The following is a 60,948-nucleotide window of genomic DNA, read 5'->3' on the forward strand; positions in this document are numbered from 1 at the left end:
GGGGAAAATAATTAGTATTTCCTCTCAAATGAAAAAAGTAGATCAGCGAAAACTCTGGCATTTAGAGAATAAGTTGTTATATATGCAAAACCAACAATCTAGGTCTCGTAATGGTAATATTAAATCGGATATGATAAAAGTAAAAAAAAAAAATAGATGATTTGAACACCATGGACGTAGAGAAAAAACTGTATTTTCTGAACCTCATGTAGACAACAACCAGGACATTAAAACCTTTTTGTCAAGTTATTATCCACAATAACTAAAGAAGAAATTCAACTAGCAATTAAAGGGAGGGAAGATGCCAGGGGCAGATGGATTTGGTGCAGAATGGTACAAAATAATGCAGGTTTTTTTGGTCCCAATGTTGAAAACATTTAATTGTGTGATGGCAAATGAGTGTTTGCAGGACTGTTAGGAGAGGTGGGGGTGTAGCTGCTCTATTTAAAGATGTCTATCAATGCAAGCAAGTGTCATTTGGTCAGTACTTGTCTTTTGAATATCTAGGGATTGTGCTGAAAGGTGCTCCACGCATTCTGTTTATTATTATTTACAGGCCTCCAAAATACTCTCCAGCCTTTGTTGAAGAGGTCACAGAAATGTTATCAATGATTTCCTCAGAGTTTGACTGTTTTGCTAATGCAGGGATTTTAATATTCACATAGATAATGCAGAAAACAAAACTACAAAAGAAATGATAACGGTTCTAAACACTTTTGACCTGATTCAGCATGTGCATGGACCCACACACAAAGGTGGACACACTCTAGACTTAATCATCAGTAGGGGTTTAAACATTTCATCCATTGTTATTAAGGACGTAGCACTATCTGATCACTTCAGTATTTTCTTTGATATACTGATCTCTGCTACCACTGAATCTAGATCTGTCTCTGTCAGAAGGAGATGCAATAACGAGAACACAAATGTACTATTTATGGAGGCTATATCTTTAACACCAAGCATTTCTGCAGACTCTGTTGATATTCTCCTTGATTCCTTCAACTCAAAAGTTAAGAATGTTATTGATGATATTGCTCCAATAATAGTCAGTAAGAAAACAAACAGACAGAAATCAGTTTGGAGAAGATCAATAGCAGTTCAGACTATGAAAAGACAATGCAGAAAAGCAGAGCGGATGTGGCGGAAGACAAAACTTGAAATTTACTATAGCATCTATAAAGACATCCTTCATGCTTTTAATGTGAAACTAGCCACAGCTAGACAGAACTTATTCTCAAACCTTATAAATAGTATCTTAAATAACACTCGTACTCTTTTTGCCACTGTTGAGAGACTGACAAACCCCCCCCCCCCCCCCCCCAAGTCAGTTTCCCACTGATATGTTATCAGACAGCAAATGCAATGAGTTTGCTTCTTTCTTTTCTGAGAAGATCATAATTATCAGGAAGGCGATTAGCACATCCTTAAGGAAATGCAGAGGTCAGACAGATTCGGCCAAAATATCAAAAAGATACTATGTCTATTTTTGAAAAAATTGATAGTAAAATTCTGGAAGACATAGTGCAGCAACTAAAATCATCAACCTGTTGTCTTGACACACTTCCCACATCTTTTTTCAAAAGTGTGCTTGACTGCTTAAAAGCAGATCTCTTAGAAGTGGTGAATGCCTCACTTCTTTCTGGGACATTTCCAAACTCCCTAAAAACTGCAGTTGTAAAGCCCCCCCTGAAAAAGACCAATCTTGATAACACAATTTTGAGCAATTTTAGACCAATATCTAATCTTCCTTTTATAGGCAAAATTATAGAAAAGGTAGTTTTTAATCAGCTGAACAAATACTTAAACTCAAATGGATACCTGGACAATTTTCAATCTGGTTTCTGACCACATCACAGCACAGAGACAGCACTCTAGATGAGCACTCAGCATTAAACCTTAGGTGACTAAGCCCTTTTTGGTCCGTTTTCTCTATTTTTACATTTCGGCTAATAAAGCATATGAAATGAGGATGGACCACCATGTATTTAGTATCAATGGATTCAGAAGACCCTAAGCTACCATAAGCATGCTATAAGCAATATGTCTATAAAGGAAGTATGAGTGAATAATTGTACAATAAACTAGAGAATTTCAAAGACGAAAATTAAATTTTTGTCATTTATTACTGAAAATCCTACCTCACACAACAATAGTTAAAAGTTTTTGACCCAAGAATATATTTTTCAAACTCTTTGCTTGACAGCAATGGGTTAATGTTCAATCAAATGTGTAAAGAACAATTAAATAATTAACTTTATTTACAAACAGTCCTAGGCGTTTTTTTTATTTTTGGAACTAAGCCCTTTTTGGTCTGTTTTCTCTATTTTTATATTTGGGCTTATAAATCATATGTAAAGGAGATGAAACACCCTGTGTTTGGTATCTATGGATTCAGAAGACCCTAAGCTACCATAAGCATGCATGCAATATGTTTATATAAAGGAAGCATGAGTGAAAAATTTTACAATAAACTAGAGAATTTCAAAAACGAAAATTAGATTTTTGTCATTTATTACTGAAAAACACACAATATAGAACAGTTTTTGAACGAAGAAAATATATTTTTTCAAACTCTTTGCTTGACAGAAATGTGTTATTGTTTAATCAAATGTGTAAAGAACAATTAAATAATTAACTTTTTTAAAAAACAGTCCTAGGCATGCCAGTTAGCAAAGCAAGGCATCTCCAGGCCTTTCCAGTAATTGTTCCAGAGCTTGTTCTGCCGTAAATCTTTTACTGCTTGCCATTTTGATAAAACAATTCTGTAATAATGCTGTATCTCTCTCGAATTTATCTCTTTGTGCTCGTTAACACTCCAATCGTTTTCTGCTTTCTCCACGTGATGCGGATTCTCCGATCGCTCGAATTTAGCTCTTTGTGCTCGCTAATACTCCGATCGCTCTCTGTAACACTCCGATCGCTTTCTGCTTTCTCCACCCTGATGCTGATTCTCTGAACGCTTATTGATTACATGTCTTTTACTATAGTCCAGCCAGCTTTTACAAGGCTACAGCAGAGCTACACAGTCCTCTGAATGGCTAGAAGACATAACCTTCCTCTGATTGGGTTAGAAAAAGACTCCTCCCAGCGGCAATTTTTCCATTGGCTGTTGCGTGTTGAATCTGCCTAACACAATCGTTTTCATTGGCCTGTTTACGCAGTGGTATTGCGCAATAAGGGAAGTGTTTAATATATAAACTGAACACCGCTGTTTTCAGCGGAATCTGAGGAAGACGGCAAAAAAACTGCATCTCTCTAGCATTAATAGTTTTTGAGATAACTACACATTTGTAAAAGTATGCCATTTTGGGCGGTACCGCCCAATCCGTCCCCAGAGGGTTAAGATAATAAATGATATTCGCTTAAATTGTGACTCTGGCAAAATATCGGTGCTGGTATTGCTAGATCTCAGTGCTGTGTTTGACACTGTCGATCATTACATACTAGCTGTGCATTTATTGAATGAGCACTGTGCAATGTCCGAACTGATTGCACTATTGCACTATATTTTCACTGTTTTATTTTTATTTAATTTTTTTATATGATTTTCTAACTGTTTTTAAATGTTTTAATCATTTTAAAAGTTTTAAAATTGCTTGTTTTATTTCTGTAATTTTCTTATTTGTATTTTCTTCATGATTATTTTACTTTATTTTATGTAAAGCACTTTTAATTACCATTGCATACGAAATGTGCTATATAAATAAACTTGCCTTGCCTAATATAGTGGTCATTGTGCATTTTTGTTGGTGTTTTTTTACCAGCATGTTCACACTCTTCCCTCCTGCTGGACTTCTTTTTATTTTTTTGGTAAACTGCTAAAAAAGCAGCATTTATAAGACAGCAACAGTAAATATGAAGACATTAAACACAACAAATATCCCGATCTGATCGTAGAAACCCGATCCTGGATCTTCACCCGACCCCCACAACCTGACATCAACAGTAAATATGAGGACATTAAACACAACAAATATCCCGATCTGATCGTAGAAACCCGAACCTGGATCTTCACCCGACCCCCACAACATGACATCAATAGTAAATATGCGGACATTAAACACAATTCATGGTCCAATAAGGCAATCGTCTGTTTTACACTGCACGTGTAATCAGTGTATTGATGATGTGGGATCATAAAGGCTTTATTCACTATAGGAGAGAGTGATCAACGTGATGCAATCATTTTTCCTTTTTTTCATATTTGTGAATGGCGAATGAAATGTATAGCTTGACGCCCTTCTCTTTTACTGTTGTGGATGTACGACTTCTGTGCGGATGACTAAACTCACTTTGTTAACTGAAATCCCTAGTGTATTTTGAATCGACTTGAGTGTAAAGCGCCATTGTTCGATATAGACCAATTACAGGTTTGTAAACCTTCAGGATGTGTGCGCATCATGGTTGCAGAAAACCTGTTATAGGTGGAGAATTACATGGATATAACATAAAATTGTTAGGTTAAAAAAGGTTGCCGATTATATTGATTAGATCTTATTTTCAAAATGCTCTCTGCATATTACAAGAGCTTGTCATTCAGCGATAAGCGCTGTTATTCAATGAAATTGACGTTAGATAGTGGGATAGTCTTACAGATCCGAAACAGGGATGACTTTATTCTCCCAGTTCCAAGATTATATCTCACAATTCTAATAAGGAAAAACAACTCATCATTCTCTCTTTTCCCAGCTTTTCAGATTTTTCTCAGAATTGACAAATTCACTATTTTTTTAGTCGAGTTATAAAGTCTGAATTGTGAGATAAATAAATGTTATGTGAAAATGTTAATAGTAAGTATTGTAGGGCAAAGACAAGTCAAATACAACGTAAGTCTCTTTGGATAAAAGTGTCAGCTAAATGAATAATGTAATAATATAATACATCATTGAACATTAAATGTGAATATTATGTAGACCTATTGTTTAAATCAAATGTATGCTTTAAAAGTAGAGTAATCATAGCAGTTTTTATCCAAAATATGTCCATTTAAACGTCAGCGTTTAGCTTCAAATGGCATCTTTGACGACAGTATTCTATAAAAATTATTTGCATTCTGCAAATAATAATATATATTTTTTCTTATTCCATGGATTTTACCCATTTACTTCCACTTGTTCCCAGTGTTTTTCTATGCACGCTCAGCTGCAAGTGACGTAACTGTGACGTCTACTCTGAATTGGTCTATTAACGTAACATGCGCTGGATGGAAAAAAGCTGGATGAGATTTTAGCCCAAATATGTCATCGCCACGTAAGCTTAAACCCCAATCAGCATGAGCAGTGTAATAATAATAGATCTGGCTCAGAAATAATGGCTACACTGCTGCTTAGGCATGCTATGTGATTGCTCTTAGATGCCGCAAAAATGTGTTGCTTACGCATTACTTACACGTGCCCGGCAGTAACTCTCTGAAGGACAGTGGCTCTCCAGGAGCAGGATTCCTTTACCCTTATTAATACCATTACAGGTTACACACACACACTTCACACTTACCATCTGTGATGTTTTACTGCCATCTCCACAGACGAGTGAGGAAGGTCCTTCCATCGCTGAAGTTACCTGTGTAGATTAACAACAAAGTATTGACAAATTGAATTCTCAATTCTCAATTCTCTGATTGATAAACCATTTCAACAGAAACCTGTGTTTGAATGAGCATATATAGAATAAATGGATTCACTTTTCCTAAATACATACCATCTGTGATGTTTTACTCCCATCTCCACAGACGAGTGAGTCAGGTTCTTCACTCTGAAGTTACCTGTGTAGTTTAACAACAAAGTATACTAAAACGGTTCCCAAACTTTTTCCCCTGCGCACCCCCTTCTATGTCCCAACCGGGTTGGCGCACCCCCAATCCCCACTTTAAAAAAACCGCAACAAAGCTATCTTTTATCGCCATATAAAGAGTCGTGTTTAATCATGCGCAAGTAACCAGAACACGCATGACAATAAAAACATCAACAAAGTTTCAATATAAAAAAGTGAAAAGTGAAGTGACATTCAGTCAAGTATGGTGACCCATACTCAGAATTTGTGCTCTGCATTTAACCCATCCAAAGTGCACACACACAGAGCAGTGAACACACACACACACACACACACACTGTGAGCACACACCCGGAGCAGTGGGCAGCCATTTATGCTGCGGCGCCCGGGGAGCAGTTGGGGGTTCAATGCCTTGCTCAAGGGCACCTAAGTCATGGTATTGAAGGTGGAGAGAGAACTGTTCATGCACTCCCCCCACCTACAATTCCGTCCGGCCCGAGACTAGAACCCACAACCCTTCGATTGGGAGTCCAACCCTCTAACCATTAGGCCACGGCTTCCCCCGTCAAATGCAACAAAGCTACGCACAAACATCCACTTTTAAGAGGACGAGTGACAGACACAGGCTAAGTAACAGAAAGCACAGTTATTTTCAGCCGCGTAAAAGAAACATTGCAGGCTAGGCCTATTAAGTGAGCATGGAGCTACGTCACGAATTCAAATGCGGCCCACCATGCTGAACACAAATATTTTTTTTTTCAGTTTTACAATATTTTTTTTACATTAATTTAAAAATGCACTTAAGAAATATAAGCTATAGCCAAATGTTTTTTTATGTTCAATTATTTTGTGTTTCATATATTATTTTCAGACATGAGCAGACCTACTCGCATAACATTACGCATTTAACGAACACATAGCCATTAGTTAAGGTAAAATTGAGCATCATATTGGACAAATTTGTTTTTAAGGGAGAAAAAAAAAGAAATGTGTAAAATGCCAGCGAATGAACACATAGAAAAAATAATAGTCGCAGTATCAGTAGTAAAGGAGAAGTGCTGGATTTTGGGTGTGCCCTGCAACTCACTTGAAGAAGTTCAGGCGAATAGAAACACCATACACTACGTAGCAATCCTTAATTGAAGAAATGTGGCAAAACATCTCCTGAGAGAACCTCATATTATTAAATTCAAAAGTGCTTTCCATATTTGGATCAAAATAGGCTACATTTGTGATTGCACATTTTCTGAAATGTTGCGCGTCAGGTCATACAAGCCTGCATCTTAAAACCTTTCTGCGTCCGCGAGTCTGCTATGGACCGTTAGGTAGGCGTGATGTAAAAATCGTAATTGGAGAGTGTGTGCAGAGGCTCTGAGCAGAAGACCGCGAGGACAGGTGCGCGTAGTCAGTAGGCTTCAAGAGCAAAATTGCACATGTGCAGGCAGAGTGAAGAAGCTTGTTGCTACTCAAACCTCTGCAATCCGTCAATAAAAGAATATAAAGACAGATGTGCAATAATTCTGGGCAATTGCAGAGCTGGCCATCAGCCTGCGCATTCAGAAATATAAATTTAATAAGTCTGCGTCCGCGCTGGCCGTGTACGCATCCGGATTGCTCATGCGGAAAGTATGACACAGGCGTTACAATGGCAACTTCTTTGTGCTGTCACTCCTTTCAAGCTGAATCTCACAAAATTGGTCAGCTCCCGACAGCATCAGGTGTTTTATTTATGGGGAGTAGAATTGTTTATTTCAATGAATGTAATAAATTATATATCATAATAGTTAGGCTATAATATTATAAATCAGGTTGGTTTGTATTGCTGATGTAATATGTAAATTATATGCGACTTGCACTTAGAACATAGTGCGGCCCGCTGGAAAAAAAGGTTGAGAACCACTGATATAAAGGTTGCTGTCCCATTTTATACAGGAATTGTTCATTTAAAAAAATCGAATTATCATAATAATTTAGAACTTTTTTTTTTTTTACTTATAAACTCCTTGAGAATTTAAAGTTAGTTTAATAGTAGCCTATTTAAATTCAAGTTTAAAAAAAATGTTTTAATTGCTTAAATTATTTTTATTAATTAATAATATGTTATGTTTATTCTTGTAAAAAATACGTGTTTATTCTTTAAGAAAACAAGGGAAAAAATAAGGGAAAATCCGAATATTTGTTTTGCTTTACCTATTTATGTAGGCTACAATTATTTAAAAAAAAATAATAATAATAATAAAATAATGTCATTAAAAAATACCATTGGCCTGAGTAATTTTGACCATTATAGAATTGTGACTTTCAAAGATTAGTCATTTAGGTGGTAAAAATACTGTGAAATTTTAGAGCATAACAACTCAAGGTTTATGAAACATTAGCCAATAAAGCAATTATTTCTAAACAACAGAACTTAAAGTTGTGAACTAAAATATTATTTCAACCATACAGCATGTGAATAAATAAAATGCATAACATTTCTGGTGTTTGGATTTGTACTTCAATATAATGAGCTCCTAGTTTAAGAATAGCCCTAGACATGTTTCTCTCTCTCTCTCTAACAGCATTAGCTCAATGAAATACATCTTCCTTCTGTTAAAATGAATGTTTTCCTGCCTTTCTAAATGTTGGGCTCATGATCAATAAGTTGAATTTGCTTCAATCTGATTCAGTAAAGTCAAACCGCAGACAGTGAAGCCTCTGAGACCCGCGCGCTGTGAGGCGGGAACAGAGGACTCCGCTTGGTCTTAAAGCCTTTCTCAAACATCCACGATCACACATAACAATGATAAATGATAAAATAATGATTAATTATTAATTGATGATTGATGATTTATTATTATCATTATGGTCTTGTGAAAATAATAATATGGGCTGCGAGAAAATTATGAATACAAATAGTAGCCTAGTGCTGCTGAGTGCAGGCATGTTTCAGCCCAGTAACACACTGTTCCTCAGAGCCAAAACACAGACCGAATTCTTTTCAGCTGGAGGGGGTTGGGTTTTGGATAGTTATTCATGGCTTGTGGGGGTCGAGATGAAGGTGTGAATTGCTCTTTCATATGTACAGTGTCTTATGAGGCTTTCACTTGCTGAACCGGTTTATATAGGACTGTTGTTTTGGTTATATTCACAGTGCTGGCTCTCTCCGACGAGAGAAATGCCACATTCACACATTACACTATTCCTTTTCGTTTAAAAACATTTCAAGCTTTCTGTAGATATATTTTTTATGTATGTGAGACACCACGATATTATGTTAATTAAAAAATTATACATTCATTATCATGTAAAAATTAAAGTGATGAGACGGCGCCTCCCTGTCATTAATGCACATTAATAATTTTTGCACAAACACTTGAATATGAGCGTCGTGGTTTTCACCCGCTCCAAGAGCGCTCCATCACGAGTAGCCTGCAATTCATGCCAACAGCCTTATAACTGCATATTCAGCAAGAATTCATGTTAAACATATTTAGCTTGATCAGGTTACAATGACTGCAAGAGTCGAGCGGAATGTTAAGAGTTAGTCTGTTTCTTTTACTGATTATTTTTGGGTTAAAGCATGATTTAAACAGATTCACACTCAATCGCTTTTGCAATAATGCGTTCAAACAAATATAATCTTACAGTGCTACTACATTATCAGCATGCTATCTGATTTTGAAATCTTGAAGAAGTTAATCGATCGGTTTAGATAAAATAACTGACAAAGATGTTATTTTCATCACAAACAAAATTTTCACAGCAGAAAGCAGCAATTAAAGATGTAATGCTTACAATGTTATTAGTTTGTCATGTGATATAGAGAAAAAAGTTTACACATAGCTTAAGCCACTTTGAAACTCTCCTGTTATTTTTTTATTATTATTATTATAATTTTATATGCTATGTTATGAACATAACATTTCAAACATACTGAAATACTTTATTCATGGAGTGAAGGCGGAGCGTGTTTCTGAAGAACTATATTAAAACTTGTTTTGTAAAGTTTCTTCGTCATTTGAATATGGATTTAAAAATCGGTTTAAATCATAAATCAGAAAAAAAAATGTCTAAAAAACAAGAACTGGGATTCTTTTTTTAGGCCATATGATATTACCCTACTTTAAAAGCAAGTAAAGAAGGTTCCCTTTAAAATTACTTTAGTTGTCAACTACTAAAGCTTTTTTTTTTTTTTTTTTATCGTGTGAATGTTGTTTTATAGAGTTACAAAGATTTAATCGTGCCGCTTTAATTTTATTTGTTTCTTGTTTTAATCAAATTAGGCCTAAATAATGGGAACGAAATTATACACTGCTTCACATTTAAACATGCAACAATTTCTTAATCAGTTTACAGACAAATGTCTTTTTCCCAATAAGCTATGTCAAAATAAAGGACAGGTAACGAATAACAAAAATGCATGTTGTTTTATTAAAGGAAAAAATATATTTATATCTCCACCTCGAGCCCAGGCAGGGTGACCCAGCACCCTGTTAGAGTTAATAAATTAAGTCAAACGATCGTGGAGGGTCATCACTGCAATATGTCTTTGTATTTGAAAAATCTGAAGCGCCATATGCAAAGAAATCATTCTTCAAAGTTCCCAGACATCACAAAAGAATACCACTTACAGAGTCAGCCTATAGACCCACAATCAGGCATTTATGCAGTGGCAAAAGCATTTAGGGGACATCCTGTTCCTTTTCATGTCAAGCATAGCATTCAAGGTCCAAAACAGCACATTCAGTATTATTTTTTCTGTAGACTCACACCGCAGCAGGAAGAGTTTTTGAAGCCATGGAACTGTCATTAGGTGTTAAAATACCTCCACACAGCCGTATACTGTGGGTATTCATGCATTTTGAAGCTTTACAGACCATCAATACATATATTCTTGTGTAAAATGTGGCTGCAATCCAGCCATTGTTGTCATGGATCTGCATAAGAAAGGAGTGTTCAGCCTGCCAGGTGAGGAAAATGTTTTACAATTAATTTGAGGTGTTACAGATTTTTTTATTTATTTATATCATAGTATATTTATCTATTTGATTCAACTGTCTTTCACAGTAAGTGAAATCCCTGATCCATCAGATTACAATGGTATAGTGGACATGGAAGAATTTTGGACTTCACTCTCTTCAGAAATCATTTCTTATGGACTTATGGAAACCTTCAGTAAGGCATAATTTACTTAACATGCTTTCATACATAGGAATGTATAATTTTATTCCAGTCTCAAAATTTTATATATTTTATGTTATTGTCTTTTAACTGTGTGCATACAGATCAGCAAACAAAGCCATTTGTTGTACAGCCTGACTACAATAAATGGTCACCCTGGATTGGGCCACAAACCAGGAAATCAAATTTGGTCTACAACACAGAGTGGGAGAGGGTACACAAAAAACTAACATCATCTGAGAAGGTCAATGTAGAAATACCTGAAGATAGACTTCTGGAACAAGTGATGGCAATGAAGGTAAACTTCACCATCCTTTTCACATTTATTCCTCCAAAATCTATTGATTCTTAGTCTTTAAATACATATACAACTTGAATCTTGGTGTGTTTGCTGTTTGACAGGTGGAAGAGGTGAAAAAACTATGCAAGTCTTGTGGCATGGACTTTTAGGATCCAAAATGGATCTCATTTTGCAGCTTCGCACAGAAATAAAGAACCACAAAGTTGTTTACTGCTGAAAACATCCAATGTGCTAAAGAAGGGAAGCTCACAGTAAGCCTTCCATGGTCAATAAAGGCAAAGGAAACTCCTGATATAAATGGGCATCCATTAAGAGGATCGTCGGAGCATTATGTGCTCTATGATAAATTGCATGAGGGAAATACAAAGGATGACAAAGATGTACTAAGGAAGATTGAGCTTGTTTCCGAACTTGCTGGCCGTGTATCAACAGTCAAGTGGTTGTAATTTTTTCTCACAAATGGAAAAAAAACAACTATTTCTTAAACATGAATAAGCCAAGTACCCAGATTTTATTGATCAGAAACATAATCCATCACAGAAACTCCCATCATAAACACGGCAAGAATGGATCCGATTAAGAAGTCTGGACGTTGAGCTTGTTACATTGAACAAACATGCACAAGCAGTCATTGGTAAAATGTAGTTGTTTATTTATATCTACGGGTGTTAAATGTCAAATTGTTTTGTTTTCGTGTCTTTATTATTATTTTGTTTTTTATTCAGGTACTTCTAATGAGAACAACAAGTTGGGTAAGTGTTGAGAAATACCAGTATAGTTCATGAGATTACATATTCTCTTACCAATTAGTCAGTTGTCCATATGTGCACACTTTACAATGAGAGCTTTTGCAGCAAATGTAGCAGAAGTTAACGTGTGGACACCAGTGTGAGGCTCTCAGTCAAATAGCAAACCTCAGGCCTTGCAGAGATTCGTGGCCACAGAAGGGACATCTCCTTCAAGAACAAATGGTACGATAGAAGGTTTGTTATTTGCTGGGATTTTATTTATATTCATTTTCTTTTTTTTTCTTTGGTCATTTTCAGATCAACTATGTCTTGGATGTGAGTAAACCAGCCAATGAGCTGATAATTAAGGAGGGATCAGTTTGCCTTACCCCAGACAATTTGTTGTCTCTTAGTCTGCAAAGGAACATAGACTCGTTTGTTTTCATCTGTGTTGATTCACACAAAACTCTACATGTTTGAACAGATTCTATGACCGTTTCACTTCTGTTTTGTGACACTTCTGAGTACGTTAACCTATAAGTTATGCAAAAGAGTATAAGTTATGTGAAAAGCTATCTTGATTTCGGGATAAATAATTGTAATTGTAATAATAACAATACACTTAAAATTTAATAACAATGGATTAGTTTCGTCATGTCAGTGTTTTAGAAGAAAAGTTTCCCTCACGCCCCACAGGTAACTTTTACATTAGGCCTAGCGTTAGCTAACGTTTCAGATGCAATGTCAATTAAACGTGAATCGAAAGGGAACCAACTGATTTTCACAGTACTTAAACTAAACTTACCTCTGAGTTTCTGTGCTTCGTCTTCAGTGACATGTATTCCAGCTTCTTTTAGTTTTTCAAGAAGATCCTCCGTTGACAACGTGGTGCACAATCTTCTCTTCTTGCTACAATCCCATTGGACGACACAAATTTAAAGAATGCCTGCTGCAAATATGCGTTCTTGAACTTTGATGCCAAGCTAAAGTACACCATATAAGGTTAAATAAACGTCAAATAATTTTGTCTATATTGTGCTTTTGCTAAGAAAAATTACGTTTTCTCTTACTCTAAATTACAGCTCTTATACAAGTAAAAAAAAAAATACAGGCTTACACTAATACATGTTAAAAAGTTATTATTTTGATGCGCTGTACAATCCATAAAATATAATGTGCTTTGCTGCAGCCTGGAATTGAACTACTGGTTTTGTCTGGTCAGAGGAGAACTGGCCCTCCAACTGAGCCTGGTTTCTCCCCAGGTTTTTTCTCCATTCCGTCACCGATGGAGTTTTGGTTCCTTGCCGCTGTCGCCTCTGGCTTGCTTAGTTGGGGTCACTTCATCTACAGTGATATCGTTCACTTGATTGGAAATAAATGCAAAGACACTATATAACCGAACAGAAATGACATCACTGAATTCAATGATGAACTGCCTTTAACTATCATTTTGGATTATTGACACTGTTTTCCTAATGAATGTTGTTCAGTTGCTTTAACGCAATGTATTTTGTTTAAAGCACTATATAAATAAAGGTGATTGATTGATAAGTTGCATTTATCTCAAACCATCTACAGCTGCGAGAGGGCGCTCTATGCTGCTCAGTTTAGGCTACAGGAGCAGTATACAGCATCCTCTCATGGCTGTAGACGGTAATGTTTTCTCTCGGTTCATTTCTCCTGGTTCATGTCAAATTAATTTTGATAAATAAGTTGCAGGTATCACTATATGTTGCAGGGCCAGCCAAACTATGAAAAAAAAGTGCGACTTATAGTCCGGAAAATACGGTAGATTAAAAATATTATTAGATTGAAGGTAGTTAATCTGATTCTTCTGGTTTTCTTGTGTGCTCTTCTGTTATCCTATAATTTTGCACTTTACCGTTGCTAGGGAGGAGAAAATGAATGAAATTAATATTTACAGGCTTTACAAGTTGTTGAAATAATGTTGGTATTACAATTTTGAAATTGCACAATATCAGTTGTTCTGCAAAAAGAGAAAAACATGCCAGTTTGGGTGAGCCTATGACTTTTAATCTAGTACCAACTGGAGGACTTGTATTATATCTGCATTATACTAGATATGATGAACACGTAACACAAACTATAACACCTGCCTCATAATGTGTCATGTATAATTAATTATTTCGGCAATTACTCTTGTATCCATAGGTTGATGACAAATGAGGTCATGGGAAGATCAATCTGTACACTGTTGTCACAGATAAAACAAAATTAACTGATAATACAAATATTAGCGTCATATTACTGTGACATTCAGGGTTGTTTAGTTTCTATTTTAGTTGGTTTAGTGAAAACCAGTAACCTCGTATTGTAGGTACTGGTTCTGTCACACAGAAATCACAGAAACGTCTTTTTATACACTTGTTGATTGGCAGGTCATTCCTGTTGTCAGCCAATCTTTATTGTTCAGGGGCCTGTACCATGATGGTAGCTGAACAAATTCAGAGTTACAGGATTAGTTTTGAGTTGACAAAACCAAACCTCTCCAATCCGGCTTTGTTGGTACCATGATGCTGTTCATCAACTTTCTTTGTCAATTCATGCTTTGATCCCTTTTGTAATCTCAAGATTTGCTCAATATAAGTAGGATAAGTGTTATTCCAAATACTATTACAATGAATCAGATGAGGCTCAAACAGAGTCCTATTCAATGATAAGAGCACATCTAATGGGAGCACATGTCTCACTTTAAAGAACAAACCCACAATTTTAGATAATTTTTTAACCAGTTCATTAATATGTTTCTTAAAGGTTCTGAATTGATCTATATGTATTCCCAGAAATTTCATTGCATCCACTCTTTGAATAGCTCTACCATCTATGTTTAAATTAATTTTAATGACTGAATTTATGACTGCTTGATCGAAATTCAATATAAAAGGTTTTACTAATGTTTAGCGATAGTTTATTACATTTAAACTAGGTATCTATTTCTGTTAGTCTATCACTTAAGAGTTTTTCAAGATGATTCAAATATTTGTAGGATACAAACAGGTGTGTAATCAGCAAAGAGTATTTTATGAACATCACAGGAACAATGTACAAAATCGTTAATATAAACAATGAACAAAAGTGGCCCCACAATAGATCCCTGGGGAACCCCATATCCTATATTTTCCAATCCAGAATCAATACCATTTAAGGTCACATATTGCCGTCTTCCATAAACATAATCACTGAACCACTGAAGAGCCACACCCGACCCCGTAATGCGACAGTTTTCCAAGTAAGATTTGAAAATCAATCGTGTTGAATGCTTTTGAAAGGTCGAGAAGACCCCAATACCGACTTCTTTTCTTTCAAAAGCATCATTTATTTTCTCTACAAGATCTAAAATGGCCATACTTGTGCTGCTGTTCTTCAGGTGTGTGATTTCACATAGAGCAGCTGTTACTACACAGAGCCGTTGTTAACTGAGAAGATGCGCCAAAAAACGCTGAAAATGAAGTGGATTTGCACATCTTCTCTATTAACAATGGCTCTGTGTAGTAACAGCTGCTCTATGTGAAATCACGCACCTGATGGAATTAACCGCTGATTAGAGAACCGCTTTACTGACAAGATGCGCATAACGATCGGCGTCTTATACAAAAGTGTAAATTCTACTTCTTGTTACAAGTATGGAAGAACCAACACTTCTACCACAAAAGACTGTTTTTTTATTTTTATTTTTTTTTATTTATTTATTGTTTGCCCATATAATCACATAGCATCAATAACATCAGTTTGTGTATTCATGTTACAGTATGTACAGTCTTACAACATAGGAGATAAAACATTAATAAGAAAAGATAAAGAATAAATAATTAATCAAATTAAAAGTTACATACCACCGCAATTACACAACAGAGTACAAGCAAACCATTCCAATGCAGCACTTGAGTAGTAATTAAACAGAAAATTATATATAACCAAAAACATTTCTTCGTGCACGTTGAGAGCTCTTTTATATAATCCCATAGAACAGACCAAATTGACCAGAATTTGTCAGACTTTTGATGTTTATCATAGGTAAGTTTTTCAAGTGGTAACCATGAAGCAATCTGTGATATCCACATTTTGAAAGATGGGGCTTGTGGTGCAGACCAGAGTAACAAAATACATTTTTTTGCAAGATATACCAGGATGATAAATAACTGTATTGCATTTGTGTTAAACAAACTGTCTACATTGAGATTCAACAAGTACAAAGCTGGGGTCATTTAAAAATTTAACTTGAGAAGATCTTTCATTACCTTATGTATTTTCTTCCAAAATGGCAAAATTTTGTCACAGTCCCAAAAACAATGAATAAAAGTACCTCTATCTTTTTTACATTTGAAACACAGGCCAGTGGCATTAATAAACATTTTCTTAATGCGTGTCGGTGTTAGATATATCCGGTTAAAGAATTTAAAAATTAAGCTCGTGGATCCCAAGAGAGGTACATTTCGGGAATATGTTGTCACGTACGATAGCCCAGTCATTCTCTTCAATGATTTGCCCAATATCTTTCTCCCAGACACCCTTAAGTCCCAGCCATGTAGAGGAACAATTATTAGACAAAATGTCATATATTCTTGATACTAATCCCTTTAAACAAGTTGGATTCAGTAAAAGGTCTTCAATATCTGTTATTTTGATTCTCAATTCTTCTTTATCTATCTTTGGCTTTAAAAAGTGTCGCAATTGTAGATTTATATAAAAATTGGACTTCGGAACATTATACTGATCTACGATCTGCTGAAAAGACTTCAGGGTGCCTTCTGAAAATAAACAAGATATTTGAGAAATCCCCAGATTCAGCCATGTTGAGAGACCAATATTCTGTAACATTAAAGGCATATCAGGGTTAAAAGAAAGTGGGGAGGACAAAGAAAGAGAAGAAGTAGAAATTCCTAAATATATCTTTACATCTCTCCAAGTTCGAAGAGTGTTTAATATAGTGAAATGTTCTGAAATGTTTTTGAGCTTTGTATAATTCCTAATAAATGGCAAAAAAGTTATTGGTAAAGGGGCGCAAGCCATTTCTTCCATTGTATACCAAATAGAACTGGTTCTCTCACTACACCAACTGATTATATTTTTAATTTGGGCTGCCCAATAATAATACTGAAGATTTGGCAGATCTATTCCACCCTTATCTTTTGGCTTCATTAATTTAGAAATTTTAATACGTGGTCTTTTGTTGTTCCAAATAAACTTCGAGAAGTGTTTATTAAGATCTTTAAAAAATGAATTTGTTAAGTAGCTAGGAATGGATTGGAATAAATATAGGAGCTTGGGAAGTACATTCATTTTTATTACATTTATTCTTCCTAGAAACGAGATTGGGAGTGAGCACCATGTTTTTAAGTTAAGCTTGAGTTTTTCTATAAGAGGTGTATAGTTGTTGTTTATGAGGTCATTAAGTGAAGCTGTGACAAAAACGCCTAGATATCTAAAGCCCGTTTCTGATAATTGGAAAGGAGAAATTAGTTTTAAGTTTTGTAAGGAAGGGACAAGCTGGTATAGATTGCTCCGGCTTGGACATGAATATAAGCACATCATCAGCATAAAGTGATGCTCGATGATCTTCTTTGCCCACTATAATGCCATGGAAACTTCTGCTCTGTCTAATAAGTTCTGCTAAAGGTTCGATCACTAAGGCGAAAAGCAGAGGTGAAAGAGGGCAACTTTGCCTCGTGCCTCTACCTATGCGGAACGGAGTCGAAGTGATACCATTTGCCATTATTGTTGCCTTAGGATCGGTATAAAGCAACTGAATCCATTTAATAAAATTATTCCCTAGTTTAAATTTTTCAAGAGTGGCAAACAAGAAGTCCCACTCGACTCTATCAAAAGCTTTTTCAGCATCGAGGGAGAGAACGAGTGCAGGTTGTCCGTCACGCTGGACAAAATTAATAACATTTAAAAGTCTACGTACGTTATCTGTGCCATAACGTGATTTTACAAAACCTGTTTGGTCTGGCTTAATTAACTTGGGAAGTATACTCTCTAGTCTACATGCCAGAACTTTTTAGAGTCTGTATTTAGTAGACTTATTGGTCTATATGATGCACAGTCTTGTGGGTCTTTATCTTTTTTAAGTAATACACAAATATTTGCAGTTTTCCATGTTTGAGGTATTATGCCTTGATCTAAACTAGCTTGCAAAGCTGGTAGAAAAATGCTAGAGAGCTCGGGCCAGAATGATTTATAAAATTCCGGGGGAAATCCGTCGGGTCCGGGGGATTTGTTAGATGGCATTGATTGTATTGCAGCTAGGACCTCTTCTGGTGTTATAGGCGAATTAAGATAGTCTCTGTCGTCATCTGAAATGGTTGGTAGAGAAATGTTATTGAAAAAGGTTTGAAATTCTTCTTGTGAGGCATTTATTTGTGAACTATACAGTGATTCGTAATAGGATCGAAATGAATTATTAATAAGTACAGGATCATATGTGGTGACACCGTTTGGCATTTTTAGAGACTTAATTGCCCTCTCAGATTGTTCTTTTTTAATCTGGTATGCTAACAATCTACCCGATTTGTTTCCATGTTCATAATAATTCTGTTTAGAAAGGAACAATAACTTTAATATGATTGGTGTGGTCAAGATTCAATTTGGCCCTAGCATGGCATAAAGCAGACCAATAAGACTGAGTCGGGTTTGAGTTATGTTGGAGTTCTAGTCTTTTAATCTCCTTTTCTAAATCTTGCCGTATAGATAAAAGGGCTTTCTTGTGTGCAGCAGTATAAGAAATAATATATCCGCGTATTGTAGCTTTAGCTGCATCCCACATTATTGTAGGAGAGACAGGTGAGTTTTTGTTATCTAACCAGTAATTTTGTATTGAGTCTCTTATAACATTGTAAAATTTAGGGTCCGAAAGCAAGGAACAGTTAAATTTCCATGTATTATTTCTCTTTAGTGGGGTTTCTAATTTGATATCTATCTGAACTGGAGCATGATCTGAAATAGTGATTGAACCGATTTGACTAAGAGTTGCAAGATTAAAACAGTTCTTTGGGATAAAAATATAATGAGTATGAGCCATGGGGACTAGAGTAGAATGTATAGTCTCTAGTGGTAGGGTTAATTTCTCTCCAACTATCAATTAGGCCAGTCTCTTTACATAATTTTTTGAGTACTAAAGAAGATTTAGAATTGATTAAAGCTCCCGACGAAGATCTGTCTTGTCTTTCATCTATCACACAGTTGAAGTCTCCAGCACAAATTCCTAAACCTTTACAGTGTTCATTGAATAACAAAATTATTTTGGACATGAATTTGGGAGAATCTTCATTAGGTGCGTAAACACTCATCATAGTAATGTGCTGGCCAAATATAAGACCAGTGACCAAAATAAATCTACCATCAGGATCTCTGACTTGATTTTCCAAAATAAATGGCCAATACTTATTAATTAGAATAATTGTACCTCTCTTCCTAGGGTTAGCTATGCATGAATTATAATACACTTGACCCACCCAGTCTCGTTTCAATTTTAAATGCTCGCTGTCTGATAGATGAGTTTCTTGCAGCATAGCGACTGTAATTGTTTCCTTTTTTAAAAAGGTCAGTATTTTGTTCCTTTTTATCACATGCCCCAATCCTTTAACATTCCATGTCATAAATCTATTCGAGCTCTGCATTGTAACTAAGTGTAGAAAAAAATGTAATAGACTGTAGTTTCCATTATGAAGATGAAATGACAAAAGTATCTGATGGGCAAATTTTTAACTTTAAGGAACATCCAAAAAATAAAAAACGACTCCCTCTTTCCCGCCCCCGGCTCTGTCCCCAACTGACAGTGCCAACTAAACCCCCATAAACCTAGGTCTCTGTACCCCATTGGACTTCCACGATTCTCTAGATCGTCCACTTTGGCTTGAAGCTGGGTCACAGTTTTCGTCAAAGCAGATAACTCACTCTCGCGGGCCTGCAGAACGTCCTCTGTGGTAGAGATCCTATTTTCGGCTTCCATTAAGCGAGATTCACTCGACGACACTCTTTGTGATAAGTTAGACAAAGTCTCGTGAACTGCAGAAACAGAAGTTGATATAACATCGAGACGATTTTCGATATTCCCCATATTACCCCGATATTACTGAGACTTCTCTCCTTAGAGTTACAAATTATCTGCTCTTATCATTGGATCGTGGTTGTATCTCTCTATTAGTTCTATTGGATCTTAGTGCAGCATTTGACACTATTGACTACAACATTCTTTTGCATAGACTTGAACACTTTGTTGGTATTAATGGAAGAGCATTAGCATGGTTTAAATCGTACTTATATGACCGCCGTCAATTCATAGCAGTGAATGAAAAGGTATCATATCAATCACAAGTGCAGTATGGAGTACCTCAAGGCTTAGTACTAGGGCCGCTACTCTTCATGCTATATATGTTACCCTTGGGAGATATCATCATGAAACATGGTGTTAGCTTTCACTGTTATGTTGATGATACTCAGCTCTATATTTCTTCGCAGCCCGGTGAAGCACACCAATTTGAAAAACTAATGGAATGCATACTCGAGTAATTTCTTACTGCTAAATTCTGAAAAAACAGAGGTGTTAATTATAGGACCTAAAAACTCAGCTTGTAATAACCTAGAACACTGTCTAAGACTTGATGGTTGCTCTGTCAATTCTTCGTCATCAGTTAGGAACCTAGGTGTGCTATTTGATAGCAATCTTTCCTTAGAAAGCCACTTTTCTAGCATTTGTAAAACTGCATTTTTCCATCTTAAAAATATAACTAAATTACAGCCTATGCTCTCAATGTCAAATGCAGAAATGTTTATCCATGCATTTATGACCTCGAGGTTAGATTATTGTAATGCTTTATTGGGTGGTTGTTCTGCATGCTTGGTAAACAAACTACAGCTAGTCCAAAATGCAGCAGCAAGAGTTCTTACTAGAACCAGGAAGCATGACCATATTAGCCTGGTCCTGTAAACACTGCACTGGCCCCCTATCAAATATTGTATAGATTTTAAAATATTGTTTACTATCCAATAAAGCCCTGAATGGTTTAGCACCTCAGTATTTGAATGAGCTCTTAAATTATAATCCTTCATGTCCACTGCGTTCTAAAAACTCAATTTGATAATGCCTAGAATATCAAAATCAACTGCGGGCGGCAGATCCTTTTCCTATTTGGCGCCTAAGCTCTGGAATAACCTACCTAGCATTGTTCGAGAGGCAGACACACTCTTGCAGTTTAAATCTAGATTAAAGACCCATCTCTTTAACCTGGATTACACATAACATACTAATATGCTTTTAATATCCAAATCCGTTAAAGGATTTTTAGGCTGCATTAATTATGTAAACCAGAACCGGGAACACCTCCCATAACACCGATGTACTTGCTACATCATTAGAAGAATGGCATCTACGCCAATATTAGTCTGTTTCTCTCTTAATCCGAGGTCACCGTAACCACCAGATCCAGTCTGTATCCAGATCAGAGGGTCACTGAAGTCACCTGGATCCAGTATGTATCCAGACCAGATGGTGGATCAGCACCTAGAAAGGACCTCTACTGCCCTGAAAGACAGCGGAGACCAGGACAACTAGAGCCCCAGATACAGATCCCCTGTAAATACCTTGTCTCAGAGGAGCACCAGGACAAGACCACAGGAAACAGATGATTCTTCTGCACAATCTGACTTTGCTGCAGCCTGGAATTGAACTGCTGGTTTCGTCTGGTCAGAGAAGAACTGGGCCCCCAACTGAGCCTGGTTTCTCCCAAGACTTTTTTATCCATTCTGTCATCGATGGTGTTTCCGGTTCCTTGCCGCTGTCGCCTCTGGCTTGCTTAGTTGGGGTCAGTTCATCAAAAGTGATATCGTTGACTTGTTGGGAAAGGAGATGACACTAAATTCAATGATGAACTGTCTTTAACTGTCCTTTTGCATTATTGACACACAGTTTTCCTAATTAATGTTGTTCAGTTGTTTTGACACAATCTGTTTTGTTTTAAGCGCTATATAAATAAAGGTGACTTGACTAATAATTAATGGCAGATACTATTTGCACCTTGTATTGTGTATTGTTGTACATTAACGGGGTGCAATAACATTGATTTTAATAACAATGTTTTTTTTTATTGAAATTAAATATATATATAATGCCTAATTGGGACAACAAAGCCCTCCCTATAGCCTAACTCTTATTAATACATTACTATTAAACACTCATTAAGCAATTGATTTACACTTTTCTGATGGAATATTTGATGAGAAAAGGAAGAAAAGTGAGTTGGCAAAAAGTCTCGATCCCAGTCGATCATAAATACCTCTCCCCTGTGCATTATTCTCTATTTTTCGCCATTGAATAACGCCATCCAATGAGATGAAATGAACATGAAACGAGTGTTTATTCTCAAGTTTTTACTTAAAATTCAATTAGTTTATTCTTAACATTTTATTTTTTTGTCAAAATAAAATGAAATCAAGGCAAAGACCACAGAGTGTTGGTAAATTAACATTAGCAGACCAGAGGGAATATGGATTTTCTTTTTTTTTTCAGAAGATTTCTTGTACAAAGTATATATTCAAGAACCCGTATCTATGTATGTTTATTTTCAAAAACTTTCCAGGGCCTTCAAGGACGCATGCGCATCTCGTCAGTAAAGCTGGTTCTCTAATCAGAGGTTAATTCCATCAGGTGCGTGATTTCACATAGAGCAGCTGTTACTACACAGAGCTGTTGTTAACCGAGAAGATGCGCAAATCCACTTCATTTTCAGCGTTTATTGGCGCATCTTCTCTATTAACAACGGCTCTGTGTAGTAACAGCTGCTCTATGTGAAATCACGCACCTGATGGAATTAACCGCTGATTAGAGAACCGCATAACGATCGGCCGATCGTGATCGGAGCACCCCTAGTGGTGGTAGCCAAGAACAAGCAGGGCAGTTGTGGAAAAAAATGGTCAATTTATTCTTCCCTCAAAACAATAACAAAAATGTTAATCAAATCCACAGAAGCAGATATATCAAAAGTCCAGTTCAACAGAATTCCTGCAAACTCAACTAAAATAAAGGAAAAATAACTGAACTAAAACAGGCATACAAAAAGAATAAATCTGCCCTGCTAGCAGAGTAACAATACAATGTAAGAACTGAAATCAGCTCAGATGATAAACCGACTGACGGGGTAGTACCAACAACCTCTAAATATACCCATGTAGCTTCTACCAAACAAAATGAAAAAGTAAACAATCAGATAACACTTTAACAGAAATCCTAAATAACAAAAAGATTCACAACAAAATGTGCATTTTAACATTTACTTAAATGTTGGTGACACAAGGAATGTGACCGTTCACTCCATGGCCAGAGACTCTAGGACTCAGATGAGGTACAAACAAAGAAACATAAGAAGTGTGCACCCTTCTATGTTCAATATACTGTTAAATAATCTTTACTGTGTGTGTGTTTTACTTAGCAGGAACATTCAATAAACTTAATGAACAAATCTAAATATAAACACTATATATACTAACTCCTAAAGCAACTGTATTACAACAGTTTTTAAGTCAAGAATAGTGTGATTTTTCTCTTTGCACTTTGTTTTGATTACCCTTACAAAAAGTTATTTCATTTTATTTTTTGTCCAAATGTTACAACAGTTTTTTGTAATTTAACAAGTTTATTTTCAATATTTTATTTCAACATTTCTCTCGAAATGTAACAATTTTAATCTCAAGATGTTTTATTTTTTTATTGCATGGACCAAATCCTCTTCCGTGGATTGCCGTTAGCTCGAGTGAAGTGAGAGCGTTCAGGCATCAGAGTATTCTGCAAGGTCTTAAAGCCTTTCTTGAGAGGCTACATTCGCAATTCAAACAAAGATTTGTGCAAAAAGAATTATTAATGTGTTATTTGTATGGTCTAAATGGCCATATGGCGTATTCCTGCGAAAATACAGGACAAACTGTTTTGTATAGCTTTCATACAGAACGCTTCACCGATGGCTTAAATACGGGACAATTCTATATTATAAAGAATGGTTGGCAACCTTATTTTGCATAGATTTTGCATAATGTAACCAGAATATTTAAGCTATAGGAGTATGCTTTTAAGTGTTTCTTGCCTCATGAGTTTACATTATCTTAACAAGCAAATTAATTGAACAGTAATTTCACGGTTTGTCTGTGAAACATTGATGTACCATCGTAGACGTTTTATGTGCATTTGAATGTCATGGTTTACTTTGCAGGAACATTCAATAAATTTAATGAACAAGTAAGGCTTTAAAGCACATAAAAGTAATGTACTTTTGTGTCTGCAAATAAGTGCAGTGACCCGTGAGAGTAACTCTCCCTGTGCGTTCACACCACCGGCGTCGAGAGCGTCAAAGCGGGCGGAAGTAATTTTCAATGTAAGCCGGCATCGAGCAGTGGTAAGGCGCGGCGCGGCGCGACTTGGCCGTTGAGAGTGTCGAGGAGAGTTGAAATCAAGGCAACTTTATGGTAATGAGCTATGACGCGGTTGGGCAGCAACCAATCGGAACGTAGAAGTCCACCGCTTGAGAGGATTCCAGAGAATGCAGCTCCAACCACATTTGTTCCCAAGCACAATATAGAACAGGTTGATTATTGCTGTTTCGCGTTTGCAATAATCTATGATGTGTCCCTGTTTGCGTACAGGGACATAAAAAATTTATCAAAAGTTATACGTGGACCAAGGTGTCTTAGAGATTGTCCGTTTTAAGTAAAGGATCTTAATATTTCGTCCACAACAATATTTAATGAGGTTAACTTATAATGTTACTCTCCTTGTGGTTAGTCCGCATGAGAACAAGACACTTGTCTGCTTTGCGGCCGCTTTAAAGACAAAATAAGCATTCGATCTACGTCAGAGCGTCTGAGCGCTCACAAATCTTTCTGCAGCGTCATGAGCAGAGCAGCAAGAGCGATTTTTGACGCTCTCGACGCCGGCGGTGTGAACACACAGTTAAGAGTTAACAACAATGTGAATGCATGTGATGTTGTACAAAAACAGAGACACCAGAACTGCAGCTGACAGAATGAAGACTGTAGCATGATACTACAATATTTCTTCAAAAGCAGAGTGTAAACACATTGTTAACACATCAGATCGATCCACTCTGAGACCCGTTAAGAAAAATTTGCAGTTTCATGCTGCCAAAACACCGGATCCATCTAGAGGACACACCAATAGGATACAAAATTTGTACGTATACAGCTAAAGGCATCTCTGTTTGTACGGGGCCTTACTGTGATAGTTTTTTGTATGTATGTGTAGAGCAGATGAATTACTGAAGCTTTGACGACTGACTGAGGCCCTTTCCACACGGAGACGGAGCTTACCCCAATCCGATCTTTTTTTTTCCTCGTCTCAAGAAATATCCGCGTCCACACGAAACCGCAAAATAATGTAGTATACATGCCAGACCAGTATGTGGCACTGTAATTCTGACACAGAGATACACTAAAAACAGAGAAGAAGACTTGGACTATGCTCATAAACCTTGCGCGTGGTACACAAACGAACATGGAACAATACATTTATTAATCTGTGTTCATGTTAGTTAATAAAAAGACAATTGTTCAGTGTTTGTTCATGTTTTTGTTGCCGTTACGTGACGTAGAGGTGTCTGACTAGGGGGAGACGTGGGCTGATGACGTCATTGTTTCTGAAAATATACGGATTAGCCGTCCAGACGAAAACGCAAAGACAGCGTTTTCAAATTTATCCACTCTGGGACTCGGTTTCAAAAAATAGCGATTTCACCTTACAAAAACGGCAGATGCGTGTGGACGAAACGCCTATATATTAAAAAAATTGTGCGTATTCACAGAAACGCGTCTCTGTGTGGACGGGGCCTGAATCTATTGTCACAGTGCGAACACTAATAAGGTTTCTCTCCAGTGTGGATCCTCTCATGCTGTTTTAAACTGCCCCGACGTAAAAGTCTTTTCACACTTGGAGCACTTGCACTTTTTTACACCAGTATGTGTTTTCCGATATATTTTCACAATTGAAAAAATCTTTTCACCCAAAAAAACTTGAATTCTTCTCCTTTGTATGAACTGTCAGGTGTTTCTTCAGGTCTGAAGCCCTCAAAAATGTTTTATCACATTGAACACATGAGTAGGGTTTCTTTCCAGCGTGGATGTTCAGATGATCCCTAAGTTGTGATGAGTGTGTGAAACACTTGTCACACTGACTACAAGTGTACGGTTTCTCTCCAGTGTGGATCCTCTCATGTGTTTTCAGATATGATGAGTTTCTGAATATCTTGTCACAGTGTGAACACTTATAAGGTTTCTCTCCAGTGTGGATGTTCATGTGATCCTTAAGGTGTGCTGAGCGTGTGAAACACTTCTCACACTGACTACATGTGTATGGTTTCTCTCCAGTGTGGATCCTCTCATGTGTTTTTAGATACGTTGAGTTTCTGAATCTCTTGTCACAGTGTGAACACTCATAAGGTTTTTCTCCAGTGTGGATCCTCTCATGTGTTATCAGATGTACTGACTGATTGAATCTCTTGTCACAGTGTGAACACTCAAATGGTTTTTCTCCAGTGTGGATCCTCTCATGCGTTTTCAGATAAGATGAGTTTCTGAATCTCTTGTCACAGTGTGAACACTCAAATGGTTTTTTTTCAGTGTGGATCCTCTCATGCTGTTTTAAACTGTCCGCTGAAGTGAAAGTGTTTCCACACTCAGAGCACATGTACTCTCTCTCACCAGTATGTATTTTCTGATGTCCTTTCAAATTTGAAAAGCGTGAATACGGCTTCTCCTTTGTATGAACTGTCAGGTGTTTCTTCAGGTTTGAAGCCCTCATAAATGTTTTATCACATTGAACACATGAGTAGGGTTTCTCTCCAGCGTGGATGTTCAAGTGATCCTTCAGTTGTAATAAGCGTGTGAAACACTTCTCACACTGATCACAAGTGTACGGTTTCTCTCCAGTGTGGATCCTCTCATGCATTTTCAGACTTGATGAATTATTGAATCTCTTGTCACAGTGTGAACACTTATAAGGTTTCTCTCCAGTGTGGATCCTCTTATGTGTTTTTAGATGCGATAAGTGTCTGAATGTCTTGTCACAGTGTGAACACTTATAAGGTTTTTCTCCAGTGTGGATTCTCATGTGTCTCTTAAGGGTTCTTAAGTGTGCAAAACTATTTCCACATTGATTACAAGTGAACGGTTTCTCTCCAGTATGAACTCTCAGGTGAAAATCAAGATGATATTTGTATGTGAAACTCTTTCCACACAGAGTGCAGGTGAAAGCTCTTTTCTTTAGATCTTCCTGTTTGGTTTGAGAGCAACTCAAAGGTTTTTCTCCAGTTTTGACATGATTTTTCTCCTCAACTTCACTCCATTTTTTGTTCTCCTCACTTTCTTCAATAAACTCTAAAATAAAGCAAAAACAGTTGACTTGTCAGTAACTTGAAAAAAGTTTATTCTTTCTGATGCCATTTTTTTAACTAAACCTTCTTGCAAATATAAAAATATCATTGTTAAAACATTACATACACAAACCCCATGTTTCTACATGGAGAACTATTCAATATGTTTGATCAACTACATTATCTAACATACTTTGTTGAAAGAAATTGTCCCCCATTTGATGCTTCATTTTTATTCTAAAGATTGTTTCTATTACAACAAACTATCTAAAAGTACTTGAATCTTTATAACTGTCAGTAGAATTAATCTTCTGGGGTCGGAGGGGACATTAAACCAAGGTCCTGATAGGGCTGTCACGATAAATTTTGCTGGACGATAAATTGTCCCAGAAATTATCATGATAAACGATAATATTGTCGCTCTAAGACCAGTTTCAACTAATATAATAGCCGCATTTCCACTGTCAGGCCAGTGCTAGCCAGGGCTTAAAATGGGCCGGGCGGGGCTAATAGCCTCAGGCCAGTAGCACCAAGGCCAGAATAGCGCAGGGTTTCCACAGTCGAGCCTGAAGCTCAGCTGCGCGTCACTAAAACACACCCTTTACACGCCTCTCAGGAACAATGTCACGCAACCTCATCATTTCACCAACATAGAGAAGTTATCAGAAAACTACGAAATAAGTCACTGGAACTAGTGTGATCACAAAACGAACATGATAAAAGCGGCCGTTTGTTTGCACGCTTTGGTCAATATTCCAATTCAAAAGCATCAATGTTTTACTATAGAATAAATGATACATTGATCATAATGAATTAATTAATCAGGACTCAAAATTAATGACACAGAATTAAACTTATTTCAATCAGGACCACTTCCGTCAAGTATATTTATGACAATGTAACTGCATACAGTTATTGTTGGTGGTATGGTTATGTTCTGGGCAACACTCCACACATGGCCAAGCATGGCTGCATGGACAGAGTGGGGAGAGCAGCAAGACAAACCCCCCTGGGGTAGAGAACAGAACCATTATAAGCATTTATAATTCACAATTACGCGAGTTGTAAACAAAATGAGAGCGACTGCTTCCAATGAAGAGACTGTAAAGAAAAAACAAAGTTAGATCGGATTACTGGTTCAAGTTGGTGGATTTGGGGTTGGAGATGGGAGTTAATTGCAAGCAACAATGCGATGGAAGAGACACTGAAGAATGGGAATTTAAATAGACAGCAGGTGATAGGTGTCAAGACTGGATTGGTACACGTCAGGAACAGCTGACTGTCAGCTGATGCAAGCGTGACTAACGTGGCCTGACTGAACTAACGCAATGCTCGATTTCAATCAGGACCACTTCCGTCAAGTATATTTATGACAATGTAATTGAATACAGTTAGTGTTGGTGGTATGGTTATGTTCTGGGCAACACTCCACACACCTGTCCATGCAGCCATGCTTGGACAGTGCAGGGAGGGCAACAAGACAAACCCACAAAACAACCATATGCCAAAACTCCCCAACACAACTGGTGCTGAAAAATCACATTAAGGTGGGGGGTGGGACCGTCACCCCAAGTTAAGCAGTAGATGATGTGCAACAAGTATGTTCTTAAAATGCTTAAGCAACTGTGATTGTAAACAGGGAAGCACACACCCCTAGCAGCAGCAGTCTGACATGATGGCAGTATTATCCAAGTTTATGTATCTACCATGCTGTAAAAATCACAAAGGGGGAAGCGTCACCCCAAGTCAAGCAACTGAGGATGTGCAACAAGCACATTTCTTAAAATACTCTTAAATTCTTAAAAATCTCAGGCCAATCCCGAGTACCCACAGAGCAGCACGAATCCCCATCTCCAAAAGTCGCCAGCCTGGTCATATCTGCAAAACAAAAATACAGCTTCCGATTCTCTCTGGAAAACCAAGCTCCTGTAGGCATGCTGTGGGCGGAGCTATAATACTGATGTTTTGTGTTGCTTCCATAACATATATTCACTTATGCGCTGATTTCCAACAAAAGACAGAAATCTGATGCAGTTGTACTTACCTGACTGGGGTCTTCTACCATGTTTTAATAGCAAACGATGTGCAAATCCAGTGTCAACTTGGTCTTGTTTATAAAACATTCATCACTGAAATGACGAGAACACAACACTTGCTACACTCCATTGCTGCACCAGAAAAGCAACTGCATCCACGGTCCATGTAACGCTAGGTTCTTTGAGAAGCTGAACATGGTAAACTTCCCCCTCACATCCAAAACACACTTATTTGGAGAAATTCTCAAACAAATCCTATGCAGCGCTGCCAACGATTCCTGATGAAGCGTGTTTGTGGGTGAGGTCTCGCTCTCCTCTGGTAATCATGTGCGTGCTTTCCCAAGAGAAATGCTCATAAGGATTTCCACCATCGTCTACGTCATTAGATCCATCATCGAAAAAACTACCGAAACTTGTACCACCCAGAAGTAAGATTTCTCCACTCATCCGAATTGGCCATGTTTAACATGAAAATCCACCTCTTTAACATGAGGAACATGTGATGTGCATTAATGCTGTAGGTTGCATAATGGAGGGTGGTAGTCGAGCAGGGGAAGCATGCACCCTTCGGAAACTTAGAATGGCATCCAGTCTGAATGAAAATGCTCCATAGAAACACCTCCCTCAGAATAAAAATGCCTAAACCGAATGGTAATCTGTTGAGAGGTAGGATAACCTTCTATAGCCAAACTAAATTAAAATCCTGCCATGTAAACATGTTAAACTTATTACTTGTATCCATGTAAATCACATCAATAGTCTGTCATCAGAATGGGAATGTGATGTCGGCAACGCTGTGCATTCAGTGATTAGTAGACGCTGACATTACAGTAGAGACTGGGAAATAGTGGGCAAAGAAGATGAAACTCCAGTTATACAATAACACACATTAGAATGGAACCTGGAATCTCATGACCAGAGCAGAAAGCTGAGCTAAGTGAAGCACAATTAATTGCTTTTCAGCTTAGAAACAACACTATGGCTGCATCCAAAAATGTAGGCAGGTGACTTGCTGCCTTGCCGTATAATCAGTCAATGACTTTGCAGGCAGCGTTTTTGCCCGAAGGCACCTCATGAAACGGATTTCGGACAGGCTTCTGAGGCGGAGTAATGGTTTAATGATCTACAGCAAAATATAGAGAGGTTTGGTTTTAACTAAGTGGATATTTCATTACTGCAATATTAATTTCTCGCTAGAAATTACATAAGTGGAAAACGTTGTTCAGAAACATACATTTACACACAACCACCGACCGCAACTTTCAGACACCATCTTTATTATTTGGCTTAACTGTCCCAGAATGGAACGCAGGGGATTGTGGGATATCAAAGGCAGTGAAGGATACATCTATGCTGCCTTCAAAAAACAGCCAGATGAAGTCATCTCAGGAGACAGGAAATGAAGCTGACATTGATTTCGGACGTGCCTTGATGCCTTCCTACCTTGGAATGCGACCTCCGAAGGCAGCATTTTTCAGTTTTCAGACGCAGCCTATGAATAGCTCAATGAAAACACTAGACCAAAATTTGCCCGTCATTGTATGAATTATTACTAGGGGTGTAACGGTACGTGTATTTGTACCAGACCGTTTCGGTACAGGGCTTTCGGTACGGTGCACGTGTGTACCGAATGATGGAATGCAATATTTTGTGCACGGAACATAAGTACATTTTCGTGTTTCTAAAAGAACATATTAAGTGGCGGAAGTCTCCGCGTTCAGAGCAAATCCCAACCTGTAACTGATTCATATAAGGCTGGCGACACACTGGATGCATGGCGCAAGCGTCTCAGCTGCGTGGCGTGTCCGTTTTTAATTAGGCTCCCATGTTAACAGGTTAGAGATTGCAGACTGCCTGCGTGAGACGCGCATCTCAGGCGCAGTTCGAGCCACGCGGAAAACCATGCATGCTAGAAATAGAACCGACGCCTATTTTTTTCACGCGACATGGAAGCGTGTTGGAAGCGTTTCCAGGCAAAATAGAATAGGAAAATATGTTTGTCATTTTGTACACAAATACATCTTAATTCATGACACTTTGATGTTTGCAAGTCTATAGGTTGAAATAAATTCAGATATAAATGTAATTTAAAAAAGAAATTAATTATTGATTTTCAAATATTGCACCTGTCAAACATAGTCTATTTTGCGGTCAATACTGTTGACGGTGTCTTTTATCAGTAGGTTTTATATTTATGCCCAACATGAAGTATAGATATTGTTGTCATGAAGACAAGAGCCTGGTCTGTCAGCTGTCTCCCTGTCACCTACAGCAGCAGGCACGGCACGGTTCTGGTGAAGCAGGCCTACAAGCTGGGATCGGTCATGCTGCACTGTAATCATAGTTTTTTTAATATATTTTTCATTATATTTTATTATATGATATTGGTTTGAGACAGAGTATTTTATTTAGTGGAGAACTTTGCAGCAGTGTTTTATTTCTTATTCTTTTTTTATTTTATATATATTTTATTAAAAAGTATTAAAAAAAAAAAAGTGTATAGTAATAAACAACCTGCAGTTTAATGTTTGCATTTCTTTCCCTTACTGTACTGAAAATGAACCGAACCGTGACTTTAAAACCAAGGTACGTACCGAACCGTGATTTTTGTGTACCATTACACCCCTAATTATTACAGATTCATAAACCCATTTGTAAACGTTGTAAGATTGCTCATTGCTATCTGCATTCATAATCTGCCCCTTCATGATTCAAGTTTTAACAAAACTTGGTGAGAAATCGTGTATTTTACCATTTAAAATGTACCTTTTTTTATCATAATACAATTCATTTCAGAGCTGCATTAAAGAAGGTCTTAGGCTACAGTTATTCCCCCTTGCTGAATTGACATGGCTTAGTGTTTTCCAGTTTTCCTCTTCATGCCATTAACATTATTGCGGATGTTTTCAGCCAGCAACACTACAGAACCTTTAATGTTCTCATGTGTCACACGACACGACAGTATCAATAACTCTGTGTCACGTCTGAATGGATGAAGCGGTTTGAAACAACTAATCGATTTAATCGATTAAAAGCGATTATTAAAATAGTTGTCAACAAATTAAGTAAGCGGCAAATAAATCTTTGGTGACCAAAGTGTGGCAGTAATGAGCTTTTTACTCAGCCAGTATAGTAGGAGAAGTAGCAAATAGCCAATAGCTGGGCTAGTTTTATGTCACGTGCTTCCCGAACAGCGTCTCTGCGATCTCTGCAGCATTCAGCGAGATGACAGAGGCAGGAGGCAATGAAGTAAGCACGAGAAAGAAAAAGAAAAAAGCGGAAGATAAAACTAATCGAACAAAGTCATCCAAAGTGTCTTTGTGTCTTAAAAAAAGAAGAGTAACCTGTAAACTACTGCACTACTGAACTGTTTAAGACTTTTATTTGTGCAGATTCTCCAGTACAATGTTGTTTGCAAATGTTTAGTCGTAAAAGTTGATAACATTGCTTTTTAACAGTTAACATTTAAAGCTTTACAAACATGTTCTGTGATCAGTTTGTCATTTACCAGTTCATAATTCATTCTTGCAGCCTAATTATGACCTTATGAGAGAGGTAAATGTTTAAAGATATTTGAAATGCACTTTTTTTCCCCTAAGTATTCACTGCTCTTTCGCACAGCAGTTTTTTTGTGTGTGTCCAATTTTTTTTTTCTGGACAACCTTCTGATGGATTTTACTTTAAAATGTGAGTTCCATTCAGGTTTCATGCCATTGGCAATTTATTCGAAGGATTGTTTACAATTTCACAGTATAAGCTATAAAGCTGTTTCCCAGGTATACGCTGTGTGTTTACAGGAAAAAAATAAAATAAAATGCAATGTACTGCAAACTTATTCTGTTTATTCTTATTCTTCATGAAAATATTTTCTGAAAGATTCCTTAAGCTTTGTTCAGGATGTTAAACTACTTTAGAAGACCTGAAGACTGCCATGGTGAAAACATTATTTGAAATCTCCTTGCGAAATTTACTAGAGTACGTATGGGTCAGTGTTTTGAATGCAGAAGAGTTTGACATGGGATTGCTAACACATAATAAAACACAACTCCAGGTAAATTTTTGATGAGGATATGAGCATGCAAAATGGTTAAAATCTCTAAAAAGTCTATGTTGAATAATAAAGACCCTTTATTAATAATTTGCTTTGCGGAAAAATGGGCAAAACTAAAATATAAGTACATAAACCAAATTCATCGTAAAAATAACAGATTAATCGATAATCAAAATAATCGTTAGTTGCAGCCCTACACTTAAGTTGTTGTGCAAACGCAGTGCTGTGCGGGAGACTCTGCTCTTGTATTCAGCTGGCGGATGCAGTGCGTAGCACCGCTTCACACTTTTTTGCAGTTATGCGTAATTTAGAAACAGTGCCTAAAGTGGGGGAGAATTCCCTCGCTTCAGCAGTCAGCTCTCACTCAACCGGACCAGAAATGTCCCGGTGCTCCCGATGGCATTAGAGTGGAGTTGTCTCGCTGTAGTGGACACGCGCACTCAGTGGATGATGGGCGGGGAAATGTGAGATGACAGAACTGATAATGCACCAATTACAACAAAGAATCACTAGTTTCATAACTGTATGGTACACCATTAAAGGGAAACAATTCTGTGAAGCAACAAAACAAGTGGGTATAGTAATGGCCCGACCACACCATGTGGTATGATAGAAGACGGCCTTAGTGTGTATGTGATCGTGTTCAGGCCACATGACTGAGCACAATAATGAACACTAGGAGGTTCAATATTAGTCTGTTAATTCCAAGCAAGTGCGAGCAGTTATTAAAAATATTAATGCAACCCCGTTATTAAAGCTTAAAAAATATTAAAGCTCCCGAACATAAAACATTATTTTTTATGATAGGCTACGTGGAACTAAACTGTCGAGACGAGACTTATGACAGATAATATAACTTACTAAATAATTACACGATTGTGATAGAGAATAAGAAGCTGGCATCTGATTTCCTCAAGCGGTCATATTTACCATGTTTACTACAGTAATGTTAATGCCGAGTGTGCACAGTCTTTAGCATCGTTTATAAATATTTCTGCCTTGTATGTTGATTATAATCCACATCAGATAAAGTTATTGCAAACACTCCTGCTGACTGAAAGTGAGTTTTGAGCTTATTTAAAAAAAAGTGTTTAATGCTGGTGTTATAGAAATGATCCGCAGCGCGCACTATATTTTTATAAAAGCTCTCGAACAAAAATCATTATAATATTTTGATGATAGGCTATGCTACGTGGAGCTAAACTCTTGAGACAAGACGACAGATAAATATGTTACTAAATAAATACACAATTGTGATAGAGAATAAGAAGCTGACGTTTGCTTCTCCAAGTGGTTGCATTTACCATGTTTACTATTGTAACGTTAATGTTTATCGTGCATAGTCTCTTACATTCTCCCTGCCTTGTTTAGTGATTATAATACACATCTGTATACATCTAATACACATAATTTGATCTCAAATTATTTTTAAAAGTCTTTAATACTGGTGTTAAAGCTGTTATCTTTCTGAAATGATCCGCAGTGCTGTCGCTCTCCAAGCGCGGAAAAACTCCACCTTTGTTCATAACCCCTCCTCTGAATATGCACAATATTGTTATCGTGGGCACTTCTAAATACCGTGAATAATTATATATTACAAATTATTCCGAATTTGGAATGCATTTTAAGAATACTATTCCCATCAACTGGTCAAAACGCACAACACCGCTGTATGCTGCTTGAAAGACTCTGTGCGCTCTGATGTAAACAAGCACGTAAGAGAAGCACATGGAGGAACGCGTGAGGGACGTGCTGAATGAAAGCACATTCACTCTCTGACAACAGACAGCACTAAACAGCAACGACAGACGCCTCAGGAGTGCAGCTGCCCAAGTGCTTTGGGAAGGAGGAAAGGACGTGCGCGCGCTCTGTGTGTGAAAACTCATTGGGTGCGTTGACACACGCAACCACATGACTACAGACATATTAAACGGGCAAGCCAAATGAAGCGAGCAAAATGTAGGCCCTGTTTTTTTTATCCTTTATTTAACCAGGAGAAGCCCAATGAGATTAAAGATCTCTTTTGCAAGGGAGACCTGGCCAAGATAGGCAGCTGAATTACATCTCAGCGATGCATGATAGGCTGCGTCAATCATTTGAAGGCACCGAGCAGATGAATGCATATATAATATATCACCATAGTCCAGCACTAGGGCTGTCACTTTTAGTTCGAAAATCGATTGCACCAACCAAAAAAAGTTTTGATGTCAATGTAAAGACGCGCGTAGGAGATTCTGAGTTATGAAAAGGACTGTTGCAAGGAAAATTGGCAGTAATACCCCCACCTTGCGCAGCTGTACCTGAGTGTCACTGGGACATCAGTGCGGTCAGAGCGCGTCTTCTCAACAGCTGGACATATGGTGAATAAAAAAACACTCTGCGCTGGACCCCAAAAATGTTGATCGACTTGTTTTCCTGTCCAATAAATTTGTAATGGTGTCTGTTACGTTCAATAAAAAAACCACACATGACCTGTTCTCAAGTCCATTTAAAGTTTCATTTTTTTAACAGTTGTTTGAAATGGATTGAATCATTATTTAAAATAATTTTTTTAATAAGATTTTTGAATTGCCTAAATGCAGCCGGGTTGAAGCCTGCACTGATGTTTTCCTTTTGTTATGGCAGCCGTCCCCTCTGCAGATATATATATTTTTTGCTGTTTGTTATTCTGCACGAAACTTCATGCCAATTAATAAGAAATATTGCTGACTTGTGCGTTTCCAGCGTTCTCTTTACGTCTGTCCGTTATTTGACGTTGAAAAAGGAAACGTCCTTTTTTTTTTTGACATGGAAAATCGATTTTACAATCGATTCAATGAACACTTATGTCTTAAAAATCAAAAATAATTTTTTCACAAAAGTGACAGCCCTATCCAGCACAGATAAAAAAAGGTGGATGCAACTAACTGCTTTTTAACATAAAAAACACAGCTTATTTTGAAAGTAAAAACCCAATTTTAGCCTCAACTTTCTCACTAGACAGTGAACATGAGGCTTAAATGACAGGCAATAATCAATAACAATACCAAAATACTTAAAAGTTGTAACAGTCTGTATTTCACGTTCGTCAAGAGTAATCACTGAGGGAGCATTCAGTGGTCTATTTCGAGTGCCCGTGAAGAGCATACATTTGTTTTTTTATGCATTAAGCACAAGTTTCAACTGTAGCAACGTGTTTTGGACCACAGTAAAGGCATTCTGTAAATGTGCAATGGCTTGTTTAAGAGAGGGTGCACAGCAGTAAATAACTGTGTCATCTGCATAAAAATGAAAGTTTTCATCAGACACATGCCAATTAAGGTTATTTATGTAAATAGTAAATAAAAAAGGGCCTAACAGAGCCTTGTGGAACCCCTTTAAGGATTGGTAAAATACCCGATTGAACACCATCGTACTTAATGCACTGGGTTCTGTCACTAAGATAGTTTGAGAACCAAGAGACAGTATTCTCTGAAAACCCCGAATTAAGGAGCCTAATCTTTAAAACATCATGATCAACCGTGTCAAAAGCTTTTGACAAATCAATAAAAAGTGCTGCACAGTGCTGCTTCTTGTCACAAGCAACAGAGATGTTATGCATGCATGCATGAAATGTTGTACATGAATATGAGTTAAATGTCTCTGAAATGGTTTTCTCTTCTAACACACCTGATTCAGTTCTTCAGTTCATTAGTAGAAACTGAAATTGGTCTGAAAATCTAAAGAGAGTTGAGAGAAAACACAATGTCAGATCTGTGTCATGCTCTACAGAGACTTTTTTTTTAAAGAAATAGCAGCCAAAACAACCTAATAACCAGATGCTGTGATGCCTGTTAATAAAGAAGAAAAAAAAGAGGTAATCAGTAACTTTTATAGCTTTAAGGATTCATCTGTGTTTAGTGTAGCATTCAGTGTTTAATAACTATTCAATTTATATTTCTCCTTAAAGGCACAGGTTTATGACATTTATTATAATGGTTTTATGTTTAGATTGTTTTAAGTTCTCTTAAATTAGAAATGTTTTAAAGTCTAATAAATTTTAAAATTGATAGCACTTAATGCAATGTGGAATGGCTATAGTCAATGGTTAAATATAGGGGGACAGTTTTAGGGGAATAGTAGTGAAATCAATATTAATTGTTATCACTGGCCTTCAGTCATAATAAATGCCATTAAAACAAGTATTGAAAGTATACTCTATGTTGTTTGTACATTAATCAGATTCCAATATAAAAGTACATTTAAATCTTTCATGTTAAATGGGATTAATCGCAATTCATTTCAATAGGGGTGCTCCGATCACGATCGGCCGATCGTTATGCGCATCTCGTCAGTAAAGACGGTTCTCTAATCAGCGGTTAATTCCATCAGGTTTAAGAAGGGTTTCAACATTGCATAAACTACTGATGAACATTCACATTTATTTGAATTAGGTTTTTTTAACAACATTATTAATTATAACTAATTCAAATGCACATATTCACTTTATTTCTTAGTTACATGTAATGCAAGCATTCCAAAACTTTGTCATCTAAACCTTATTCACCAAATATATTTGCTGTAAGTACCCCTTAGACGAAGCACAAACAAGCGATCATTTGACCCTTTGCTCAACGGGGTGCGGGTGACAGAGGTGAACGTGGTCATAGTGTCCACTGGAGAGCTGTAGCTGATCGCGCACGCTCTAATGCGCGGCCGACAGACAGTACAGGTGCAGTCGGTGTGGAGAAGGTGCGCTCTGCGCTGTGTCATGCAATGAATGACAGGAACCATACTCTCAAGGACGACAAACTGTCGATTTCTAAATTTACTTAGACTTGTATTTCATTGCATACAATACGAACACAAAATATTTCATGTTTTGTCAGGTCAACTTAATTTCATTTGTAAATATGCATCCTTTCCTGTTATTCAGACCTGCAACACATTTCAAAAAAAGTTGGGACAGGAGCAATTTAGGGCTAGTAATGAGGTAAAATGGTTAAATAATGATGTGATTTGAAACAGGTGATGTCAACAGGTGATTGTAATTATGATTTGGTACAAAAGCATCATCCAAGAAAGGTCTAATCCTTAAGGAGCAAAGATGGGCCGAGGATCGCCAGTTTGCCAACAAATACGTGAGAAAATTATTGAAATGTTTAAAAACAATGTTCCTCAAAGAAAAATAGGAAGAGATTTGGATATTTCACATTCAACAGTGCATAACATAATTAAAAGATTCAAGGAATCTGGAGGAATTTCAGTGTGTAAAGGACAAAGGCGCAAGCTTAAGCTGAACAACCGTGATCTCCGATCCCTCAGGCGGCACTGCATCAAGAATCGTCATTCATATTTAAGTGATATAACCACATGGGCTCAGGACTACTTTGGCAAACCTTTGTCAAGTACCACAATACGTAGTTACATCCACAAATGCCAGTTAAAACTGTACTGTGCCAAAAGGAAGCCCTATGTTAACAGTGTCCAGAAGCGACTTCTCTGGGCTCGGAGGCATCTGGGATGGACCATCACACAGTGGAAACGTGTACTGTGGTCAGATGAATCAGTATTTCAGGTATTTTTTTGGGAAGAATGGACGCCGTGTGCTCCAGACCAAAGAAGAAAAGGATCATCCAGACTGTTACCAGCAACAGGGTCTGTCATGGTATGGGGTTGTGTCAGTGCCATTGGCAAAGGTAACTTGCACTTCTGTGAAGGCACAATTAATGCTGAAAAGTACATAGAGATTTTGGAGCATAATATGCTGCCTTCAAGAAGACATCTTTTCCAGGGACGTCCATGCATATTTCAACAAGACAATGCAAAACCACATTCTGCACACATTACAAAGTCCTGGCTGCGGAGGAAGAGGGTACGGGTACGGGTAATTGACTGGCCTGCCTGCAGTCCCGACCTTTCTCCAATAGAGAATGTGTGGCAACGAAGACCCCGTACTGTTGCCCACCTTAAGACTTGTTTGCAGGAAGAATGGGACAAAATTACACCTGACACACTTCATCACTTGGTGTCTTCAGTCCCTAAACGTCTTTTAAGTGTTGTGAAAAGGAATGGCAACATTACAAAGTGGTAAATGCTTTACTGTCCCAACTTTTTTTGAAATGTGTTGCAGGTCTGAATGACAGGAAAGGATGCATACTTACAAATGACATGAAGTTGACCAGACAAAACATGAAATATTTTGTGTTCATATTGTCTGCAATGAAAAACAAGTCAAAGTAAATTTAGAAATCACTTCTTTTTTTTTTTGCGTTTTCCATACTGTCCCAACTTTTTCTGATTTGGGGTTGTAATAATGTACTGCTTTTCTCTTTTTTTTCCTGATCATTTGGAATGAGAATAAAAAGACAACAACAAAAAAAAAACAACAACTATCAAATACAAAAAAAAAAAACCTTGGAAATAAGTTCAAACATCCATTCAGTATCTTATTACTTCCTGAATATTACTGATGAACTAATAGTATAGTAATAATTTAGTACTTTCTCCTGTTTTATTGTTGGATTCCTCTTTTCTGATAATTTGGAATGAGGATAAAAAAGACACACACTCACAAAAACATGCAAATTTGTTCAAACATCAATTCAATATCTAATATTTCCTGAATATTATGAAATTTGAGATAGCCGCCCCTGGTGACGTCATAATATGCAAATTAGATTAGTATATTTACACCCCACATAAACATTCATCTTTAAACCTTTTCAAGCCAAAAGCTTTTGAAATCTTGATGTCAAAATACAACATTTCTTCCAAAAAACCCTGGCGCCTTAAGGGTTAAGAACTTTAAGGACTTTATTGCATAATTTAAAAGTGCTCTTTCCCTTTAAACCTATCCAAAAAGCCATGGCCTATAGAGGGTTTTCACGGACGCGTCATCAATCTGGAAGTTGGCCATTTTGGAGGCACAGAACGTAAACAATTCCACCGAATGGACTCACAAGTCTGACTGATTATTGCTGCTGAAAAATGGTTTTGGTCTGTACTAATCGGTCGCATCGGTTAAAAACATTACGAGTTCTGTCAAAAGTTAAAGAGAAGAGAGCAAAAACAGTGATTAAAGAAGGCGTTTGTGGTTTAGAGAGGTATAGTTACAGCATCAGCTCATCAACCACATGCATATGTGTAAATTAATTTTTACAAAAAGCTCATCCACCGCTTCCAGTGATTCGATGGGCAGCTGAATGCATTCAGGATACTGCTGCTCAGATGATTGACCTTGGACACCAGCTGGTCCTGCTGTGCTTAATGTGCTCCAGCAGGATTAAAATGTGGACCTGAGCAGCTGTTGAATACATAGTATTATGTTATAGGGAATAGTGTTGTCAAAAATATCGATATTTCGATAAATATCGATACTGAAATATCTTAATGGTACCAATACTAATTTCCCGAAGTATCGATACTAGCCGCGCTTTCACTTTCACTTCTCTCCAAAGGCACGTTGACAACTACCACACGCGCACTCGCCTCATTCGCTCTAGTTAGCAAAAGTGAAGTGAATGGAAAGATGGCGAGTGCAACGCCCGCGCGACTGGCTTTGGTTGATAAGGAACGCAGAAGGAGTGCTATCTGGAAATATTTTGCATATGAGGCAAATGAACATGGAAAGCCGAAGGACACAAGCAAGCCAATATGCAAGAGATGCTACAGAACAGTGCTAACAAAAAGGCGCTAACACCACTAATATAGCAAAGCACCTGAGAGACCGACACCCGGATCTGTATAAAGAATTTCTCGAGGTTGGTATTATTATTATACATTACTGACACTCTTTTTTCCAATTTAAAACTGTTCAGAGCTTTGACACAATCTGTATTGTTATATAAAGGTAAAGGTTAAATAAAGGTGACTTGACGACTTCATGTCGATCCAGTGAGCACTGTTTTCGTGTGTGATGCACGCATGTTTGCGTTTAAATCGGTTAATCAAATAACGTTAATGTATTAACCAGCTTTTATGACCGATGAGCAATGCATTTGTTACAGTATATTTTAATCTTTGATAACACAGGGTCCCCGCGGGTCCTTAAAAAGTCTTGAAATGTCTTAAATACAATTTTCGATTTTTAAGGTCTGAAAATGTCTTGAATCCTGGAATTTTCCATATGAATGTCTTAAATTTCATGTGGGGTCTTAAATTTCATGTCCGACTCGTCATTTTTATTTATTTTTTCAACCGCAATTTGACCAGCACAACATTTGGGGGCAGCACTTCGTGGGTGCAACCTGCATCATACCATATGTCACATACGAGTAAGTGATTGATGAACGCGTAGCGCTGATGGTTCGCCACCACGGCATTTTGCGAAATCGCAAGCATGGGCAAAGACGATAAAGCTGTGGACAAGACCATGATTGTCAGGTCTCGCTATCTTGGTTCTCAGTTTTTGAGCACCTCAATGGCAGAAGACTTGCTGGAGCACTTTAAGGTAAGACTCTAAAAGTAACATTTAAAATGATTTGAATATGTTAAAATGTGTTTTTGTTTCCTAATGAATATTTGGGACAAAAATATCGATGCGTCCCAATTCTTGGATTGATTTAATTTTTTTTTCCAATGCGTTGCAAATTGATTATGAGCTTAGTTTTTGCAGATGGCGCTCTAGGCTAGTTTTTAACCGAACACTCAAAATGCTCACGACGAAGAGCGCTCGTGCGTTCTGCTGAGTCTGAGAATGTAATTGATATATTGCTTTTATGACGCAAGATTAATGTAAACGCCCCACTGCAAACACCCTTGTACTTCGCTTCAACCTTTTCGAACTTTATTAATTATTATTTTATAGTAGGTTCAAGTGGTGTGTGTAAGGCATCTAAAGCACGCAGTGGCATCTGCTGTTAAAAACTAAACTAAGAATCGATTCGAGAGAGAATCGCAATGCATTCAGAAAAATTGGAATCGATCCAGAATAATTTCTCGATTCAAAATGCATCGATATATTGTCCCATCCAATCAGTTAAAAAAATGTTGTGGGTGGGTGACATCTAGGCATAGGACTACTGCATTATGGATGGAAGGCAGTGCTGTAAATAACTTTATTGTATAAAGCATTCAATATGCATTATGCTTCTTGCATATTTTTTATGTGAAAAGTAAAATTTAATTGAATTAAATAATGTAGCCCAGTTCATAATTAGACTCCAAATATCTGTTTTGTGCTTCTCAATTTTAGGTTAACAACGTTGACACTGAACCCTATCACATAGGCCCAATTCGTGAGCATTCACTATTATGGCTTAACTTGTTTCTCAAAATTTTTTTCTTTCAAATCAAGGACCACTTAGCCAATAAAAAAAAAGAAAAAAAAAACTTGACATATTTGGATTAATGAGCATCCCTAATGCATGTACAAATGCAGGCCATTTTAGTCTTCTGAAACCATGGCTAACTTCACCTGCTAATAATGTGCATGATTAGAAAACAAGTCATGAGAAGTGAATTGGAAATGTACAACGGTGTCACAGTCCATGTCAGTCATTTTTGGTTGATGACTTTTGCTCACAGACCTCTTTGGTAATCTGGCATACGTCCAGTGGTCCCCAGACCACAGTTTGAGAATCACTACTTTAGACAAACCATCTAATCTGAGTGAACATGAATGAAAATTTTATCATTCTTGAGGTGGACTTTGTTTTGATTTTATTTTTTTATAATTTCAGGAGGGCACCAAGGAACTTAATTTAAAGAACATGCTTTCTGTGTCAATGGATGGACCCACAGTAAATTGGAAAGTCATGGATCTCCTACAACTGGAACATGCAATAAATTTCTGATCCTGATCTTTCCTACAATTGTCTGTCATTCATTAGGTCTATGCATAGATTATTGAATGTGCTTGCATTTATCTGTGTCTGAAATGACATAGAAAACACTAATCAGACCCTGAACAACATTTTCTTGGGGGAGAACCCCCAAACCCAGCTCAAGGCTATTAGGCAGCAACATTTAACCATAATTTAGATCAAGTATGATGAAATGGGCTTTTGTAATGTCCTGGGGCTGTCTTCCATGTCTTTTTCAAACTGCTATGAGGGGCCAGAATTTAGAAATTACCTGAAGTACCTTAAAGGCTGATAGTTTAAACATAGTCAACCATGTCAGGGTTGTAAGGTCAATCAGCACTTGGTATAAAAGTTTTTGTGACCCTTTGACCTGTCTTGAGCGTGGCTGTGGTGAGTTGTGCCACACTAATGCTTCGCCACATCAATCTGTGTTGTCGGACTGAACATTTTCCTGTATTTTTGTTTAGATAAAGTCTTAAATTTTCCCTTTAGAGGACTTAAAAAGGTCTTAAAAGTCATTAAATTTGCTGTTAAAAAATGTGAAGATACCCTGTAACAGTAGGTATTAGGTAATAAAAATATAACGGATCATGTTAGCTCTGGTCCAATGAAAAAATATTAACAAATAGAACTTTGGATTTTAATTAGTACATGTATTAGTGAATGTTGGTTTAAATCAACTTTTAATTTTGATTAACAAATGTTTTGTAAGTATTTTTCATTGCTTATTCATGTTAAAAAATATCTATTACCATTAACCTAAGTTCTTAGATTAGTTCATTCAGTTCATCTTAAAAGTGTGGTCTAAAAAAAAAAAAATGTTTATTAAAGTTTGGCATTCTCTTGTAGCACCAGAAAGAAGATGAGCCTCGACCTGCAACAAAAACAACACAATCACAACCTACACTACCAGCTGTATTTGAACAGCAAAGAAAGTATGAAGCAAACTCAAATGAAACCAAGAAGTTGAACAGGGCTGTAGCAGTGTACATATGCATGGATCAGGTTCCTGTGTATACTGTTGAGAAACCTGGCTTCAAACAACTTCTTGAACATTTGAACAACAGGTATGCCCTTCCTTCACGCAACTTTTTCATGCACACTGAAATCCCAGCCCTATATAACAAAACAAAAGAAATAGTCATGAACCATCTTGGAAGGAAAACCTTTTTTTCATGCACCACTGATCTGTGGACAAGCAGAGCCACTTCCACATTCATGGGCTGTGTTGGGCTCAACACTGAGCACACAGCAGAATGCTTGAGGGAAGCATTGGAAGAGATGATACAAGAAGCATGGAAGCTGGACGTGTCATACATGGCTGGTATCACTACTGATAATGCTTCAGCAAACAAGAAAGCATTTCAGCAAGACTTCACATGGGTCCCCTGCTTTGGGCATAACTTGCACCTTGCCATTAACAAGGGCCTGGATATAGACCGTGTGTCTGGATCACTGTCGAGGTTGAGAAAGACAGTGTCTACCTTCAGCAAGTCACCAAAGAGGTTGCGACAGCTGAAGAAAAAACAAAAGGATTTGCAAGTGCCTGAACACAGAATGATCCATGATGAGCCCACACGCTTGGACTCAGCTTATGAGATGGTGGAGAGATTTCTAGAACAGCAGAAAGCTGTCTGTTCAGTTCTAGTGGATGATCGGAAGAAATGCCAAAAGATTCAGATATTACAGTTCTTGAGACTGTAAAAGAGGTATTGAGCCCCGTCAGCTCTTTCACGGATGCCCTTAGTGGTGAAAAACACACCACTCTCTCTGCTGTCCTGCCTCCGAGTTGGAAGATCTTCTCTACTTTGACAGTTGAGGAAGGTGACAGCAACCTAAAACGTCAACTTAAAGACAACATCAGAGAAGATCTCAGACAGAGATATGAGAACACACATCTGCAGCTGATATTAAACACTGCCACATGTCTTGACCCAAGGTTCAAGGACAGTTTTGTAACCTTAAGAGAGGAGGTTAAACAGAATCTTATGATCAGTGTCGATTTGCTAAAAGCAGGGGGCCAAAGTCAGCAAACATCATCTCCATATGGCAAGCAGCAACCAGCAAAAAAAAACTTAATCAGATCTGAAGAGTCTGTTAGCAAACATACAGGGGGAAAATCTGCATAAAACTGCAGCAACAGATTTGTTTACTAATTTGATACTTGATGCATAAGATTGCACTGATTTTGTTTTTGATTGAAGTTTAAGTATCTCTTGTTGACATTGTGATTTGATTTTACTTGGAAATACAAAAGATTGCACCTTTTTTTTTTTCCTTGCACTTTGTTTTTTTAATTTAATGCAATCTGAGAGGCTTTTGAACAAGTGCACCACCTCAGGACATTTTTGTTAAATGTAAAATATATGTTCTAGACTTGTTATATTTAGCTTTAAATAAAAAAATAACCCCTTAATATTGCGGCAGTTTTTTTCTCTGTGGTATCGAAAATGGTATCGAATATCGATATTTTTCAAGGTATGTATCGAAGTTAGACTAACACTAATAGGGAACATGCTTAAAGTCGCTGCCGAAACAAGGTTTTGTTGTTGCAGAGTGCCGGATGAGCAGACAATTATTATTTTTGAAACCAGCGGAGCGCAGAAAAAAGCTTTAACGTTACATACCAGCCTCATACAGTTCTGCAGCTCAAGACGCAGTAGATAAAATAACCTCCAAATCGTTTTTTAAAATATAAAATGGAAAATAATCTTTTCTCACACAACTGTTGTAATTATGGCTTTGGTGAATTTTGCTTCTGAAATGGAAGGCTACATCCTAAAATTCAAACTCATTTTCTTTCTGTTTATTTTCGTGAATTTAGATGTGTGCAGCCTTTGTCGGATGTAGCCTTCCGTTAGATAAGCTTTGTTGAGCTGAAAAAGACTCTGAATGAGAAGTCGAATCGACTGTGCGGTGACCTATGGAGTGAAGTGTTGAACACAGCTGAGCAATGTGATACTGCCGTACAGCCGTCTGCAAAACAAGCAAAAAAGCTAAGCTCTCAATTTAATGCAGACTGCGTACCCAGTACAGGAGTCAGATTCGGAATGAGAAAAAAAGTTTTCGTACAACCCTTTCTACCCTGTTCTAGATCAGATGCTCAATGAGCTTAACAGAAGGTTTTCTAGCAAAAACTGTGAAATAATGACTGGCATCCAAACTCTAAACTCTTTAAGTGATGTGTTTCTCAAAGAAAAATCCCTGTTTCCATTTGCTAGGATGTATGAATAAAATATTGAGGACTTGATGTATAAACTACATACGTTCATAAGAAATTTAGAAATAAAAATACAAAGTGGCATGCAGAACCCCTCCAGTGTAGTAGAGCTGGCATTAAACCTGTCTCAGGTCCACAATGTTAGATGACAGATTAAGCAATTTAGGTGTTCTAAGAATGTTTATTTTTTTTTAATCGTAGAATACGTTATCATAAGTTTATCAGTTAATGTGACTGATATCGAATAATATGTAATGTAAATGTGAAAATATAATTAAAATGCAAATAATTACTGTGACTGATACTGAGTATGTAATAAAATTGTAAAAAATATACAACAGAAATTAATTTACAGTTACTGTGACTAATACTGAATATTTAATGCAAATGTAAAAAAAAAAAAAAATGATTTTTTTGTTGCTGATTTAACACGTGTCATTTAAATGTGAGTTAAGCGAGCAGTTTTTGAGATTTCAGGGTTCCCCCATTCATTACGCTAGGTTTTGTACGAACTGCCCGGAGGCATTGCAAATATTGTAGTCCAGTTTCTGCTGATTAGAGATTAATCAAACGTCAGTCAATAATGCGTTTTTAAGAAAAAGCACAAATGTCCAGGGCATGTTAAAACTTATCCAGGTCCCCCAAACCATTTAGACTTAATGTAAGTTAACCTTTCCATAAACAGTCATTAAATATTAACAAAGACCAACCTCCTCGTTCCTCGTGTTTTATTCTGCAGGTTTCTTTTTCCTCTTCTTTTATTTTCCAGGTTTCTGGTTCCTCTTCTTTTATTTTCCAGGTTTCTGGTTCCTCTTTTTTTATTTCACTCGTGTTCTCCTCAATCTCCTCTTTAATAAACACCATCTTTAGCTGATACTCTTCCCGATGTATTTATCTTTGCTTCAAAACGTAGACACGACTATGATGATGAGATTATTACAGGTGTTTACTGACCTGATTCAAAAACTGTATTTTTCTGTTTACAGAAATTATATTTCTAACAGTTTGTATTAAACCAGCACCACATTAAAACAACAGAGAGCGCGTGAAACAAATCTTCTTCCTCCGAGGCTTAATGGAGTTTGACAAACACACGAATGTGTTTTAGCGCCACACGCTGGACTGGAGAGAGAGAAGCGGTGAGAGTAGGGGAAATATCTTTCTTGTACATCCCAGCAGATCAGATACCAAGCTTCAGCTGACGCTGCGTGTTCAGCTCATCCAGCTTCCACACTGATCTCCTCAACCTCCAGGATGATCAGAGCGATGATTGCTCCTTCTCCTCAGGCTCTAGATCCGGTGATCTAGTCCTGTAAGCTCTAAAAATGTTATCACATCCTTAAACCTCTGTCTATCACTCAACCCCTTCTCAATAAATCCATTATACTCACTGACCTGTTCTTTATATTTTTAAAAAGATCACTACGCTGTTCTTCATATTTACTACACTTATAAAACACATGTTCTACTGTTTCAACCACACCACATTCATCACACATACCATTTCCATGTTTTCCCATTAATGCCAGTGATGAGTTTAATCCTGTATGCCCCATCCTTAGTCTAGAAATCATTACTTCTTTTCTATGTCTTCCATAGCACAATTATATTTTCCCTACTGACTTAACCATATTATAATACCACCTACCTGTACTGCTACTTTCCCATCTGTTGCCATATTTTTGTTATTTCTATATTAATTATTGATCTAACTTAATTTCTTCCTAAAGGTATCTTAATATCTATCAAGTCTTTCCTTAACGCTTCTTTTGCTAATTTATCCGCTATTTAATTTTCTACTATTCCAAGATGAAAACCTTGGGCAGAAATATTTATAAGCGATGTAAAAGATATGCACGCTTAACATTAATGTTACCATAGTAAACATGGTATATGCAACCACTTGGAGAAATCAGACGTCTGCTTCTTATTCTCTATCACAATTGTGTATTTATTTAGTAACATATTTTATCTGTCGTCTTGTCTTGAGAGTTTAGATCCACAGCATAGCCTATCATAAAAATATAATAATGGTGTATGTTCGGGAGCTTTTATATAAATAAAGATATTATCATTAATTCTTAATGTGACATATAGGCTACAGTGGCTACAAATAAATAGAAACGAACTCGACTGAATAAGCAGGCTATTTTCATAAGCATTAAAAAACAAATAAATAAAATATAGAAATAATTTTTTTGAGTCCTGATAAATTAATTTATTATGATCAATGTATCACTTCTATATTAAAATGTTGATGCTTTTGAATTGGAATATTGACCAAAGCATGCAAACAAACGGACACTTTTATCATATTCGTGTGTGATCGCGCTAGTTCCAGTGACTTATTTCTTAGTTTTCTGATAACTTCTCTTTGTTGCTGAAATGATGGGGTTTCGTGATGTTGTTCCTGAGTGGCGTGTAAAGGGTGTGTTTTAGTGATGCGCAGTGGAGCTTCAGGCTCGACTGTGGAAACCCTGCACTATTCTGGCCTCGGTGCAACTGGCCCTACACCTTGCCCGTTTTAAGCCCTGGCTTGCACTTTCCTGACAGTGGAAAAGCGGCTCATGCAGGCCGGATGTGGGCCAAATTACAGTTGCCAGCCTATTTGGTTTAGTCTCCTCTAACCACTGCAATCCTACTATTATAGCAGTTAGTTCTGTTGAATATACAGACATTTTATCACTCAACCTTAAACTTATTTTTGTCTCAAATTTTGGAATATAAACTCCCTCTCCCACTTTTTGTTCAACTGGGTCTTTAGATCCATCTGTATAAATCTTTATTCAAGAATAAAAATGTTCTCTCATAAAACTATTAATTTCATAACCATTAGAATATCTATCTTCTGCTTTCTCCCGAACCTCCAACAATATAATTTCAACATTAGGTTCAAGAATATTCCACACCGATACCCCTTTTAATGGCATATTGGAACAAATATCTACATTTTCCAGACCACATTCCTTAACCCATTGTTTATACTTCCATCCAAAACTATTCCCATTATTCTTTTTATATTCCCAACAGTCATTTGACATTGCTCGTATGCGATGACTCTTATTACAACCCCGTAAATTAACCCAGTACATCATTGTACATTTTTTCAGTCTTAAGTTTACTGGCATCTCTCCCATTTCAACCCTAATGGAATCTAGAGGGGTTGATCTTATTGCTCCACAGCTAATTTTAAGTGCCCTAGCCTGTACGTTATCCAACTTCTTTAGCTCTGATTTTGCTGCAGCACCATACACTACACATCAGTAATCTAAACTTGAACTTTAATACTGAAAACTTCAGTCCCCATTCCTGTCATGAGTCCGGACCCGGTGTTCCTCCCTCTCACCACATGAGGGCAACACTTCCCCATCTCCCGGACTCATTCACCATAACACTATACACCTGGTTCACTCTGTAAACCTGTTGCATCCACTCACTCAAGTGCACACACACAGCTGTTCCCCATTTGTTCACGAGCATATATTCTGGTCTCTGCCACCACTCTGCCTGGCTATATTGTAATGTCATTTGTGATTACATGTGTTACTAGTGCTTGTATTTCGGCTTGTCCCTGTGATTTGTTTCGGTTTTGTTTTTGCCGTGTTGGCCTCTTTGTTTCATTCTTAACGTAACTTTTTTTCACGTAATTTTCAAATAATAGCAAAGCATCCATTGTAGATCTTTTCCTTCTAAACCCACTTTGAGCTGATTATAAAATCAAATTTTTCTTCCCAGAATTTAACCTTCTTACTATAATGTAGATAACCTTACATAATGTAGATGTGAGAGCAATTGGCCTATAGCTACTTGATTTTGTTGTATCTTTACCTGGTTTTGCCGCTGGAATCACTATTGCATTTTTCCAATCTTTGGGTAAAGTACCTTCATTCCACATCTGATTATATACATCCAATAGAATCATAATGGCTACGTCCAGCAAGTTTTTTTTTAACATACTAAAGCCAATCCTATCTCTTCCTGGTGTTGTGCTAAAAGCAATTTGTGCTAAAAGCAATTTTTAGCTCAAAAAGATTAAAATCATCATCCATTTTACTATCAACTTGTTTTGTTTTTTTTCATTCAGACATTTTCATACATTTTATTTAACTCTTGTCTTCTCTTTAATAACTTATCAATCAAGTTTTCAATACTATGGACTTTAGCAAATGTTTTGTCTAATGTTTCTATCTTTTCTTTATCTGTACTGGCCATATTTCCATCTTCCTCAATTACAGGAATTTGTGAGCATCAATACCATTCATTCATTCATACATGCATTCAAGTCTCTCTCCCAATTGTGTTACAGAACTCCTGCCATGCTTTTCTCTTTGCATTTTTAATTACCCTTCTTGCAGCTGCCTATTTTTCTGACACAGACAGAAAACAGACTGGTTTAAATAGACAGGATAATGACAATGAAAGTGAAGACACCTGAGTGCAATATCCATGATGAAGGGTGAGGTGCCTATGGGGAAGTGAGACCACTAGTGGACACCCAGGGAAACACGGACCAGACACCGTGACATCTGGTAGCTGCTCCATAGAGGAGGAGGCCTCTACGGAGAAGCTACCAGATGCTCCACCCGAACACAAGAACAAACCAAGGAACACAAGAGACCATGTCCACCAGGAAGGTGGACCGGCGGAGGACCAGGGGGAGGGACCGAGGGCTAGGTAATAGAGGGAAACAGAGACAGGAAGCGCAAAAAAACAAAAAAAAGGAGACCAGGAGGGAGATGGACCGGTGGAGGACCAAGGGGAGGGACGGAGGGCCAGGCAACAGAGGGAAACAGAGACAGGAAGTGCAAAAAAACAAAAAACAAGGAGACAAGGAAGGAGGTGGACCGGCAGAAGACCAGGGGTAGGGACGGAGGGCCAGGCAACAGAGGGAAACAGAGACAGGAAGTGAAAACAACAAAAACAAGGAGACAAGGAAGGAGGTGGACCGGCGGAGGACCAAGGGGAGGGACGGAGGGCCAGGCAACAGAGGGAAACAGAGACAGGAAGTGAAAACAACAAAAACAAGGAGACAAAGAGGGAACAGAAAGTTCGGGGCCCAGGGCCGAGCCGACAGGGCTAGTATCCCGGGTGGATCAGGTGGAACTGGAGCCGTGCGGTCAAGACAGAAGCCCACCAGGGCGGCGTAGGAGACCACCACATCCGTTCGGTCGAGACAGAAGCCCGCCAGGGTGGCGCAGAAGACCACCACAGCCGTGTGGTCAAGACATAAGCCCACCAGGGCGGCGCAGAAGACGCCGAGACGTGAGACGCGACGAGGCTCTGGAAGTTCCGCAGAGAGGTGGAGAAGCTCTGGTAGCTCAGCAGAGATGTGGAGAGACTCTGGTAGATCCGTGGTGTTTTGACTGGATTCAGGAAGATTAAAGGTGACTTGACTCTGCTCATGAAGATCATTGGTGACTTGACTTTGCTCATGAAGATCAATGGTGACTTGCCTTTGCCCATGAAGATAGTCGGTGGCTTGACTTTGCCCATGAAGAACACTTGTGACTTGACTTTGCTCATGAAAAACACTGGTGACTTGACTTTGCCCATGAAGAACACTGGTGACTTGACTTTGCCCATGAAAAACACTGGTGACTTGACTTTGCCCATGAAGAACACTGGTGACTTGACTTTGCCCATGAAGAACACTGGTGACTTGACTCCTGAGGTCTAGCTGTGGTAGTGCTTAACTCATGAATGTTAAAGGTCCCCTTCTTCGTGATTCCATGTTTTAAACTTTAGTTAGTGTGTAATGTTGTTGTTAGAGTATAAATAATATCTGTAAAATTCTAAAGCTCAAAGTTCAATGCCAAGCGAGATATTTGATTTAACAGAATTCGCCTACAAAAAACGACCAGTTTGGACTACAGCCCTCTAGTTCCTGTAGTAATGATGTCACTAAAACAGTTTTTTTTGACTAACCTCCGCCCACATTAATTCACAAACAGGGGGCATGGCCTTGTTGCGCTCTGACGGAGAAGGAAGATCTGTTTGTGTTTGTCGCCATGTCGTTGAAACACAGTTTTTTTATCTCTGAGTCCAATCACCTTTGTTTGGGCTTCCCAGGAACGCTGTACTTTGAGATTAATGGTTACAATTTATGTTTAACTTGGTTCCCGAAAATTATAATGCACATGTAAAACTATGTGCAACTCATTTTGCTGAGGACAGCTTGCTGAGGACAACTTTCTCAATCTCAATCGGTCTAATGCTGGATTTGCACAAAGATTATTCTTGAAAGATGGAGCAGTTCCCTCTTTGTCTGGAGAATGGACCACAGAATGTTTATGGACCACAACTGGTAAGTGTATTTTATAATTTAAGTTGGTAAGTTTAACAGTTTCTGTAACTTATTACACAAAGGGCAATGCTGTTTAGCTTTGTTAACTAGATGTTAGGGCTGTGCAAAAAACAAATGCAGTTTTCATGCGCATCTCATCAGTAAAAACGCTCCTGTGACTATAAATACATCTCCAGCACGTGCGTTCTAGTCCGATCACGTTACCAGGAGGGCAGCCTGCTCTCAGCTGCTGTCGAATCACAACACGGGTACCGCTGGCCCAATCAGAACTCGTTACGTATTTCTGAAGGAGAGGCTTCATAGAACAAGGAAGTCATCAGCCTGTTTTTGTAACAGTGAAAACAGCAGTATACAGATAGGTGAATTGTGTGAAAAATACTGTGTTTTTTTACACGCGAAACATGTACAAATGTTATATTGCACATTGTAAACACAATCTAAGCTTCAAAAAAGCATGTAAAACAGGACCTTTAACAGTGACTTGACCCGACTCTGGAGTGTTGACAGTGACCTGACTCGACTCTGGAGGGTCAACGGGAACCCGACTCGACTCTGGATGGCCAACGGGAACCCGACTCGACTCTGGAGGGTCCACGGGAACCTTACTCGACTCTGGAGCATCAACAGAAACCTGACTCAACTCTGGAGGGTCAACGGGAACCTGACTCGACTCTAGAGGGTCAACTGTGGCTGTCATCTTGTGCAGAGGCGCTGGACCGGCGGCCATCTTGTGCCATGGCTCTGGGCCGGTGGCAAACTTGTGCTGTGGCGCTGGGCCGGCGGGCACCTTGTGCTGTGGCGCTGGGCTGGCGGCCATCTTGTGCCGTGGCTCTGGGCTGACGGCCACCTTGTGCTGTGGCGCTGGCCTGGCGGCCATCTTGCGCAGTGGCGCTGGGCTGGTGGCCATCTTGCGCCGTGGCACTGGGCTGGTGACCATATTGTGCAGTGGTGCTTGGCTGGCGGCCATCTTGGGCAGTGGTGCTGGGCTGGTGGCCATCTTGCGCTGTGGCACTGGGCTGATGACCATATTGTGCAGTGTGCTGGACTGGCGGTCCTCCTGTCTGTAGACCACGGTCTAGAGTCGTCCATCCCACTGGGAGAGACAGGTGTGGCTGGGGTATTCCACTGAGACTGGTGTTGCAGGTACAGTATGTACCCACAAAAATCAAAAGCCTCCAGCTCATTCATTTCCCTCTCCGGCACGGGGTTGTCTTAACATACGTTAAAAAAGTCTTTCAAGGCCGCATCATTATATCCCAACCCCACAGCCAAGGTCCAGAACTCTTGTGCCACACCACCCACCTCATTCCCCCTTTGACGGAGGGTGTTTAATTTAATGAATCTTTTCCTCCGCTCCTCCATGCTGGCTGGGGAACGGAGACAAAATCCCACACCGCTGGATCTGATCAGATGGAGTCCTTCTGTAATGATCGGGACACAGGAGATGAGAGATCCAAGAGCAGTGTGTGTTTATTGGGTAATCCAAAAATCTGAATCAAAACAAGAAGGGGGTCATAACCAAAAATCAGCCCAGAAACAAACAAACAGGAAACAAGATACTCTAAACTAGAGGGAACACGAGGAAACCAGGTGACGGAAAATAAGGACTCTGTGATACAGACAGAAAATAGAAGTTTAAATAGAGAGGATAATGATGATGAAAGTGAAGACACCTGAGTACAGTTAACAGGTGTGCAATTACCGTGATGAAGGGACAAGGCTTTGTGGGAAATGTAGTGCCTGCGGTGAGGTGCCTATGGGGAAGTGAGACCACTAGTGGACAACCAGGGAAAAACAGACCAGACACTGTGACACTATGTTATGTATATTTGATTTGATTATATGATGGCCTGATTATAAATCAGATAAAAGCTGCGAGCAGTGATTGAAAGGGCCCTCGCACCCGGGCTCACCACCACCCGGTGGCCATAGGAGATCAGTGAACATTGGACCATATGCTTTTAAAATGGAAAATATTTGTGTACATTTCCTGATGCCAACAGGTGGCGCTATGATTATAACGGAATATCGGCATGTAAATGTCTACAGGCCAACTCTTACCAAACATGCAATGTTTCAGGCAGATTGCACGTTTAAGTTAGTGTAAAAGAAGTAATTTCCTGTTGCCAGCAGGTGGCGATAAGAATATAAATAAATATTGGCCTATAGTTCAGTTCAGGACCCATATAAAACACAAGATTTGGACATAGCGGATATTGCATGTTTAAGTTTGTTAGCGGTACTTGAAGACGTTACATAATGAAGTTGTTTCTATTACCTTAGAATGAGACATTTCTTTCATATACACCGTGGGTTTACTCGTCATGTCAACTTGCCACTGCTCCAGCATGTTTCTACACAGCTCTAAATGGAAAAACACTTTACAGAGTGTGTCTTCACTAAGTTGTTATTCTTTTAAATCATTTGTGTCTTTGTGTCTTTATCTCTCTATATAGGGGAAGTCGTGGCCTAATGGTTAGAGGGTTGGACTCCCAATCAAAGGGTTGTGGGTTCTAGTCTCGGGCCGGACGGAATTGTGGGTGGGGGGAGTACAGTTCTCTCTCCACCTTCAATACCATGACTTAGGTGCCCTTGAGCAAGGCATCGAACCCCCAACTGCTCCCTGGGCGCCGCAGCATAAATGGCTGCCCACTGCTCCGGGTGTGTGCTCACTGTGTGTGTGTTCACTGCTCTGTGTGTGTGCATTTCGGATGGGTTAAATGCAGAGCACAAATTCTGAGTATGGGTCACCATACTTGGCTGAATGTCACTTCACTTATACACGGTTTCATTGAATGCACGTGCGTTGCCATGGTCACGCGTCTGGCCCTAAACTGGAAGTTAAGATTAATGCCTGCCCAAAACACAGGTTTAATCTTTGACACATGGAAGGCGGGATGGATTCTCCTGTACGCAGGAGGAAGTTTGAGTCGGACTGCCAGCGTACTAATGATCTTGGTGACAGGAAACGGGCCAAAGAATTTGGGAGCAAGTTTATTAGAAACGGAGCGGAGAGTAATGTTCTTGGTTGAAAGCCACACTTTTTGACCAACGACGTATAAGGGAGGCTTCGGCCTTAGCCTTAGTTTGCGCTCCCACTTGGAGAAGAGTCTCACGGGCTCTAGTCCAAGTGTGGTGACACCTCTGGACGAAGGCGTGAGCGGACCGTGTCTTTGGATTCCGTACCAGCAAAAACTGGTTGCTGGTAACCAAATTATAAGTGTTACGTCAATCCAATTTTGTGAAGATGGATGCTCCCTGTAATCGCTCTAGAGCTGAATACATCAACGGTAAAGGATTCTTTAGTATTCTTTACCGTTCAACCCTCGGTAATCAATGCACGGTCGCAGAGACCCATCCTTCTTCCCCACAAAAAAGAACCCTGCTCCCGCTAGACATGAGGAAGATCTAATGAATTTAAATGCTAGAGAATCAGAAATATATTTCTCCATAGCTTCTCTCTCTGGAACAGAAAGTGAATATAACTTGCCCTTAGGCAGAAACTCACTTGTCACTAAGTCTATGGCACAGTCATATGGAGGATGTGGAGGAAGAGAAGCAGCACGAGACTTACTGAACACTTCTCTCAGGTCCTGGTACTCCCCGGGCACGTTAGACAAATTCACTGCCTCCTCCTGAAATACAGACACAGGTACAGACGAACACGCAGACACAAGACATGACTCATGACACGTATTACTCCACATAGATACAGAATTGTGCCCCCAATCGACTCTGGGATTATTCTGTGTGAACCAAGGATGACCGAGTACAATGGTTGCCAGAAGTGAGTTCATGAGGAGGAATGTTATTGTCTCAGTGTGGTTGCCAGATGTGATGAGAGTGATTCTAAGGTTTTTATTAGTTGTGTCAGTTAAAGTGTTTCCTAAACTATGCAACAAAAAAAATTCCTTAACCAGTGAAATTGACTGAATGGCGGGATTGGCGCTGAACAGCGTGGTAAAGAAAGTTGCAGTTCAGGAAATAAACCGTTAATAAGATTATGTGATATGAGACTCACCGCTCAATGGGACCTTTTTATAAACACCCAGCATCACTACCCCCTCCTACCCTGCGAATTTCGTGCCTCCAGACGGCCATCTTTCATGAATGGCTCGATGTGATGGCAAAAGAATTACAATGCCTTGTCCGGCGGCCATCCAGAAAAGAAATCAGAAGAATTCTCCCCCACCCTCTTCATGACTACAGGTTTCAAGTTAGATGTGTAATAGACTGTACTGAAGTGTTCACTCAGAGGCCAACTAGTTTGCAAACACGAGCAATCACATACTCCCACTACAAATCACATAATACTGTGAAGTTCCTAGTTAGTCCATTAGTCCAACAGGAACTATAAAAAAAAAATTCTGGGGTGGTCGTGCTAGCAACAAAGTTATAACAAAAAATTCTGGATTGATTGACCTTCTTGAACAAGGAGACCATGTAATGGCTGATAGAGGCTTCAATTTTCCTGAATATTTTGCCAACAAATGTGTCCATCTTCATGTACCAGCATCTACAAAAGGAAGAAAACAATTGACAGGATTAGAGGTGACACACTCTAGAAAAATGTCACGAGTGAGAATCCATGTGGAATGGGGCATAGGAAAATTGAAGTCATTCAGAATTCTGCGGAACACCCTGCCAGTCAGTATGGTCAAACGGAGAAATGATAACAGTCTTTGCACAATAGATAAAATAATAATTGTTTGTGCAGCACTTTCAAATTTGGGGAAACCACTTGTACCAAAATAAAGCAAGACTGAACCACAACTTCATTTGATACAAGATCACTTTTTTATTACATATTTTAAAATGTCAAAAGCATGCATTATAATATTTCTAATGTTGCACTTGTATCACAATGTTTCACATGGACTGTAAATAACAAGAGATATTTAGCACTGCACTGATAGTAGAACGAGCCAATTCAAATACCTGTCCTTCTCTATTGACCTCTTTAACCGAGCGTCCATGGCAGCTGCATGGATGGCAGGGAACTGCTCAAGGAACCTCTCCACCATTAGAAAGAGGCTATTCCACCTGTTCTTAACATCCAAGATGACTGCATGCTCTGGAAGCCCTACAGAGAGAGACCAATTGGTCAAACTGGTTATCCATTTGGGGTAACAGTTTAATAAACAATTTAATCAAGACAAGATAAGTTTAGCATATTTGGATTTCTACTTACCGAGAAGTTTCTGCTTTTTCTTTAAGACAGGTTTAGCCAGGCTAGAACTCTTCAACCAGACAACCATTGCACGGATCCCTTCCTGCCCACCTTGAAACGGACGGCACATTGTACAGTTTTTGTTTGCTGCATTGTCTACAGTGATGGCTACAACTTTGTGCTTTATTTCAAATTCATCTAGAATTTCTCCTATTTTCTCTGCTATGACTTCCCCTGTCTGGGACGTGTAGACTGCCCTTGTGTGGAGTACATTCTCCATCATGAAACCTTCTTTCATGTAGTGGACTGTAAAGGTCAAATAGTGGTCTTGAGCCACACTGGTCCACCCATCAGCAGTCACCGCCACATCAGCCACAACTTGCAACTTTCTCTTCAGATTTCCTTTTTCTACTGTATACCATGCAAGGAATAAGTGTATTTGACAACATGTCTCTGCTGGGGGACTGATACTGGGGGTTTAAGGTGCTTATCATCTCCCTAATTGACATCAGAGCACAAAACATTAACAATATAATGGTTTCATCATTTTTTTTACTGACAATAACAGTAATATGTCATCCAGGCTAAAAGAGGCTATATTGGCAAACTACCTTTAAAACAATAACTCTTTATATCGATAGCTTGCTCACCTCCACCATGGGGCCTCGAATGTCGAAAAAGGTAACAAACCTTTAACAATAAACCATGGCACTCATCTCTTCTTTGTGTGGACATTTTCCCTCTTGCTGCCAGTGTAAAGTGATTGGCACCCTTTCGGTATTGTCTTCCTAACATCAGGGTGGACCGGTGCAGGGGCTAATGTGAAGGGGGAAATAATAGCGCTAACGCTACAGCAACCGACTAGCAGCACAAGCTGACATACATAAAGTGGTAGTCAGCGTCATGGGCATGGTGGGGTTGCATCTGCAAGAGGTGCGCCCTTTCAGCAAGTGTGTGATGCAGCAGGTGGGTCCTCTCCGCACACATTTGTCAGATTCTATAGCAGGGGTCTCCAACCTTTTTGTGAGTGAGGGCTCCCTGAAGGGATAAAATAGTCTTGAGGGCTACTTGTCTGATATAGGCACACACACACACACACACACAAAGTTTCAGGTTTTGAAAAATACAACAACAAACAGTAATATTGTTAAATATTATGAAAATTGAATTTAAGTTTTTTTTGTCCTAAAAATAGGCGGAAAAAGGGGGGGTCGTCTTATATTCGCGACAAAATCACGGGGGAAAGGCAGAAAGAACAACGGCATAAATATGAAATAGTGACTGAATGATTTCGGCTATACTTGCATGTAAAATTAGAAAAGCAACATAATATCTGTGTTTAACTAAATTAAATGCTGCTCCTCTGCCACGCGAGACACCGAGAGAGAGACAAGAGACAGTGTTGCCAGATTGGAAATGTCCAAGTATCGTACCAGAAGTTCACAATTATCGTATTTGGAAGAAAATTATCGTACACGAGTCAAAATAGTTATCTATTCTAAACCAACAACATTTTGACATGACCTGCAAATTACCAAGATAACAAGGCGTATTGTTGGACGGAAGCAGTGAGACAAAATACTATCCCAGTGACTGTCTGTGTCACAGTGCATATTAAAACATATTAAAATAATTTTTAACACTTGCTTTGTCGCGTCCAGTGAAGAAGGAATTTAGCTGTTTCTGCGTGGTGCAGTTAACTCCACATCTGAGCTGCTGTCACCAGAAGACTGTGTGTTGCCAGATGTTGAAGGGGTTCTTGCTGTCATGGACCGCAACTAGTGCTCGTTGGCTTTAAAGCAGGACACTCTCCTGTTTTCTTAACACACCCTCAGGTGCACACAAACGCATTTAGAGTGTCTGTAATGAGCCCATTTCGTGTATGAGTAAACAAGTCCTATGACTGCAACATTTAAATTTTCATACAATTCTGAAATTATCGTACATTACAGGATTTTTTTCATTATTGATCGTACATTGTACATAGGTAAAAACTATTGTACAAATCAGTGCTTTAAGTGGGCCGGTACGCAACGGTACTCAGTACCGCCACTTCCAAATATAGCTCTTGAGCGTACCGCCACTTCTCCTTGCGCCCAGAACGTGGTTTTAGCGTACCGGTACGCTCATTTGGACATCTGTTTTAATAGAGGTTTTAATCTTTTGCCTGCGCTGCCGCTTTTCAGAGTGCCCTTTACCTTGAGTTTTACAAGTAAATAGCGCATGTGTCGATTTTGCAGATGTCTGTACTCAACGTGGCCATAAAGGATGTGTGAAACATGCATACTCGGTTTGGCAATAATTAAATTACAGTGAACACTTAATACGCTCTACTGGCTTCAGACTCTCAGTACTTAAACAACACGGTCAGAATCAGATGTCTCACTGGCTGACACCCCATCACACCTGAAAGATATCACTGCAGGTCAGACGCAAGCTAAGGAAATAATGCAGTAGCTCTTTCAGGTAGGGTGACCGGACATCCCGAAAAATTCGGAACAGTCCCGAAATCTAAACTGTTGTCCCGAATCCCGAATCTGGCCCTAATTGACCCGAAAATTATACTAAAGCAAAATCTTGAGTAGTTATTGTCTGATTAACATTAAAAACTGTCTGTGGAGGAGTCATCCTGCAACCAGCCACCGCCGGCTGCTCATTGGTTGCAGTATCTTTTTTCTAAAAAAATACCACACGCGGCTAGGCACGAATTTAGATATTCATTTATCTAATTGATCTATACTGTATGCACAAAGACAATACAACCTTTTTGTCCCCTTTTTGTTTTAAAGCTTGAAGAAGAGAGCGCAAGTTGCTGCAGCTGCGAGGAGGACAGTGATGCACGCGTACAGGAGTGATTGACAGTTCGCGGCACTGTGTACAAAAAATACGTTTAAGCTCATTAGCGTAGTGTTACAGAAATGTCTGATTTACGCACAACAGTCATTGTTTATTTTTTTTTTACAATGACATTTGAGTTCATGATATATACAAACCTTAACTAAACACATTTTTACTTCTAGCTCATCCATCTGTTTTATATATATATA

General features: G+C 38.4%; 1 protein-coding gene and 2 long non-coding RNA genes across 3 annotated transcripts; 2 read left to right on the forward strand and 1 right to left on the reverse strand.

Annotated features, from left to right (window-relative positions):
- The first annotated feature begins 11,166 nt into the window (after positions 1-11,166).
- On the forward strand, positions 11,167-13,439 carry LOC113067586 (uncharacterized). The gene is made up of 3 exons (XR_003279410.1): positions 11,167-11,870; positions 11,962-11,988; positions 12,091-13,439. It is a non-coding gene; the product is annotated as an uncharacterized LOC113067586 (long non-coding RNA).
- Positions 13,440-25,590: 12,151 nt separating this feature from the next.
- On the reverse strand, positions 25,591-47,686 carry LOC113066217 (zinc finger protein 271-like). Its single transcript, XM_026238025.1, has 2 exons — positions 47,138-47,686; positions 25,591-27,360 (listed from the first exon to the last, which is right to left on the reverse strand). Exons 1-2 carry the CDS (start codon positions 47,289-47,291, stop codon positions 25,985-25,987), a joined length of 1,530 nt encoding a protein of 509 aa, XP_026093810.1. The 5' UTR covers positions 47,292-47,686; the 3' UTR covers positions 25,591-25,984.
- LOC113067440 (uncharacterized) lies at positions 41,468-43,216 on the forward strand. The gene is made up of 2 exons (XR_003279345.1): positions 41,468-41,853; positions 43,085-43,216. It is a non-coding gene; the product is annotated as an uncharacterized LOC113067440 (long non-coding RNA).
- Positions 47,687-60,948: the final 13,262 nt, after the last annotated feature.

The sequence above is a fragment of the Carassius auratus genome, chromosome 4 (genome assembly GCF_003368295.1).
Source record: "Carassius auratus strain Wakin chromosome 4, ASM336829v1, whole genome shotgun sequence".
Lineage (NCBI taxonomy): Eukaryota > Metazoa > Chordata > Actinopteri > Cypriniformes > Cyprinidae > Carassius > Carassius auratus.

What these genes read in the sequence shown, in the direction of transcription:
- LOC113066217 (XM_026238025.1), bottom strand. Translation starts at nt 47,291, where the DNA reads ATGGTGTTTATTAAAGAGGAGATTGAGGAGAACACGAGTGAAATAAAA. An exon ending in AAAACACGAGGAACGAGGAG is followed by an intron (nt 27,361 to 47,137) that starts GTTGGTCTTTGT and finishes GCTTTATTTTAG; the next exon opens with AGTTTATTGAAGAAAGTGAG.